This window comes from Panthera tigris, chromosome X (genome assembly GCF_018350195.1).
Source record: "Panthera tigris isolate Pti1 chromosome X, P.tigris_Pti1_mat1.1, whole genome shotgun sequence".
NCBI lineage: Eukaryota > Metazoa > Chordata > Mammalia > Carnivora > Felidae > Panthera > Panthera tigris.
In genome coordinates, this window is record NC_056677.1 from 87,353,814 (window position 1) to 87,425,902 (window position 72,089).

The 72,089-nt window shown below is 41.9% G+C and overlaps 1 protein-coding gene across 1 annotated transcript; it reads right to left on the reverse strand.

The window, feature by feature from the left end:
- Positions 1-29,380: 29,380 nt before the first annotated feature.
- On the reverse strand, positions 29,381-29,611 carry LOC107180418 (40S ribosomal protein S27-like). The gene has a single exon (XM_015541310.1). The coding sequence runs from the start codon at positions 29,609-29,611 to the stop codon at positions 29,381-29,383; it is 231 nt and encodes a 76-aa protein (XP_015396796.1).
- Positions 29,612-72,089: the final 42,478 nt, after the last annotated feature.

A 72,089-nucleotide genomic window follows, 5' to 3' on the forward strand; every position in this document is an offset into this window, starting at 1 on the left:
TGAGGTTCTTGAGGAAGAAATCCTCAAACTGGAGGTAGAAGATGGCACTCTTTTGTGACTGGATGGAAGCAGTGAGATTGCCTAACACAACTTGTAATGTTCAGTCCAGTGACTGGCAAAATAGATTCCCATTCACTCATTTTTTACTTCCCTCCATTTCAACTGTCACTGCCCTTGTCACTCTGCTCAAGTCCAGGCATCCAACTCATTCTGCCTGGACAACTGCAATAGCTCCCATCTGGTTTTCCTGCCATCACTCTTGCTCCTTTCTATTCTATCTTCCTCACAGCAGTAAGGAAAGATCACAGAGTGATCTTTCGAAAATGTAAATCAGATCCTGTCACTCTCCTTCAAAAGGTTCTCATTTTTCTTAGAATAAAGTCCAAACTTCTTCCCATGGCTTGTAAGATCAGGTCCCTGCCCATCTCTCAGACATCTTCTGGGCCTATTCTCTCCCTTCCTCACTGTACTCTGACACACTGAATCTATTTCATTTCCTCCTATGTGCTAAGCTCTTCCTTCTCTTGAGGGTCTTTACACATGTGGTTCCTTTTGCCCAGAATTCTCTTTCCCAGGCTTTTATCAAGGCTGGATCTTTCTCAGCTCTTAGTTCTGAGCTATGATGTAACCCTGCCCATGCTTGCAAAAGAAACTCTCTCCCCTACTGTTTATTTCCTTCTTTAGCATTTATCACAATTATGGTTGTTTGATGTGTCTATCTATTTATTCAAGTCTATCTTTCTCACTAGAATATAAGTTCCAAGAGGACATCATGTTGTCCCTAGCCTTAGCACAGCACCTGACACATAATAGGCATTCAATAAATATACATTGAATTCATGCTTTTAATAGTAAGTACTCAACACAAGAAATTTTAATGAATGAATGTGTAAAATGTGAAAGATATCCCATGCACATTAAAAATAAAATAGAAGAATATTACCAACAACTCTATGCCCACAATTTGATGACTTAAGATGAAATTGACCAGTTCCTTGAAAGACACAGCTACCAAAACCCATAAAAGGAAAAACAGATAATCTGAAAAGGTTTATATTGATTAAAGAGATTGAGTAAATAATTTATAACCTCCAAAGGGGAAACAATAGGCCCAGATGGTTTTAACATTAAATTCTACCAAACACTTAAGAAATAAATGGTATCAGTTCTCTACAATGTGTTTCAGAAAACAGAAGCTGGGGAAACCCTCTATAACTTGTTCTATGAGGTCAACATTACCCTAATATTAAATCCAAACAAAAACATCACAAGAAATGAAAACTACAGAGAAATATCTCTCATTAACATAACTGCAAAGATCTTCCTAATTTGATTTATACATTCAACTTGATCCCAATCAAAATCCCATAGAGTTGCTTTGTTGATATTGACAAAATGATTCTAAAATTTTGGCATAAGATACCAAATAATGAAGACAGTATGGAAGTAAAAGCAGAAGGGGAAGAAGTGGAAGATAGGGAAGTAGGGGAAGAAGAAGAAGAAGAAGAAGAAGAAGAAGAAGAAGAAGGAGGAGGAGGGGACAGGGAGAAGAAGGGGTTGGGGGGAGTAGGGGGAGGAGGAGGAGGAAAAGGAGGGGACGGAGAAGAGGAAGAGGAGGAGGAGAGGAAGAGAAGGAGAGGAAGAGGAGGAGGAGAGGAAGAGAAGAAGGAGAAGAACAAAACAAAGACAGAAGACTGACACCATCCAACTTCAAGACTTACAGTAATCAAGGAAGTGTGGTATTGGCACAAGAATAGACATATATATCAATATAACAGAACAGAATGTTCAGAAATAGACCCACATAAATGTAGCCAACTGATCTTTGACAAATGATAAAGACAATTCAATGGAGAAAGAATTATCTTTTCAACAAACGATGCTGAACATCCACAAGCTGAAAAAAAAGGAAAGAAGATAAAAGTGAACCTAGACACTGACCTTATAATTTTCCCAAAAGTTAGCTCAAAATTGCTCTTAGATCTAAATGTAAAATTCAAAACTATGAAATTTATGGAAGATAACATAAAAGAAAATCTAGATGATCTTGGTAATGGCTTTTCATATACAACACCAGAAGCACGGTCCATGAAAGAAAAAAATAGTTAAGTTGGACTTTATTAAAAATACAAGCATCTTCTCTGTGAAACACACTGTTAAGAGAATGAAAAGACAAGCCACAGACTGGGAGAAAATATCTGCAAAAACACATCTTAGATGTAGGACTGATATCCAAATGTAAAAGAACTCTTAAAACTCAGCAATAAGAAAGCAACCCAATTAAAAAAAATGGGTGAAGGATCTGAAAATACACCTCACTAAAGGAGATATACATATGGCAAATGAGCATATAAAAAGAGGCTCTATATCATATGCCATTAGAGAATTTTACGTTAAAACAACAATGAAATACCACTCACTACATAACTACTGGAATGGCTGGAAATCCAAAACATTAACAAGGATCTAAGCTGACAATGAGGATGGGGAGCAACAGGAACTCTCACTCATTGTTGGTGGAAAGGCAAAATGGTGCAGCCACTTTGGAAGAGAGTTGGCAGTCTCTCACAAAGTTAAACATAGTCTTACCGTGCAATCTAGCAACTTTTCAAACTTATGTCTGTACAAAAAAAAAAAAAAAAAACCCTACACACAATGTTCTTTGCAACTTTATTCATAATTGCCAACACTTGAAGCAACTAAGATATTTTCAATAGGTAAATAGATAAACAAACTGGGATACATCCAGACAATAGAATCTTATTCTGCAATGAAAAGAAATAAGCACTCCAACCATGAAAAGACATGGATATCGCTGAAATGCATATTGCTAAGTGAAAGAAGCCAGGGTGAAAAGGCTACATTGCTGCATAATTCACAATTCCAATTATATCACACTCTAGAAAAGGCAAAACTATAGAGATAGATTAGTGGTTGCCAGGGGAGGCACGAATAGGTGGAGCACAGGGGAATTTTAGGACAGTGAAACTATTCTGTATGACACCATATAGGTGAATACATGTCATTATACATTTGTCAAAATGCATACAACTGTACAATACAAAGAGTGAACCTTGATATAAACTATGGGCTTTACTAATAATGTATCATTATCGGTTCATCAAATTGTAACTAATGTGCCACACTAATCCAAGGTGTTAATAATGTTCACAGGGAGAAGGGGTATAAGGGAACATTTTGCTTTCTGCTCAATTTTACCATAAACCTAAAATTGATCTAAAAAGTATCCTATTAATTTTAAAAAGTGGAGGGAATATGTGAGAAAAGGTTCTGGAAGGTGCAAGGAGGCAAGCTCCTGGCATTGCATGAGAAATAAAGGTTGATGGTTGAAGGACCAGTTAGGTTCTGAAAGAGCTGCTAGAAGCCTTCTCCCACTAAAACCTGCAGCACATGCTGGACTCCACCACTGGTCTTAACCCCACTTGGCCTTCAGGCTTTACACAGAAGTTAAATCCCACTAAGGCAATCTCAAACGGGCACAGGGACCCCCTCTTCCCCTCATAACCTATCCTTTTCCCCCACTAAAGTCCCACTAAACTGTTATCTGACAGTTTGATTCAGTCTACTGAAGGAATTTCCTCTATAATCATCCCATTTATATAGCCCTCCCAAATGGAAAGGAAGGAGGGAGAGAGGGAGGGAGGGAGGGAGGAAAGAGAAAGAAAGAAAAAAAAACTAATGAAAAACTAGAGGGACGCTTGGGTGCCTCAGTCAGTTGAGCATCCAACTCTTGATTTTGGCTCAGGTCATGATCTCACCGTTTGGTTCATGGGATCCAGACCCACATTGGGCTCCCTGCCAATAGCACAGAGCCTGCCTGGGATTCACTGTCTCCCTCTCTCCCTCTCTCCCTCTCTCCCTCTCTCCCTCTCTCCCTCTCTCCCTCTCTCCCTCTGTTCCTCTGTGCCACCCTCACTCACACACATGCAAGTCCTCTCTCTCTCTCAAAATAAATAAATAAACATTTGAAAGAAACAGAAAAAAATAGAATTCATTTTACAGCTGCCTTTGATGGAGTACATCCATTCCATTAAAGTGTGGGATATTTTCATGTCTCTTCATTCATATACCTTTCTGTCTCACTGGAGAAAGATATGACAAGCACATTCATACTGCAGTTTGTGCAACTGGTTATGTAGTCTCCCCATCAGAGCTATTTGTAACTACCTAGGGATGTTTAGAGTCACAGGTTAGGGAGCAATTAGACTCGTGGGAGAATTCCAGGCACTAGTGAGTGGTGGAGACAGTGGAGACATTTTCCCCCAGGCTTCTTGGTCAACTTCATCTCTTGGGTCACAGGAAATTGATGGACATTAGAAAGAGGATCCCAGACAGGCTCAATCTCAAGAGTTTCTGTTGTTAAGCTTAATTGGTCCTAATTCTGACAGGTGGTTTAGGAGGGAGACAAGTGGCATAGGCCAGATAGGAGAGGATGAGACCTAGTTCTGGTCTCACAGGCCTCAGAGAGTTGCAAGGGGAGGAGGCTGACTGCTTTTGGCTGCCGAGGCCCCCCCAGAATTGAGGAGATGACAGGAATTGCAAAGACAGAAGCCTCTCCTAGGAGAAAGGCAGCTGAATGAGCTGTTTATTCAACAGGCACTAAAAATGAAGTTTGGCACCTCATCTGAGAACTTCCAGCAGTGTGAAGGAAGCTGATTCATTTTTTTCAAATAAAACTTAATCATTGTACTGTTTATTTAATAGTGAAATAATAGCATCTTATGTTTATGAACTGTCTTGTAGCCTGAGGGAGGCCACACCAGTTTACACACTTCACAATCTGAGAGAAGCTAGATGCTGTCTTCAGAAATGCCATCACCCCCGGGAGGGGGGTTCTGGGAACAAGGGTGGGGAACGATTGGCTCAGTCAGTTGCAGTGGCTTTGCAACAACAGATGCTTCCTGGATTAGCTTCCCAGTCTCTTCAGCCCAGGACTCTTGTCCCTCCTGGGCAGGGACACGTTGGGCATTTTGTTTCATGAGTGACACTGAGCCAAGGAATCCAGTGGGAGTGGAACCCTAACCCAGGGTCTGCTTGCCAAGCCAAGTACCCTGTGAGGGTCTGCATCTGCCTAGGGGAAGGGATACACTTTTTCTCATTCACAGAAAGAAGTGTTTCTAATTCTGATTAATGCAACATGTGATTCCAAAAAATTAGCTGTGGCCCTGATGAAGGGGGTCACTAAGGCGTGTGTTGTGAGAACCAGGTTGCCTTTGATAGCTTGACTCCTGTGACAGGACAGTGTGGTGTCAGTGAAGCAGAGAGCGCTCTGATGTGAAATAGCTGTGCAACCCCCGTAGTCTACTCATTGGTATCTCCAGGCCTCCATTTCCTCCTCTGGAAAGGGGGGAGTCACAGTAACTGATTTCACTGAAATATACAACTCCAGGGTCACCATCCACATTGTTTCTGAAAGAACCTTAGGCTCTAAACAGACTCTGTAGTCCCGTCTAGATGGTGGTAGGGCTAACCATTCCCCTGTTAGTTGTTTTGTTTTGTTTTGTTTGAGAGAGACAGAGCACGTGAACAGGAGAGGGGCAGAGAGAGAGGGAGAGAGAGAGAGAATCTCAAGCAGGCTCTGCCTTGCCAGCGCAGGGCCCAAAGTGGGGCTTGGACCCACAAAATGTGAGATCGTGACCTGAGCCGAAGTCACGAGCTGGATGGATGCTCAACCAACTGAGCCACCCAGGCACCCCTTCCATGTTAATTGTTTAAGCCAAATACTGCCCCCTCCTTCACGTTCTCTCACATTTGGAGGCCGGTGTGCCCTGCTCCCCACTTTCTCTGCACATAGTACTCATTCCTTCTTCCCCCCTCCTCACAGTATACCCTGTTGTGCTCTTCATAAACTTGTAATATTTTCTCATGTGTTTAGGCTCCTTATTAGACCATGATCTCTCCTAGAGCATTATAAGCTCTTTTTCTTATCCATCTTTGCATATTTCCCTCTGCCCAACCCCTATGCCCCCACACAATCTATCTGGCTCCTCTGGCTAATTAGAGGCTTTTAAGTCTGTTTGGTCCCCGCTTTCCCTCTCTAAAAACTAAACTATGAAGAAAAAGACTGGGGGTTGAGGGCGGGGGTTACCTGGGAGACCAGTAGGAATTCACCATTTCCCATCTAGTCTCCTCTTGGCTCCAGGAGGCCCCTTCTCATGCCTACTCACTGCAGAGGTTGGGGGAGGGCTCTGGAAGGGGAGAGATTAGCTGATCTCCAAAGTCTCTTCTGTTTTCAGCTTCCTATGAAAACATCCTAGTTGCCCTTAGTAACCAGCTATGCATAAATTTATGAATGCATCTAACCCTTTTAAAAAGGTATTTATACATACTTTCCGCTTACACTAACTCTTGAGGATAATGAATTTAATAAATTTGTTTTGTGTTGCATAAAATCACATTAATTTGTGTTTTTCTAAATGTACTTCTTTCAAAGCCTCAAGTGGGCTCTGATAGAGTCTCCACATCTGCATTTACCATCTCTGTAAAAGGCTAGGGCCTCCCCTAGCTCTGCTGTGTCAACCTGTGTACTGACTTCAGAAGCAGGCATTCTTTGTGCAAGGGTTGGAATGGGTCTCTCCTGAACAAGCCCAGTATTTGGTGGCCTGCCTTGACCACAGTGGTAGGTGGCCACCTGGATTTTTTTAAAAAAGTCTTAGGATGCCTGGGTGGCTCAGTCTGTTAAGCGTCCGACTTGGGCTCAGGCCATGATGTTGAGGTCTGTGACTTCGAGCCCCGCGGCAGGCTCTGTGCTCAGAGCCTGGAGTGTGCTACAGATTCTGTGTCCCCCTCTCTCTCTGCCCCTTCCCTGCTCACACTCTATCTCTCTCTCTCTCTCAAAAATAAATAAACATTAAACAAATTTAAAAAAAAATTCTCTCACAGAGCTCTTTGCACACCCCAAACAAGCTAGACAACCCTCGTGAATCCTGGATGTGTCTTTGGCCTCATTCCAAGAGCTCCCAGTGCTTGAGGAGATGGTGTTTTTCCTGGGATCCTTGAGAAGCATGGGGCCTGGGGGATGACCACAAGAGCAGCTACCATCCAGAAAATATTCCAGTAGAATATGTGCCATTGGCAAAGCTGCTACAAAGAAAAGACAATGCTCTGAAGAATAGAGAACTAGGCTGATGTACAAAGGACTTGCACCTAGTGCTGAACAACACAGTTGGATTCCTAGGTGGAGATTGCTTCAGTTTTTCCATCTGTCTTATGGGAAACAATGAGGATGGATGACACAGGAAAAACACATAGCTAGTTATAATCTCAACCCTCCCCCCCCTTTTTAAAGAGTTTCCTGGATTTTAAAAAATCTTTGTTTATTTTAGAGAGAGAGAGAGCACACGTACGCGAGTGAGGGAGGGGCAGAGAGAGGGGGACAGAGGATCCGAAGCTGGCTCTGTGCTGATAGCAGAGCCACCCATCTCATGTGGGGCTCGAATTCATGAACCATTAGATCATGACCTGAGCCAAAGTCGGACATTTAACTGAGCCACCCAGGCACTCCCCAACCCCCTTTTAAAGAGAGTGGCTACTGGTACATGGAAGAAAGTTTCTTAAATCTGTTGAGGCCTTGATGGATTGACCTGCTGGATGCTCTGTCTAATACAGGGAGAAGAAATTGCATGTAACCATACAGTCTGTCTAGGAGGGAGGAGGCTAACAGGAACAGAGAAGGGAGGAGAAGGAGAAGAATGCAGGGGAGCAGGCAGAAAGCTCCATGCTGTGACCCTTTCTCTGGGACCCTCCCCCAAAATCATTAAAGTCTACCCAGATTTGCTGAATGCCACTGGAGATGAGCAGATAGCTTTTGGAAATCAAAGGAAAGACTGAGGTTGTGCCTGGTGTCCCAAAGGAAACAAAAACAGCATATGGAGATGCAGAAGCCAGAAGCAGAGTGGAGAGAAGAAAATTAGCTATCCAGAATGGCTGACTCCCCTTCCACCACGTTGAGCTGTTCCTTGAGGCCTGCAGTGTCCTTTCCTGCCCAGAGACTCTGATTAGACTTTTCTACTTGGCCAGATTCCCCACCCTGAAGTCTCTGGGAAGAGAGCTTGGGCCCCATTTCCTTTCCTTCCAGAAGACCCTTGCCCCCCAACCCACACTCCTTGGAATCATGTTGAAGGACGGGGTGGGTGGCTGAAGAGGCATCAGGCAAAAGATCCTATAATATCCTTTCTCTGGCACTAAGGCCCACAGTGGACTTAAATGACTTAACTAAGTGAAGCCACTCAAGGGATTTTTGGGGGGGGCATAATAGAATTAAATGAAATCAAAATAAATGAAAGTCTGTGAGCTGAAGTGACATACAGATTTGGCTCCAGTAATTTTTAAATTGCCACCTCACAAGCCCTCGAACATCTCAAAGGAACCCACACAGCTTTCCAATTTTAAGGTACCTCTCCCTTGGATCCATTCCTTTCATCTGTAGATTTGGTTAGTGCTGGGGGGGGAGGGTGGATGGATCAATATTTATGAGGAGGAGACCCCCATTCCACTCCCTGAAACAAACAACCCCCTGAGCAGCAGCCAGAATCTGATGCTGCACTGAGTTTAAGATCTGGGCCTACTGGTCCTGCTGGCCTCTCTTTTCTTGGGGGCTGTGAATCAGGGTGCACTGGATGCATTTCTTCATGCAAGGCTGAGACGTTAAAATTCTGTGGTGCAGCCATTCCTGTTATGGGAATTAAGGGGAAGGGCAGTGTCGAGCAGGAAGGACACAGAAGCCTCAGCAGCCTTCTCTGTTCTGTCTCCCACTGCCCATCTGCCTCTCCTCTACGTCCACAGGTTTTCCCTAGAATCCTAAACTGAGATGGATGCTACCACCCCCACACCTGGCCTCTGACAACCTAGTGTTTCCCTATCTAGGCTGGCCAGTTGTGGACAAATCCCTCAGCTCTACAGAGATAAGGTTGGAATTAGAAATCAAATGCAAACACATAGAAATGGAGGGGTTGACAGCACAGGCATCTTCAGCTAAAGCCACAGAAATCTATTCAGAGCTTATAGGCCACCTGGCCCCAGTTCCTTTTCCTCACTAAAACCTTACTTTGCACGAAGGGTGAATGCTAGGCCAAGCCACTCAGACTTCCAGCCCCAAAGACTTTTGAGTTTGTGCAGCAGTTTGTTCACCCAGGAAAGGAGAGGAGGCTGACACAGAAAACAAGTAAGGACACAAACATACAGAGATAGAGATAGAGATGATAGAGATAGAGATAGAGATAGAGATAGAGATAGAGATAGAGATGATAGAGATATCGATATGGATAGAGATATAAATATAAATATATGAATATGGATATAGATATATGGATATGGATATATGGATATAGATATAGATATGGATATGGATATATCAATATGGATATGGATATAGACATGGATATGGATATGGATATAGATATAGATATATGGATGCAGACATAGATATATGGACATAGATATAGCTATAGATATATGGATATAGATATAGATATATGGATATGAATATGGATATAGACATAAACATAGACATAGATATAGATATCGATATATATATATATATATATATATATATATACACATATATGTAGACAGATAGAGATATGGATATAGATATGGATACAGATATAGATGATCCCTAAGCAAAAATGTCAACAATTACCATAAATGAACCATAGTACTTTGTGATCTTAAGGCCATCAGCTGAACTGAGAAATATTCTTCATTCTGACAGTTAAGGGCCCAGTTGACTCAATTGGTTTGACTTTTTCCCCTATCCTGTGGCCCATCTAATTTGCCCTTGGACTGGCTGATGGATGGGCATCATCAAAGCTCCTTGGCCAATTTTTAGTTTTGAGCTTTACTTGTATGGCAGAAGGTTTAAACTGTTTAGAGAGGGTTTGTGTTTTGGCTTTTGAAACAGCCACACTCCTCTGAGAATTATGGGTTGTTTCAGAACTGGGAACTTCAAAGAAAGCTCTTATTGGATCTGGACTTGAGCCACTCCTGGAACTGTTTCATCTGGTCCATCACTCTGCTTGTTTCTACCTACACAGACAGGAACCATCTCCTGGAACTGAAATTTATAAGCCCCTTGCCCATCATCCAACATGCTAACTTCTATCTTCTGGAAGCTGATGTCTACTGATAATTGCAATATTGAGATACAGACAAAAAGCATCAATGCTATTGACCCACTGAAAATAGCCAGTCCAGAGCTCTGGGCTATTAAGAACCTAAAGAAACTATTGACTGTAAGCTGCCTACACCAAGGAAATCCAGCATATAGCCAAGAGTCAAAAATGGCCATGCAGAGCCGAGAGCTGGCACCACATTTTAGTATGTAAACAACCCATGATCATTGAGGAAGAGGGAAACAATAGTAAGCCTTTTCAGTGTATCTCCTGGGAAGCTAGCAAACAGATGTGTCTCTGAAATCTGTCTTCAGTCCCTCATGGGAATTGGGCAATGGTATCAGTGACCAGCAGGGGAGACAGTGTCACATTATGCATAGAAGCTTGTGCTTGCTATAAGGCTGCCTGGGTTCAAAACTCCCTTGAAACACTTACCAAGATTTCTTTTGGAAGTTAAGGGAGTAAGGTTGTGTCTCTCTTGCTTACTTAACTTACTAAAATTCTTTGAGTCTGCATTTTCTTATTCATAAAATGGACATAGTAATGGTACCTACTGTGTAATTTAAACAAGAAAATTCATATAAATGTTTAGCATAGTTCCTGGCACACTGTGAGAGTAAAATAGACATTAGTTGTTATTGTTTATGGGATTCAGGGAAGTCATGAATCCACAGCAGATTTTGGCCCCTGCTTCTAATTCCAAAGATGAATCTTTAGGTCTCCAGAATCCTAATATAGATTGATATCTCTTGCCATGAAACTACAGAATATAGTTTATAGAATACAGAATATAGAATATAAATTGATATCTCTTGCCATGAAACTTATTTTTGAGAGAGAGAGAGAGAGTGTGTGAGCAAGGGAGGGGCAGAGAGAGAGAGGGAGACACAGAATCTGAAGCAGGCTCCAGGCTCTGAGCTGTAAGCACAGAGTTCGATGTGGGGCTCAAACTCACAAATCACGAGATCATGACCTGTGCCAAGGTCAGACATTTAACCAACTGAGCCACCCAGGTGCCCCGACCCATGCAATTATGGAGGCTGGGAAGTCCCAAAATGTATAGTGGGGAAGCTAGATACCCTGAAGAGCTAATGGTGTAGTTCCAAGTCTGAGTCTAAAGACCTAAGAACCAAGATTGCTGATGGTGTGAGTTCCAGTTTGAAACACAACAGGATCAAGACCCAAGAAAACTCAATGTTTCAGTTTGAGTCCAAAGACAGGAAAAGATGGATGTCCTGGCTCAAGAGTCAAGCAGTAGGAGTTCCCTCTTACTCAGCTTTTTTGTTCTATCCAGGCTTTCAACTGATTGGATGAAGCCCACCCACATTAGGGAGAGCAATCTGCTTTACTCAGACTACCAGTTCAAATGTTTATCTCATCCAGAAACACCTCCACAGATGCACCCAGAATAATGTTTGGCCAAATGTCTGGGCACTCTGCGGCCCAGTCATAAAATTAACCATCACAGGGGAGAAATGTTAAGTTCTCATGAGCCAGAGTGTGGTCTACAGACCAGCAGCACTGCCACTCCTATGAAGTCTGCTAGAAGTGCAGAATCTTAGACCCCATTACAGAACTGCTGAATCATAATCTACATTTTAATTATTTTAAAGTTTTTTTTATTGCTTACTGAGAGAGAGAGAGAGGGAGAGAAAGCTGGGGAGGGGCAGAGACAGGGAGATAGAGAATCCCAAGCAGGCTCCACACTGCCAGCATGGAGCCCGATGTGGGGCTAGAACTCATGAACTGTGAGATCATGACCTGAGCCGAAGTTGGACATTTAATCGACTGAGCCACCCAGGCGCCCCCAGAATCTGCATTTAAACATCTTCAGGTGACTCATATGCACATTAAAACTTGAGAAATGCTGGGCTAAAACACTGAAAGCTGTGGTTCTCAAAATGTGGTCTTTGAAGAATGAATAGCATTGGCATCACCTATGAGCTTTTCATAAATGTAGCTTCATGGGCCCTGTCTCAATGTAACTGAGTAAGAATCTATGGGAATGAGGCCTAGGGAACTGACTTTTAACAAACAAATTAAAGCTTGAGAACCACTGAGTTACAAGTAGGTACCCTTCTTTATAAGGGTCAAATGATGGGGTGCCTGGATGGCTTGGTTGGTTGAGCATCCAATTCTTGATTTTGACTCAGGTCATGATCCCAGGGTTGTGGGATCGAGCCCTGCATTGGGCTTCACACTAAGTGTGGACCTGCTTGGGATTCTCTCTCTCCCTCTGCCCCTCTACCTCGCTCATGCTCTCTCTCTCTAAAATAAAAAATAAAATAAAATATTTAAAAAAAAAGTCAAATGACCTGGGGCCTAAACAACAAGAAATTGTTTCAGACCAATGACTTGATTCTTTTAAGCCAACAGATTTGATTCTCCCATTTTTTTTCCCCTCGCTGAGCTCTTTCATGCTTTTGACCTTGTTGCTACTAATTTGCCAGGGGCGGTGGGGGAGGGGGATACTGCCATGAGGTCTTGCTGGATATCCCAGATGGTCCAATTTCCCATCAGACTCTAAGCTCTGCAGCCACCATTCCCACCTCCCAGAAATGATCAGTCTCTACAAGGGATTTCCATCCTTGCCATGGAGGATATTGGAGTCAGTGCTAGAAGGAAAAAAGCATTTGGTGTAGGAGCTGAGATGGATGGGAGAAGATTCCAAGAAGATTCAGAGAAGATCATCTAATCACACAACTCAAGATAAATGATGCCCCCCCAAACACACACACACACACACACACACACACACACACCGGTTATCTGTCCTCTGAATAAAACTGGATGGGTTGATTGTGACCCCAGCCCCTCCCACACATATGCAGGTGTAATTTTATTAGCAGAGTTCATCCTGTCTCCTGCCTCTTTGGAGAAAGAGAGACCAATTTGAGTGACCTAGCAATGCCTGGATCCGGGATTACCCTTTTATTGGCTCATAACAGATACAAGAGTTAGCAAGACTGAGAATTTTTCAGGGACTTTATAAGTACATCAAATATTGATGTTCCGTGGGGAGATGCTTAGAAATTGCTGATATATTTTTGATGACCGGTGTATGTAAATGTGTGTGGGGGTATTTACATGTGTATATTTCTTTAAAAATATTCATAATTTGCGCTGTGAGTTTGTTTTTCCTGTTATGTACTCTCTCTTTAGGCCGTGGGAATTGCCTTGGGAATTGCGAGACTTGAATAGCAATCTTAAAGCCCATGGGGGTCATTGAATAAGTGGAAGGGGGAAAACGAAGGTGGTGGGTCCCCAAAGTTTGTAACAGATGTACTAGTTTACCGTGGGGAGATCTCAGGGGCCCCAGGAAACTGGCTAATCCCTTTGCCTATAGGTTTTGATACCTACTAAAATTTAAATACCCCTGGGGCTTTATTCTAGTTATCAATCACTCATATCTCAGAATGAATATATAAATCCATTATTCAACAAATATTTTTTCATCTTTCTGCCAGGCACAAGGTTGCAGAAGTTATAAGTTTCATATGGAGAAGGATTAAGAGAGAATCCTAAAGAGGAGCTAGATAAGGAAAAAGGAGACTCCTTCTTGCTTGGAAATCTCATGTATTCATTCATTCAACAAATACTTTTTGAGTACCTACTATGTGTGAGACACTGGACCCTAGGCACTAGGGATAGAGCAATGAATATGAACAAAACAGACAAAAATCCCTGCCTTCACAAATCTTCCATGATAATGGAGAGAGACCATAAAGTAGTAAGGAAAATACATAGCATATTAAAATTTTTTTATGTTTTGTTTTAGTTTTGAGAGAGTGGGGAAGGGGCAGAGAGAGAGAGGGAGACACAGAATCCGAAGCAGTCTCCAGGCTCTGAGCTGTCAGCACAGAGCCCGACACAGGGCTCAAACTCACCAATGGTGGATCATGACCTGAGCTGAAGTCGGATGCTTAACTGACTGAGCCACCCAGGTGCCCCTATAGCATATTAGATTGTTATAAACACTATGGAAAAAAATACAGCAGGATATGGGGGTAAAGATGTCAGAGGTTGTAATTTTAAGTGGGGGAGGGGCAGAGGAGACCTCACTAAGGATGTGGCAGTTGAGCTGAGTTTTTTTTTAAGTTTATTTATTTTGAAAGAGATAGATTGATTGATATAGAGAAAGAGAGAGAGAGAAGGGGCAGAGAAAGAAGGGGAGAGAGAGAATTCCAGGCAGGCTCCACGTGGCCAGCACAGAGTCCAATGTTGGGCTCGAACCCATGAGCCACAAGATCATGACCTGAGCCGAAACCAAGATTCAGACACTTAACCGGCTGAGCCACCCAGGCGTCCCTGAGCTGAGATTTAAAGACAGTGAGGGAGTGAGCCATGTGAATAACTTCAAAGGCAGAAGGAAACAGTGAGGGCAAAGGTTCTGAGGTGGGCCTCTGGCTGGCAGGTCTCCAGAACAGCACAGAAGCCAATGAGTGTGACTGGAAGTCAGGCAAAAATGAAGCAAGAGGTCAGGTCATGAGGACCTTGCAGGTCACTAGAAGAACTTTGACTTTTACTCAGAGTGAGGTGGGGAGCTGTTGCAGCATGGTGAACGGTGATAGAATCTGAATTTATTAGATTTTTTTAAAGTTGTATATGTACATGGTAAAGGAAATCAAACAGTATATAGAAGTAATGAAAAACAAAACTTTTCCTTCTATCTTCCCATCTACCAAACCATTTCTTCAAAGGTAAACACTATTTTCAGTATCTTGAATAACCTTGAGAGAGAGAGAGAGAGAGAAAGAGAGAGGTGTGGAGGGAGAGAGGGAGGCATATTTCCTTTTTTTTACTTACACGCATGGAAAAATACATGTTATACAGTTATGGCTTAGATATTTATCCATATTGGTCCATATAGGTGTATCTCATCTTGTTCTTTTTAATGGCTGCATAGCACTACACTGTATGTCATAATTTATGAAACCAATTCCTAGTTAATTGATGGATATTTAGGTTGTTTCCAGGATAGGTTTTTTGTTTTCTTTTGTTTTCATTTTTCTTGGGGGGAGTGTTATTATAAAAATACTGTAATGAATCTATTAATGAATGCACCTTCGAGCACTAGAATAATAACAACTAACATTTATTGAGTGCTTACTATGCACTAGGTACTGTGCTAAGTACTTTAGGTGCCTTTTCTCATTTTATCCTTATGACTCTATGGACTAAATACTTGCTATATATTGAATGTTTTTGTCTCCCATTCATATGCCCTCAAACCCTAGTGCCCATATGTCCTGATACCCTAATGCCTAATGTGACGGTATCAGGAGATGGGGCCTTTGGGAGGTGATTAGGTCATTAGGGCAGAGCCCTCATAAATAGGATTAGTACCCTTTTAAAAGAAGTCCAAGAGACTCCCTTGCCCCTTCACCATGTGAGGACATAGCAAGAAGGTGGTTGTTTGCAATCTAGAAGAATGTCTTCACCAGAACTCGCCCATGCTGGCACCTTGATCTTGGTGTTCCCAGCCTCCAGAACTGTGAGAAAATAAATTTCTGTGGTTTATAAGCCACCCAGTCTGTGAGATTATGTTATAGCAGCCCAAACAGACTAAGACAGTACTATTATTATCCCCATTTTGCAGATGAGGAAAGCTTTAAAGAGGTTGAGGGACACTCCCAAGGTCACAAAGCTAAGAACCTGTAGAGACAGAATTTGAAGGCAGGCAGTCTGACTCCAGAGCCTATGGTTTTAATTACTGTGTTATATAAATGGAATTACTAGGTCAGAGGGCATGTACATTAAAATTTACAGTAGTTAAGGGGTGCTAAGGTGGTTCAGTTGGTTAAGCGTCCGACTTCGGCTCAGGTCATGATCTTACGGTTTGTGAGTTCAAGCCCTGAGTCAGACTCTGTACTGACAGCTCGGAGCCTGAAGTCTGCTTCAGATTCTGTGTCTCCCTCTCTGTCTGCTCCTCCCTTGTTCATGCTCTGTCTCTGTCTCTGTCTCTCAAAAATAAACATGAAAAAAATTTTAAAAAATTACAGTAGTTAAATTGCTGGCTCCCCTATACCCTCATCAACACTGGATATTATCAATCTTTTTGAATATTTGCCAGCACAGTAGGGGAAGAAAGGGCATCTTGCTGTTTTAATTTGCATGCTTTTGTTGAGGAGTAAGGTTGAACATCTTTTTATGTGTAATTTACCCATTTGTCTTTTTTTCTGTTAACTGCCTGTTTGTATCATTTGGTTGTTTGTCTTTGGATTGGCAATGTTTTTCTTGATGATTTGTTTGAGTTTGTTGGAAATTAAGGAAATTAGTCCTTTGTCTGCCATAAGTGTTGCAAAGATCTTGTCACAGTTTGTCATTTCTCTTTGGACTCTTTTTATGGTTTTCTTTTTTGCTGTACAGAAATTTTAAATTTTTATGTAGTCACATTTATCAGTTTTTTAAATGACTTCTGGATTCATGGCTTGATTAGAAAGGCTGTTCCCTTTCCAGGATTGTATGTATTTAAATCCTCTCATATTTTCCTTTAGTACTTTTAAGGTTTCATTTTTCACATTAAATTCTTTGGTCCATCTATAATTTATCTTGAGGTAAAATGTAAGTTAGAGACTTCAGTTTGCCCACTATGCAAATATAATTTTTTTATAATCTGTTTTTCCCTGTTGATTTGATGTGACATATTTTTCTCTTTCTCTCTCTCTCCTTTTGAGAGTTTATTTATTTATTTAAGTACACCGAACATGGGGCTTGAATGCAAGATCCTGAGATCAAGACTCGCATGCTCTTCTGACTGAGCCAGCCAGGCACCCCTGACATGCCACCTTTATTTTTTTTTAATGTTTGTTTATTTTTGAGAGAGAGCAAGGAAGGGACAGAGACAGAAGGAAACCGAGAATCCCAAGCAGGCTCTGTGCCATCAGCATGGAGCCTGACATGGGGCTCGAACTCACAAACCGTAAGATCATGACCTGAGCAGAAATCAAGAGGCAGACACTTAACGGACTGAGCCACCCATGTGCCCCGCCATCTTTAAAATACACTAATTTCCCACATGTATCGAGGCATTGATTTTTTTTTCTCAAGAACTCAACTGTCTTCTCAAGCATCAAGAACTATGATGCTTAAGGTAGCATAACATGTTTTATTTGATGAGCCCTTGGCGCGCATGGCTGGCTCAGTCGTTCGATTAAGTGTCCGACTTTGGCTCAGGTCATGATCTCACAGTCTGTAGGTTCAAGCCCGGAACTGGGCTCTGTGCTGACAGCTCGGAGCCTGAAGCCTGTTTCAGATTCTGTGTCTCCCTCTCTCTGCCCTTCCCTCACTCATGCTCTCTCTCTCTCTCTCTGTCTCTCAAAAAATAAATAAACATTAAAAAAATATTTGACGGGCCATGTTTCTCCTCAAATGCCCTTCTTTCAGAATTTTCCTGACTTTTTTCATCCTTTTCCCCTTGATTTTCAGTTTCCTCTTTTGCCATCTCTCCCTCATCAAAAATGCCAGCTATTCCCCCAACTTCTCCATCCCATCTGGGTGTTGTTCATTCATGAATAAGAATATACTAAGTATCGCTGATTGGCAGATATTATGTGAAGGACTAGAGGTATAATGATGAATAATGACAGTTTTTGCCATCATGAAACTCACAGTCTACTGGGAGACATAGAAAGGCCAACAGCCAGTTACAAGACAATTTCCTGAGGGATATGCATAAGTATGATAGGTCCCTGGTAGAACAGTAACTAACCTAGGGGTGCCTGGGTGGTTCAGTCACTTAAGCATCTGACTCTTGATCTTGGCTTAGGTCATGATCTCACGATTTGTGAGATTGAGCCCCTTGTGGGGCTCCTCGCTGATAGCTCAGAGCCTGCTTGGGATTCTCTTTCTCCCTCTCTCTCTTTCTCTCTCAAAATAAATAAATAAACCTAAAAAAAAGAACAGTAACTAACATAGACTTGGTGGGGGGGGGGAGGGAAAGGGCAAAAGACATGGAGTCGCTGACACACGAGCTGACCTTTGAAAGACTAATAGCAATAAACTAGGTGAGGGGGGAAGAAATAGGAGGGGGTTCCAAGGAGAGCAAGCCTCTTGTGCAAAAGATCAGAAACATGATGAGCTCGACAAATCACAAAGAGCAGTTAGCTGTGGCTAAAGAGTAGGATGTGGGGAAGGGTTGGGTTAAGGTGGAAGATGTGACAAAGAGCTGGAGAGATGAGAGATGGGTCCTGTGCAGAGGGTCTTGAAAGCTGTGCTAAGTAGGTTGCACTCTACCAAATGAGCCACAGGACACTATTGAAATATTTTAGTCACATTCTCATTTTGGAGTGATCACTCTGGCTACAGGGTGGAGAACGGGTGGGAAAAGAGCAACAATGGGAGTGAAGAGATGAATTAGGGGGCTAATGCAGTGAAATAACCCAGATGAGAAAGGCTGGGTGTCTGAACTAGGGTAGAGACTATGGAGGTGAAGACAAGTGGATGACTTTGAAGGATGTTAAAAGTTAAAATGGACAGAGGCGCCTGGGTGGCTCAGTCAGTTAAGCATCTGACTTCATTCGGCTCAGGTTGTAATCTCACAGTTGTTGGGTTCGAGCACCGCATCGGGCCCTGTGCTGATGGCTTGGAGCCTGCTTGGGATTCTCTCTCTTCTCTCTCTGCTCCTCCTCTGCTTGCACATGCTCGCTCTCTCTCTCTTTCTCTCTCTCAAAATAAATAAACTTTTTAAAAAGAGCAGTAACTAACCTAGACTTGGTGGAGAGGGAAAGGGCCAAAAAAGACATGGAGTAGGTGACACATGAGCTGATCTTTGAAAGACTAATAGGAGTAAAGTAGGATCTATCTTCCTCTCTCTCTCTCTGCCCCTCCCCAGCTCTCTCTTCCTCTTAAAAGTAAATAAACATGAAAAAACCCTTTCTTAAAAAATGAATAAGTAAAAGTTAAAATTTACAGAAATTGATGATTTGTTGGACCTAAGTGGTTGCAGGTATCAAGGATGCTCCCAGGTTTACTGAGCTAGGACATAGTGGAACAGGCATGGGAGGAATGTGGAATGACAGTAGGTACTGAGGAGTGTCCAGTGTTATGAACATATTCCTTCCCTTTCCTGCATCAGAACTGATCGGTCCTGTCGCCTGTTCCCTCAAGAGCTCTGTTCTCCCTTTCTGATTTACACTAGGGTATTATAAGCTAGTTATTCTAACCAGACACCAGGAACATTTTCACTTGGGAGCTACTCTTAAGGCTCTTGTCTATAAAAATGATTTTGATAATGGTAGTTTCAGGCTGGCCAACTGGGGAAGGGATTTTTGGCAGGAGGGCTTCAAATTACAGTTTGACCCTTGAACAACACAGGTTTGAACTGTGCAGGCCCACTACTATGAAGATTTTCTTTTTCGATAAATACAGTATAGTACTATAATGCATTTTCTCTTCCTTATGATTTTCTTAATAATATTTTCTTTACCCTAACTTTATTGTAAGAATACAGCATATAATACATAAACATACAAAATGTGTCTTAACTGACTGTTTCTTTGACTGGTAAGGTTTCCAGTCAGCAACAGGCTGATAGTAGCTAAGTTTTGAAGGAGTCAAAAGCTGTATTCAGGGTGTGTGCCCCTAACCCCCATGCAGGTCAAAGGTCAACTGTATGCCATAGTCCACAGCCTGTTCCCCAAAGCAGGTCCTAGTCCTCTGTTACCCTCAAAGCAGGTACTGCGTTGTTCCACAGCATGGGCTGGTGTAAGGTGGAGAGACTGGCCCAGACATCGGCAGGAATAGGTCACAGGCTTAACTGGAAAAATCTGTCTGCTGTTGTCTAGTCTCCCACATGTCAGGCTCCCTCTTCCCCAAAAGGACTGTGGTCTTAGGGGTCTGGCATGAACAGTCTCTAGAGACAGGCAGTTATTAGATGAGCCCATTATTGAGCCCTTGAAACCAAGCACAGCATTTACCGCAGAAAGAAAATTGGCATTGTGGATTCTGAAGGAGGGGGAGGGCAGGCTGACATCAGAAGAGAAGGATTTGCGTTGTCATGGCAACCATAAGAGTTATACTGTATTGTTTGTACCCAGAATTTAAGAGATTATCCTTGGGCTACACAAAAGAAAGTGCCATCCCCATGCACTTCAACATCACCATCTCAGGACACCCACCACCCTCCTATGAGGAATTTTATTTGTTCATTCGTTATATGTCACTTGGGTGTTTATTGATTTACTAATCTCTCTTCTTCCATTTTTTTCTCCTTCTTTTCTTTCTTCCCTGCATCTGACCAGCACAGCCAGCATAGGCCATTTGTCTTCCCACAGACGGTGCCAGTAAATCAAACTTCTGGCCCGTGGAAACTGGGACCCTGGAAAACCTCCCAAGTTCCCTTGCCTCAGGGCTGCTTCTGGTCTGCAGGGAGTGAGGGTCTCTGGGAAAGGGCCCTCTGTCCAAAAAGGTGACAAAATAAGGCACTGATGGAAAGGTTGTTTTCTCAGTCCAATCCTGTTCTGACACCTTTAAGGTCTGTAGCCATTAGGCAAGGAGCTCACTCAAATTACAGCCTTAACAGTGTCAGTGCAGGATCAGGCACTTGGTAAATGGGGAAAGACCTTTTCTGGGCCTTTACAAAAGCAAGCAAGCGTTTGTTCATCACCTTGGGTTTCTTCCCATGTCACAGAAGAGTAAAGTAAGACAGGAAAGGCACACCTAGCCAGTTTTTTTTTTAAGTGAATCAAAGAAGGATCTGGAAATAACACAGCGCTTATTAATTCCTGGCTCCAGTTAACCCCTCCTCCTATAGATAACACTGACATCACCTAGCTTTTTAATCCCAAGACCTAATTGGCATCCTGTTTATTAAGCTTTAAAACCCTTTTCTTTCTTTCCCCTTCCTGGCTCAGTAACTCTCACTTTGGAAATCTCTGGAGATTTTAATTTCCCGAAGAGCCTCCTGTCATCTCTTACAGTAAGTCTTTTCATTTCACCTCGTTTAAGTATATTGGCTGGTCTAAAGGCTTAATTGTGATGAAGAAGATTAAGTCCAAATTTAATAAGCATTAAGGATAGAACAATATCCTTTATTTCCTCTGGCTTCAATAATCATTGCATTTGGTTTTGTATTTGTAGTGGAAAAGTTCAGGTGACCCAAACTACGGGAAGGAGGTGGGCTTAAGAGAAGGGTGAGAAGATAATCTGGCTGGCTTTTTCTAAAATGTGTGGCTGCTGCTGTCGCAGTAGCAGCAGACAAATGGTGGAAGGAGGGTGATGGGTCTGGAAATGATCGGGCAAGAACACAAGATGAAGCAGGCATGGAGGGAGGAAGGTGTGCCTCCAAGCTCTTCCTTAGTTTGCAAATGGGTTATTTTACCAGCAAGAGTGGCTTCCAGAACACTCTGGGTTCTCCAAGTCTCTTGGCATGGATGTAGACAAATCTCTTTTCCTGTTAGTACAGCTAAGACCAGATTAGCATTTTTCAAAAAGAACTTGACTAGGAAATGAAGGGAAACACAAAACTAAAATAAGAAAATGTAAATGCATAGAAATGAGCACAGAGTCTAAGATAAAGTCTAGCCCCAGATTGGCTCGACTGGCATAGACTACCACGCCCCTGTGTGTGTGTGTGTGTGTGCGCGCACGCACACACACACACACACACACACACACCTGGTCCTTTCTCCTCCTCAATGCTATTTGTGGAACCCTGCCTCAAAAGGCCCCCGAGTGTTTCTCCTATGCATTGAAGTCTTGGCTCTCTTCTCTATTACACCTTTTATCCCTCTGTTTTCTGATGATCTCAATATATATTTGTCTCTTCCTAGTGGACTGTTAAGCTCTGTGAAGACAGGGACTAATCATAATCGTCTTTGCATCCAGAGTGTCTGGCATGTGAAACCATCCGTAAATGATTGTAAAACTGAAGTGCACCAGATCAGATCCTGGCAACCTAGAATCATGTCTATCCTTGGAAAGTGCCTCTTCTAAAAGCAGGGTTCTGACAGTAGACAATGCTTTACACTCTAAGCTTAGGTCTTTTTGACCCCGTGTAAACATGCTTTTGGCAATTTACAAAAACAAGGACTGCCTTATAATTGTAGAGGACTCCGTGCTTCTCAAAACGTGTTTCACACAATTTCTCATTTGATACTCCTAACAACCTTGTAAGGAACTGAGACTTAGGTTAAATAGCCCGCCCCCAGTCACAGTGCTATATAATATATATAGCAGAGTTAGAGCTTTTGGTACTTAGTCCCATATCCTCCCAGTTTGATATGTTACATCCAAAAAAGACCTTTTTGGGTCAGGTCATCAGTAAACTGACAGAATCGTTCTCAGGCTTGTCTCTCACCATCCTCTCTCTCTTCCACCCACCCAGTATGGCACCAGACCAGGGAGAGAGTCAAATGATCATTTGGGGACAAGCAAATACCAGAACCTTGCTAAATCAGAACCCAGCAATCCTGTTTCTAGGAATGTCTCCTAACAAATCATCCAAATTTGACATAACTTTTTTATTTAGGAAGATGTGCTGGGGTGCCTGGTGGTTCAGTCAGTTAAGCATCCAACTCTTGGTTTCAGCTCAGGTCATGATCTCACAGTTTGTGAGATAGAGCCCTGCATTGGACTTTGCGCTGACAGTGTAGAGCCTGCTTGGGATTCTCTCTCTCTCTCTCTCTCTCTCTCTCTCTGCCCTTACACACACTCTCCCTCTCTCTCAAAATAAAATAAAATAAAATAAAAATAAAAAGATGTGCTGTCCACACAAAACACAACTGTGAGCACAAATCAGCCAGTGGGTTGGCAGTTTACTATCTCTGAAATAACTGGACAGGTATGTAAAGATGTATGCATCAGGATGTTCATGACAGCTGTGTTACATTGGGAAGACATTGGAAACTATCTGATGTCTAACAATAAGAGAAAGGGTTAAAAAAATTAAGGCACATCCATATTACTGACTCTTATGAAGTCAATAAAACCAATGATGTGGTATAGATTTATATTTATTGACATGGAAATATATCTATGGCACTGTGGAGCTTTTTTAAAAGCAAGATACAAATCAGCATTAAAGTATATCATTTCTGTAAAATACTACACTTAAGAAAACAGCCTGGAAGGATATTTTTAAAATGTTAACAGTAGTGGATTGTGTGACATTGAGATTGGAAGGTGGAGTGATATGTGATCTTCATTTTTGCTCACATATATTTTTCTTCAATGAACGTATATTACCTTTTTTTAGTAAGCTCTATGCCCAACGTGGGGCTTGGACTCATGACCCCCGAGATCAAGAGTCACATGCTCCACTGACTGAGCCAGCCAGGTGCCCTGAATATATATTACTTTTGCCATAAGAAACATAAATGAGGGGCACCTGGCTGGCTCAGTCAGTTAAGCATCTGACTTTAGTTCAGGTCATGATCTCACAGTCAGTGAGTTTGAACCCCGCATCAGGCTCTGTGCTAACAGCTCAGAGCTTGGAGCCTGCTTCAGATTCAGTGTCTCCCTCACTCTCTGCACTTCCCCCACTCACATTCTGTCTCTGTCAAAAATGAATACAATTTAAAAATAAAAAAATAAAAAAAAGAAACATAACAAATGATTTTCAAAGGAAGAATTAAATGTCAACCCTACCATTTATGATAAATTGATCTTTGACAAGGGTGCCAGTACATTTCAATGGCCCAAGAATAGTCTTTTTAACAAATGGTGCTAGAACAAGTGGATTCATATGCAGAAGAATGAAGTTGAACTCCTACCTCACACCATATACAAAAATTAACTCAATGGATCTGACACTTAAATATAAGAGCTAAAACTATAAAACTGTAGAAAACAAGTGTAAATCTTTAATTCTCAAGTTAGAGTATTGGCTTCCCCTTTGGTGATTTTTTTCAAAAGTATAAATATCCTGAGGTAGGTGTATTATTTCTTTTAGACCCTGGTCTGTGCCAATCAATACTGTGTGTGTGTGTGTGTGTGTGTGTGTGTGTGCATGTGTGTGTGTGTGTGCCTGTCTGTCTGTGTCTGTGTTTGTGTGTGCATGTGTGTCTGTGTGTGTGTCTATGTGTGTATTGGGGATAGATGTGCACAGAGAATGAAGTGGCCTCCATCCCAGTCCTTTCATACTGTGGCTGTCAGAAAAGTGTCATTTTCTGGGCTTGGTGGACCAGGAGTCTATTTTTATAAGGAAACAGAAGTGAATGGTAACCTAGACTAGATGCATAAGAAGGCATCCAGCTGAAATCTGCTGCTGAGCAAAGGTGAAATCTTTGTTAGCTGTGCCTTGAAAAACACAGACTTTCCAATTTATTCCCTGTTCTATAGCCATCTTGGCTCCCTTGTAGGTAGAGTTGCTCCACCCCTCCTCAACCATGCCCTAAGGTTAATACTTGTCTCTTTGTATTAAATTGGAGTGTTGCTTCTTTCTTCTTCACTCTTCTAGGTATGTACATTTTTAGTTTGTTATCTTAGGTCAGGTTTCCTGGAAATAGACTCTGATGCAGAGATTTGCATACAGGAAGGTTATGAGGAGTACACTTGGGACCAATGCCTGTGTGGGAGTGAGGAAAGCAGGACTGGGGGGAAGGAGAAGTTGGACTGAAAAGCTCCAGCTGTTCCCACAGAGAGCTATGGAGCCAGGATGACCTTTCAGAATTATCCAAAATTGAAGCAAAGGTTGTGAACCTTTATATTCTCATTGGATATGTGCTGTTTACCACACTGTAAGGCTATGGCTGAGAGGACATAATCTTAGACAAAGCCACCTTTGGCTAAGAGCAATGCAAAGAGAGTGGCATAACTGTGAGCCATCAGCAACCAACATTTCCAGCAGCCGAGGGTGGAGGCAGGGATCTGTGTGGTGCCTCATGACACCTACTTACAGTAATTTACCTGACCAGACCTCAAAGAAAGCTCCAGAAAAGATTTATGTGAATTCTTTCATCTTCACCCACATTCCCCCATTTTTTCATGGCTAGAAATGACAATTAGGAAGACAGGTGTAGGACTCCCAGATTTGGGGCATGAGCAACTGGGGAAGACAAAAAATATCCCTGGATTGAGCAAATGGATGGATGCTGGTGCTGTTTACTGAGATGGATGAGGAAAAAGTTGGGGCAGGGAGAAATCAAGATTTTAGTCTTAGAGAAGTTAAGTTTGAGATGTTGGTGTAACATTCAGATGGAGATGTAAATTAGGTAAATGAACATGAATATGAGCTCAGAGAAGTCTGGGATATTGCTGTAACTTGGGAGGTAGGATATAAATTGGATTGATGGGGCGCCTGGGTGGCTCAGTTGGTTGAGCGTCCAATTCTTGATTTCAGCTTAGGTCATGATCTCATGGTTTGTGGGATAGTCCTGTGTCAGGCTCTGCACTGACAGCATGGAGCCTGCTTGGGATTCTCTCTCTCTCTCTCTCTCTCTCTCTCTCTCTCTCTCTCTCCCCCCCCCCCCATCCCACTCGTATTCTCTCTGTCTCAAAATAAATAAATAAACATTTTTTTAAAAAGGATATAGGGGCACCTGGGTGGCTCAGTCAGTTAAGCGTCTGACTTCAGCTCAGGTCATGATTACATGGTTTGTGGGTTTGGGCCCCACGTTGGGCTGTGTGCTGGCAGCTCAGAGCCTGGAACCTGTTTCGGATTCTGTGTCTCCCTCTCTCTCTGCCCCTCCTCCACTCGCACTCTCTCTCTGTCTCTCAAAAATAATTAAATCCTAAAAAAAATTTAAAGGATATAAATTGGGTTGAAAACCATAGGAATGAATGAGGTCACTTAAGGAGAGAAGTGTAGAAAGAGAAGTGAAAACGTAGAGCTGAGCCTTCAGGAAACCTTCAACATTTAATGCCTGGATAGAGGAGGATGAGGAGACAGAGATGGAGTAGTCAGAGGAGCAGGAAGAATACTGTGAGAGTATCATGTCACAAAATCCACAAGAGAATGTTTCAGAAAATGAAGAAGTGGTCGGCAGTATTAAATACTTTTGGGGTGCGAGGCAAGTCAAGGATAGAGAATTTTCCATCAGATTTAACAACATGGGAAGCCATTGGTGATCTTTGTGAGAGCTATTTTAGGAGAGTTGTGGGGACAGAGGACCAGATTGGAGTGGGTTGACGAATGAGTGGAAAGCGAGGAAATAGAGGAAGTGCGTATAGAAAACTCAAGAAGTTGGCCGTGATAAGCAGGAGGAAAAGAGATACAGGGCAGTTAGCTGAAAGGGTTTGTGATTTTGAGGGATTGTGTTGTATGCTGGTTTGTTTGCTTTTCGATATTTTGTTTTGTTTTGTTGCTTTTTTTGCTTTTATATATTTTAATAGAACTCTAACATACTTACAGAAAAGTACAAATCAGGTGTACAGCTTGATGAATTTCCACAATATGAACACATCCATGTAAACAGCATCCAGATAAAAAAAAAAGAGAACAACTAAAGGCTATATAGTGTATGATTCCAACTATATGGCATTCTGGAAAAGACAAAGCAATGGAGATTGTACAACAATCAGTGGACTAGTGGGGAGGGAGGGCTGAATAGGGGAAGCACAGAGGATTTTTACGACAGTGAAACTCCTCTGTATGATACTAACATGATGGATGCATGTGAAACTCATAGAATATACAACGTGGAGAGTGAACTCTAATGTAAAGGACTCTGGATAATTATGATGTGTCAGTGTAGGTTCATTGATTGTAACAAATGTTTACCAGTATGGTGGGGAATGTTGATAACGGGAGAGGCTATGCACGTGTAGGAGCAGAGGGTATATAGGAAATCTCTATACCTCCCGATCAATACCGCTGTGAACCAAAAGCTGCTCTAAAAACTGAAGTATATTTTTTAAAAAAGAGAGAGAACACCCCAGAAGTCCCCTTGTTACTTATTTCAGTAACTAGCCCCTGCAAAGGTAACCATTACCCTAACATCTAACACAATGGAGTAATTTTCCTTATTTTTGAACTGTAATGGAATCATCCAATATGTACTCTTTCATGTCTGGCTTGTATTACTTCACATTTGTATTCAATTCACACTGGCTTGTATTACTTCACACTGCTTGTGAAATACATCTGTATTATTGTGTATAGTAGCAGTGCATTTAGTCTCATTGCAGTATATTATTGCATTGTGTTAATTTATCCATTCTACTGCTGAAAGGCATTAGGGTAGTTTCCAGTTTGGAACCATTACAAAGAGTACATTCTTGTGCATGTATCTATTTTTTAGTACTTAAACCATCATTAAGGTAAATATAGATCACTTCTCAAAAAGCACTCATTTTAAAACATAACTTTGTAAAAAGAACACATAAATCTTAAAAAAAAAAAAGCTTAAGAAAAGACCATTCTGTGGCCCAGTCCTACAAAGTTAACTTCATGAATTTCAGAGCAATTTATTAAGATGCTAAATATTTGGGGCGCCTGGGTGGCTCAGTCAGTTAAGCGTCCAACTCTTGCTTTCAGCTCGGGTCATGCATGGCCTCACAGTTCGTGAGATCAAGCTCTGCACTGGGCTCTGCACAGTCAGTGAGGAACCTGCTTGGGATTCTTTCTCTCTCCCTGTCTCTCTGCCCCTCCCCTTCTCATTCCCCCCCCCTCAAAATAAATAAATAAATAAAAATTTTAAAAAGATTCTAAATATTCATAAAATATTTCTCACATGCTTATGGATTAAAAGGTACAATGAGAAAGTTGCTCCAAAACTAATACCCCTCTTCCAGTCTCCAAATAACTTTCCTACTCCAAGTAATCCATAAGCCCATTTAGGTCCACATTCCTTAAATGTTTGCTTTAAAATAAGCCAGCAGTTAAGTACTAGACAGAAACTTTTTTTTCCCAGGACATATGTAGATAGGCAACAAGTCAAATTCAAGCTTTCTATTTTTAAAACTTTTTCTTATTGAGGTAAAATTCGCATAATGTAAAATTAACCATTTTAAAGTGAACAATTCAGTAGCATTTGGTATGATCATAATGTTGTGCAACAACCACCTCTATTTTGTTCCAAACCATTTTTATCACCCCAAAAGGAAACCCTGTGCATGTTAAGCAGATGCTCTCCATTCCTCCTTCCTTCTGTCTCTGCCCCTGACAACCACCAACATGCCTTTACCTTCTACAGATTTATTCTGGATATTTCATGTAAATTCTGGACATTTCCTATAACTGGAATCATACAATATGTGACCTTTTGGTTCTGGCCTCTTTTCACGAGAAGAGTGTTTTTGAGGGTCATGCACATGTTGTACCGTGTATCACTACCTCATTCTTTTTTATGTCTTGAATAATATTCCATTGTATGTATATACCACAATCTGTCCGTTCATCCATTGATGGACATTTAGGTTCTTTCCACCTTTTGGCTATTGTAAATAGTACTCCCATAAACATGAGTGTTCATGTATTTGTTTGTTACCTGTTTTCCAATTCTTTTGTACATATACCTAGGAGTGAAACAGCAGGGTCATATGGTGATTCTACGTTTACTTTTTTGAGAAACCACCAACTTGTTATGCCCATTGGCTGAGCCCTTTTCCATTCCCGCTAGCAATGTATGAGACTTCCAATTTCTCCACATCTTCACCAACATTCATTCTTTTCTTTTTTTGTAATAGCCATCCCAGTGAATGTGAAGTGATACCTCATTTCCTCATTGTGGTTTTGATTTGCATTTCCATAATGACTAAAGATGCTGAGCATCTTCTCATGGGCTTGTTGACTATTTGTATATCTTCTTTGGATAAATGTCTGTTCTAATCCTTTGTCCATTTTTAACTGGGTTGTTTGTCTTTTGTGTTGAGTTGTAAGAGTTCTTCAGATGTTCTAGATACTAGCACCTTATAAGACACATGATATACAAATACTTTCTTCTATTCTGTAGGTTATCTTTTCACTTTCTTAATCATATCCTTTGATGCAATTGAGATTATCATGGATTTATTTTTCTTCCTTCTATTAATGTAGTATTTTACATTGATTGATTTTCTTATGTTGAACCACCCTTGTATTATTAGGATAAATCTCGCTTGGTCATGGCGTTTTATCTTTTTAATGTGCTGTTGGATTCTGTTTGCTAGTATTTTGTTGAGGATTTTTTTGAGAGAGAGAGAGAGAGAGAGCACGAGCAGGGGAAAGAGGCAGAGGAAGAGAGAGAGAGAAATCAAGAGTCAGATGCTTCACCAACTGAGCCACCCAGGCACCCCAAGGATTGTTTTTAATCCAAAATATGTTTATTAGGATAGTTTCCCACTCATCTAGATTCAGGGTGCTTTTAGTGCTGCTGCCATTTGAAGGATCATCCTTCTGTAAGCCTTGCGTTTCCTCCTGTAGGCTGGCAAAGAACAGTGGAGCAGCCAACACACAAAACTACTGTTCGTGTATGGCTAAAGATGGGGGTGATTTTGTAGCATCCTGGGCACTTCACATCCATGAAGTAGGAGTTGGGGCTCTGCACCAGGCACTTCTTCTTATGCTTCCTCATCTCCTCTTTTGTGGACTGGTGGAGGAGGTCCTTTTCAAGGGGCATGTTCTTGTGGGAAGGTTGTCACCACCGGAAAGCTTGTTGAGGATTTTTGCATCTATATCCATAAGCGGTGTTAGTCTATAACAAACATTATATTTTAAAGAGAAAAAGAAAAGAAAAAAATGTATCAATGCATTTTGCTGAAGCAAAATAAGGAAAAAGTAAAAAAATCACACCCCAGTATTTATCACCTTGAATGGCATCTTGTTAATTGGTAATCCATCTTGCAGGGAAATTTCCCTCAACGGGGACCCTGCCTAATCTATCCAATAGAGTTAAAAACACCCAAATATTAAGCTCATCAAGTCACCTTAGAGGTGAGGAAACTGCCACAGAAGTTAAATGATTTGTGTGTGGTGACATTTCCAGCAAGCAGGAAATGACACTTTTTATTTTGTCACCATTCACCTGAAACACTTTGCACTTCACTGCTCTATTCTTTATTACCAATCTCCGAGACTTCAGCTTTCTTACCAAAAACCCACACTACAAAATTTTCCCTTGCATCTAATGAAAATGATGTTCTGCAATTTGAGCCAATTACTCCCCACTATTTTCTTTGGGGAGACTAGAAAACAACCTTGACAGTATTTTATCACAAAAGCCATTCACATACTTGAAGTACAACAAGCCATGTTGCCAAGTTCTTTGACATTTTCTTTGTTAGTTTCATTTCCTAAGCCTTTGGGGCTATTCTGTCCTGGACTGGTACATGTTCTCTGCATCTCACAAGGCTACAAGATCCAAAATACAACACAGTGTCCTAACAGAGGCAATTCACAAGATAAAGCAATTGTTGATGGTGAAGGTGGATATAATATTTTAAAGTTTGAAAAGTGACAGAAATATTAAAACTTTTTCAAATGTTCAGGCTGTAATGTTCAAAATAAGAGCAATGTTGAGAGACAAGAGAGTAAAAACATGAAAAATAATGATATAATTCACATGCATGAGTCAACTGTATTTAGTAAGTGGGTGGAAATAGGATGGTGAAAACTGGGGAGAAAAACCAGAATTTAAAAAGCCAGGGTCAATTCAAAGGTCAAATGAACTATAAGTGAATCAATTTGGAGTCATGCAAAGTAGTTGACACAATGATGGGCCATATATCAGGCTGAATATGACATGCTGCTTCCAGTATCCTTAGAAGGAGGTGAGGGCCCAACATTTTAGTATTTTTCAGTGGTTAATTTCAAGCTCTGTAGCTCCAGCTTTTTGACAGTACCACTCTAGTTCTATTTTTTTTTTTTTTGTCCTTTTGAACTTTTCCCTGCTTTCGGTGGTTCTTTCTCCTTCTTATTTCTATTCCCTGTGGCTGGTACAGGCCACTGCCCTCTCCTGCCTACCCCCGTTCACAAGCACAGCACTCGCACTCTGCTACTGCACCTCCCCAGTGGCAGTGACCCCCAGTGTCTGAAGATAGTTGGTAGCTCCCTCTCACTTCCCCTTTCAAGACCCAAGGGCAGTGGCAGCCATGTATATATCTTTTGGTAAATATATTTGCACTTTTATTGGGCATATGCTTAGAAATGGCATTGCTGAGTCATAGAGAATGCATATATAGTTAGCTTTAGAAGATTCTGCCAAAGGCAGTTCGGTTTGTGGGATCAAGCCCCGTGTCGGGCTCTGCACTAACAGTGCAGAGCCTGCTTGGGATTCTCTTCCCCTCTCTCTCTGCCCCTCCCCTGCTTGTGCGCTCTCTCTCTCTCTCTCTCTCTCTCTCTCTCTCTCTCAATAAAGAAATAACTTTTAAAAAAAGAAGATGCTCCCAAAGAGTTTGCCAAATGTTTGTACCAGTTTACATATACCCACCAGTGATGAATGACAATTCAAGTTTCTCCTCATCCTCACCAACAGCTGGCATTGTCTTTTTCTTCTTTCATTTTAGCCATTCTGGTGAAATTATAGTGGTATCTTATTGTAGATGATTGTTGTTGTTGTTTATGTCTTTCTTTTAATTATTTTGAAATAATTTTAGACTTATGAAAAAAGTTACAAAAAATAGTACAGAGAAATCGATACACTCCTCACCTACCTTCCCCTAATGTTAACATATTATATGCCCATAGTACAACTATAGAAACCAGGAACTTAACATTGATACATTATTATTAACTAATTTATACGCCTTATTTGAATTTTGCCAGTTGGCCCACTGCTGACCGTTTTCTGGTCCTGGATCCAATTGTATTTAAGTATCATGTCTCCTTAGTCTCCTCCAGTCCATGAAAGTTCCTCAGTCTTTGTCTTTAATGACTGTGGTAAGTTGAATAATGGCCCCCAAAGATGTTCATGTTCTAATCTCTGGAACCTGTGAATGTTATCATGTAGGTCAAAAGGGATTTTTCAGGTGTGATTTCTTTAAGGGTCTTGAGATGAGGTGATCATCCTGCACTAGCCAAGTGGGCCAACTTTAATCACAAGGGTTCTTATAAGGGGGAGGCAGGCAGGAGATCAGAGTCAGAGTAGGAGATGTGATGACAGAAGTAAAATGGTGAAGCAACACAAGGAAGGAGTCACTAACCAAGGAATGCTGGGCAGCCTCAAGAAGCTGGAAAAGCAAGGAAACAGATTCTCCTCTTAGAGCCTCCAGAAGGAACACAGCCCTGCTGATATCTTGACTTTAGACTTCTGACCTCTATAAATATAAGGAAATAGATTTCTTTGGTTTTAAGCCACTAAATTTATGATCATTTGTTACAGAAGCGATAGGAAACTAATACAATAAACTTAACACTTTTGGAGAGTACTTGCTTGATGGATGTTCCTAATTTGGGTTTGTCTGAGGTTTTCTCATGCTTATACTGAGGTTATGCTTTTATTTTTCACAAGAATACCATAGAAGTGATGTTGTGTCCTTCTCTGTGCATCATGTCAGGAGGTACATGATGTCAATGTGCCCTATTACTAGTGATAGTAACCTTGATCACTTGGACGAGGTGGTGTCTGCTAGGTTTTTTCCATTGTAAAATTCTTATTTTGCCCTTTGATAAATCTTTGAAGGGAGATACTTTGAGGCTATGCTAATATCCTGTTTCTCCTTAAACTTTGGCCCACTAATTTTAGCATCCATCAATGTTTCTTGCATGCAATAAATATTACTGTGATATGTGCCTAATAATGGTTATCAATTTCCATTATTCCTTCTACATCTATTAATTGGGATTCTTCTGTAAGAAAGAACTATCCCCTCCCCTGCCATTTTGTGTGTGTGTATATATATATATATATATATATATATATATATAGTATATATATAATGTGTATATATATAATGTATATATATAATGTGTATATATATAATGTATATATATATAATGTGTGTGTGTATATATATATATATATATATATATACATATATACACATTTGTATGGACCCATGTATATCTATTTTATTCTATGGGTTATAATCCATTGCTATCATTATTTATCTTGCTGTTCAAATTGCCCCAGATTGGCCACAAAGAGCTCCAACTTTATAGAAGTTGACCACTCTATAGAGGTGCCTGGGTGGCTCAGTCGGTTAAGCGTCCAACTCTTGGTTTCAGCACAGGTCATGATCTCATGACTCGTGAGTTTGAGCCCTGCATCAGACTCTGTGCTGACAGCATGCAACTTGCTGGGATTCTCTGCCTCCCTCTCTTTCCGCCCTTCCCCCACTCACAAACTCTCTCTGCCTCAAAAATAAATAAATATTAAAAAAAAGAAGTTGAACACACTACAAAGATATTTTCCAAGTTTTCTTCTGAGAGATTTATTGTTTTACCCTTCACATTTATATCTGCAATCCACATGGAATTCATTTTTGTGCATGGTAAGAAAAAGGAGGCAACATACATTTTTTCCTGAATGGATAACCAAGTGATTTAACACCATCTTTTGAAAAACTGTCCTTTCCCCTGACTGAACTGCAATGTCATCAATGATGTAAATCTGGTGACTATAGGTGTGAAGTTGTTTTTACATTCTCTATGCAGATCCATTGGTCTATTTCCTTATCCCTGTGCCAATACTACATTACTTTAATAATTGTAGCTAGATATAGCTTAATTTCTGGTAGTATGTTTTATTTTTCTTCTTTAAGATTGCCTTGCCTATTCTTGCCTCTTTTTATTTCCATATAAACTTTATAATTGGCTTGTCAATTTCCACAAATGAAAATAACCTGCTGGGATATGCTTGGGATTATCTTGAATCTGTAGATCAAATTAGCAAGAACTGACATCTTGCAAAATATGGAGACTTACAATCCATTTACAATCTACCTATTTATTTAGGTCTTATTTACTTCCTCTCAAACATGTTTTTGAACTTTCTGTTTAGAGGCCTTAAACAATTTTCCCGGTTTCACTGGGAAAGCATTGAATGTTTTCCAATGCAATTGTAAATGGTTTAGGTTTTGTTTTTGTTTTGTAGCCTGCTTTTAGCTTTTAATACATCCATTTGTGAATACAGATTTTTAAAATATTTCTTCACATAATGGCAAATAGAAGAAAATTGACAGAGGAGAGTGATTCACAATTATTAGATGAATCAGAATGTGAATATAATGAGAAAGATGACAGCACTCCAGTCTCAGATGATGGCAGTGAAACTGATTGTGTAAGTGAAATTTCAGACTATGAGTCTTCAGCTGAAGATCTATACCTTAGATGAATTTTCTCAGACTCAAAAATTGACAAGCAAATAATATATTTCTAAAGACAAAAAAGGGGGGCGCCTGGGTGGCTCAGTCAGTTAGGCGTCTGACATCGGCTCAGGTCATGATCTCACAGTTTGTGAGTTCAAGCCCCGCGTGGGGCTCTGTGCTGACAGCTCAGAGCCTGGAGCCTGCTTCAGATTCTGCGTCTCCCTCTCTTTCTCTGCACCCTAGCCCCCCTCTTCTCATGATCTGTTTCTGTCTCTCTCTCTCTGAAATAAACACTAAAAAAATTTTTTAAGACAAAAAAGGAATGACAGAAAAAAATACCCAAAACAAAACAAAACAAAAGACACACACAAAAAGGAATGACAGTCATTTAACAGGAAATACTTTATTATGCAGCATTCTGTGACATGGACCTGAACGGTCCCTTTTGGCTGAGATCATATGACTACATTCTATCTCCTTTATGATGTTTTTGTGCCCAAACTTAATACAAAATTACATGTTACATTAAAATCCTTCTTAAATGTTTTTTTAAAGTTATTATTTACTATTAACTGAATTCCAGACCTTATTTGGATTTTACTAGCTTTTCCATTTATGTCCTCTTTCTATTCCAAGATCCAATCCAGAGTAATGGTATATAGTTTTTAAATTTTACCTTTCAGGTTGTTTGTTCTGGTATATAGAAATACAATTGATTTTTGTATGCTGACCTCATTAATAGTGACCTTGCTATATTCACTTATCCTCTTAGTTTATCTTATATTTTATTTTAAGTTTAATTTTTGAAATTTACTAATTTATTGTTATTTTGATTTTTTTGACAACCAGGCAAATTATCTGAAAATAGTAATGGTTTTAATTTTTTTTTTTTTAATTTTTTTTTTTTAATGTTTATTTATTTTTGAGACAGAGAGAGCATGAACGGGGGAGGGTCAGAGAGGGAGACACAGAATCGGAAGCAGGCTCCAGGCTCTGAGCCATCAGCCCAGAGCCCGACGCGGGGCTCGAACTCACGGACCGCGAGATCGTGACCTGAGCTGAAGTCGGACGCCCAACCGACTGAGCCACTCAGGCGCCCCATAATGGTTTTAATTTTTAATCCACTTTACTGAACTATAATTTACACATAATAAAATGCACCCTTTTAGAGTGTACAGTTGATTAGTTTTGACAAATGTATACACCTGTGTTCTTTGTCAATTAATCTCCACTGCCCATCCTGGCCTCAGGCAATCACTATAGATTAGTTTTGTCTTTTCTAGAGTTTTGTATAAATGGAATCATGTAATATGTACTATTTTGTGTCTGGCTTCTTTCACTTGGCATAAGAGATTCATAGATGTTTTAGGGTCTCAGTAGTTGGTTTCTTTTTTTAATGTTTATTTATTTATTTTGAGAGAAAGAGAGAGTGTGAGTGGGGTGGGGGGGAGAGAGAGAGAGAGAGAGAGAGAGACAATCCCAAGCAGGCTCTGCCCTGTCAGTGCAGAGCCCTATGTGGGGATCAATCTTATGAACTGTGAAATCATGACCTGAGCCCAAATCAAGAGTCAGATACTTAACCAACTGAGCCATCTGGGTGCCCCAATAGTTGGTTTCTTTTTTTAAATAAATATTTGATCACGAGAGGGGTGGGGGGGGGGAGAGAGAGAGAGAGAGAGAGAGAGAGAGACAAAACATGAGTGGGGGAGGGGCAGAGGAGACAGAGGATCTGAAGCGGGCTCTGCTCTGACAGCAGAGAGCCAGATGCGAAGTTCCAACGCACCAACCTGGAGATCATTACCTAAGCTGAAGTTGGACGCTCAACTGACTGAGCCATCCAGGTGCTCCAGTTGGTTTCTTTTTAAAAAATACTTTAAAACTTTCTTGAGATGTAATGGAAATACACGAAACTACTCAAATTTAGAGTGTAAAATTCACTCAATTTTGACATATATATATATATATATATATATACACTTGTAAAACAATTATCACAGTGAAGATAACAAATGTTTCCATTATCCCCCCAGTTTCCTTTTTCCCATTTGCAATCCATTTTTCCCTCCACCTTCATCCCCAGGTATGTACTGATCTGCTTTCTGTCACTACATCTTAATTTGCATTTTGTATAATTTTGGACTCATGGACTCATGCAATACGTACATGTTTTGGCCTGGATTCTTTTCACTCAGCATAATGATTTTGAAATTCATCCATGTTAATGAATATACCAATAATTTGTTCCTTTTAATTGATGAGTAGTATTCTGTTATATGAATTTACCACAATTTGTTTTTCCCTTCATCAAATGATGAACATTTGGATAGTGTCCATTTGGGGGCTTTTACAAATAAAGCTGCTATGAATATTCATGTACAAGTCTTCATATACACTTAGGCTTCCATTTCTCTTGGGTAAATACCTAGAACTGAAATAGCTAGGTCATTTAGTCAGTGAAAGTTTACCTTTTGAGAAATTTCTGAACTGTTTTCCAAGTTGGTTGTACTATTTTATATTCCCATTAACACTGTATGAGAGCTCTAGCCTCTCCACATTCTCATGAACAGTTGATATGGTCAGTATTTTAAACTTCAGCCATTCTCCTGGATGAATAGTGGTTTTAATGTGCAATTCCTTGATGACTGATGATATAAACTATCTTCTAAGTGTCTATTCAAATCTTTTGCCCATTTAAAAAATTGGGTTGTCTTCTTACCGTTGAGCTTTGTTTATATATTCTGTATACAAGTCCTTTATCTGATTTATGTATTGTCAATATTTTCTCCCAGTCTGTGGCTTATTTTTTCGTTTTATTTTTTCTTTTTTCTTCATTTTCTTTTTTCTTTTTTTTCTTTTTTGAGAGAGAGAGGTGGGTGGGAAGGGGCAGAGGGACAGGGAGAGAGAATATTAAGCAGACTCCATCCCCAGCGCCAAGCCCAATGGGGGGCTCGATCTCACAACCATGAGATCATGACCTGGGCCTAAATCAAGAGGCGAATCCTCAACCATCTGAGCCACCCAGGGGCCCCTTGTCTTTTCATTTTCTTAATGGTGACTTTTGAAGAGCAAAATTTAAAAATTTTGATGAAGACCAATGTATTAATTTTTCTTTTATGGTTTGTGTTTTTGTGTTCTAAGAAGCTTTTGCCTTCCTCGACATCATATGTTCTCCTCCTATATTTCTCCTGAAGTTGTATAATTTTAGGGTTTATGTTTTGATATATGATCCATTCAACTTAATTGTTGTGTCCAGGGTGAGATCATAGTAGAGGTTCAGTTTTTACATTAATATATCCAGTTGTTCCAGTTCTATTTGTTAAAAAGAGTTTATTTTCCCTATTGAATTATTTTGGTACTTTTGTCAAAAATAAGTCTTATATATATAATTTGTATATGTTGAATATATATATATATATATATATATATATTACATTTTGTATCAATGGAATACATATGTTTGTGTATATATGTATGCTTTTCTGTCAACTTATCTGTATAGTTATTCTTACATCAATACCACACTGTCTAGATTGGTATAGTTTAACAGTAAGACTTGAAATCAAGTAGTATAAATACTCCAACTTTGTTCTCTTTTCAAAATAATTTTTTATATTCTAGGTCCTTGAAATTTTCATATGAATTTTAAAGTCATCTTGTCAGTTTCTACCAAAAACTCTGCTGAGATATTAATTGGGAATGTATTGAATGTATAGATCAATTTGCAGAGAATAGACATCTTATAAGAATACAATTAATTTTTATATATTTATCTTGTGCCCTGCAACCCTCCCAAATTCACTTATTTCTAAACATGTTAAAAAGTTAAAAGAACCAATAGAGCAGGAACATTTTAATAATAGAGAACAAAAAATCATCTATAACTTAAGGAGCGTACAGAGTTTTGCTCTTTAAAACACAACACACAAGGGTGCCTGGGTGGCTCATTTAGTTGAGCATCTGACTCTTGATTTCGGCTGTTATGATCCTAGGGTTGTGGGATTGAGCCCTGTGTCAATCTTCATGCTGAGCATGGAGCCTGCTTAAGATTCTCTCTCTCTCTCCCTCTGCCCCTCTCCCCTGTTCACACTCTCTCAAAACAACAACAACACTACACACACACATACACACACTCACATAGACTTCTTTCTTACCTTCTATACTTCCAATAGAGTTACATCACAATTATTGTTTAACTTGATACTTATTATTTACATTATTGTGACTATGTCAATATCTTTCCTTGCTGAGCCAAGTAGTATGCTATGATTATATTTCCTTTTTTCTACATCCCTTTTTCTCCATAGGGTGACTTTGTCCTTTTTAATTTTTTTTTTTTTTTGGTTTTCTATGTCTATTTTCCATATTTTTTAAAAATTTCCCTTTCCCCAGAATATTGTTTTTTACATTGTTGAAGACATCTGGGATTCTATCAGTTCCATTTTTTTCCGTGTTTATTTGAGAGAGAGAAAGAGAGAGAGAAGAGAAGGGACAGCGAGAGAGGGAGACAGAGAAACCTAAGCAGGCTTTGCACTGTCGGCACAGACCCTGATGTGGGGCTAGATCCCACGAACTGTGAGATCATGACCTGAGCAGAATCAAGAGTCAGACATTTAACTGACTAAGCCAGCCAGGCACTCCCAGTTCCACTTTTTTAAAATGGAGATATCTGTCTTGCAGGCCTCCATCTTCTTGCTCCAATTTGAACTGATTGCCCTCTAGGCCTGCTGCACAGTTCTTATCTCAGTGTTTCCTTTCATTCTCCTTCTATTATGAGTTTTATTTCCTGGGTCCCAAATGTTCCTGCCTCATGGAGGACTTCCTCCAGTCACTTCCTGAGAAAGGGTACACAAGAGTTAAGTTTCCTAAGACTTGGCATGACCAAAATTTTTTTTTATTCTACCCCAAATCTTGATCAATAGCTTTGTAGGATATAAAACTCTTATTTAAAAAGATTTTCCACTAGAATTTTGAAAACAGTTTCCCATTAATTTCTAACTTCCAGTGTGGCTGTTGAAAAGTCTGATGCCATTCTGATTCTCCATTCCTTTGTCTGTAACGCGTTTTTTTTTTTCTTTCTGAAAGCTTCTACTGTCTTTTATTTACTCCTTATGTTCTGAGTTCTTATGATGCCATCATAGTCTAGGTCCTTTCGCATTAACTGAGACAGGCACTTGTTGGATACTTGCAATCTCCACCTTCAGATCCTTCATTCATTTACACTATTTGTTTCCTTCTATCTATTTTTCTCTCTTTTCTCTTCCTAGAACTCCTATTTATTAAATTTTGGCCATCTGGATTAATTCTGTAATGTTTCTTACCTTTTTTCTCTGCTTTCCCATGCCTTTGCCTTTTTGCTTTACTTTCTTGGTAAGAGTCTTTATCTTACAACTCCTCCAGTGATTTTTAAAATTCCAGTTACACTGGTTTTAATTTCTAATAGCTCTTTCTTATTCTGTATTCCTTTTTATTTTTAAGGATCCTATTTCTGTTTGTTACATGAAAAATGTTAACTCCATAAGGATATTAATCTTTGTTTTTTTTAAATTTTCCTGATCTATACATTGTCTCTGTCTTCTTTGAGTTCTCTCTCTCTCTCTCTCTTCTCATTCTTTCATATTAAAGGCTTTCCTCAAATGCCTGGTGATCCTCTGTTGTCTATGTTTTATTTTTTGTTTTTTTAAATAATTTTTTAATTTTTATTTATTTTTGAGAGAGAGAGAGACAGAGCACAAGTGGGGGAGGGGCAGGGAGAGAGGGAGACACAGACTCCGAAGCAGGCTCCAGGCTCTGAGCTGTCAGCACAGAGCCCAAGGCGGGGCTCGAACCCATGAACCGTGAGATCATGACCTGAGCCGAAGTTGGATGCTTAACCGACTGAGCCACCTAGGCACCCCTGTTGTCTATATTTTAAAATGAAAATTATTGGGGTGCCTGGATGGCTCAGTCGGTTAAGCATCTGACTTCAGCTCAGGTCATGATCTCACAGTTTGTGAGTTCGAGCCCCACATCAAGCTCTGTGCTGACAGCTCAGAGCTTACTTCGGATTCTGTGTCTCCCTCTCTCTGCTCCTCCCCTGCTCATACTTGTCTGTCTCCCTCTCTCTCAAAAATAAATAAACATTAAAAAAATTTTTAAATGAAAATTCTCCTAAGGCTTACTCCCTATAAGACAGTTACTAACTTCCATTCTAGATAATTGGCCAGGAACCCAGACATTTCACTGGAAGAGCAACAGTAGTCATTATCAGCAATCCTCATTTCTCATGATTCCTGTATGAATAAATGTCAGTTACCATCAGCCTCCCAACAGCACAGTTCAAATTTCAGTTACCACAGTATATTAACTGTGCGTAATTACCTAAAGTACAAACTGCAGTGTTAGCTCTTTAGCCAAGTCACTGTATAAATAACAGAAGTGCATCAAGACCATGTCACTTCTTTCAAACTCTATTGGTGGTTGGTCTCCTTTGAATCTGTTAGGCAGTCCGTGCACAGATGACAAAGCTTGTACCACCGTTGTGTTGACTACTTGTCTCACAGTGATGAACCCACATGACATTTACAAATAAATAGATAATCAAAAGAGGGAATTGGCTAACACAGAGGAAAATATAACAAAGAAATAAAAAGTGAACATGCTGGCAATGAAATTGGGTGTGAGTTGAATATGGCAGCAGCAAAGGAAAGATTGGACAAGACCTAGGCCTGCATGAAGCTATGGTGTGGACAACATTGCACAAGTTCAATTGCTATAATAAAAGCAAAGTAAATTTGCATTAACACATTTTAGTTTAAATTGCACTAAGAACAGAAAGCTGCTTATGTGCTTGAAACGGAGCACTTACTTCTACTTTGGATTAAAGACTGTAAAAAAACCTAATTAGTTTGCCTGGGGTTTGGGCCAAAACACTGAAGTTATTGCCAGTAATGTCCACTTTAACCATTTCAGAAATTGGCATGAATTGATTAACGTTAATTTATCTGGCAAAGCTACTAGCACAGATGTAGATACTGATATGAAATTTGTATCCAAATTCCAAGAATTAGTTAAGGCAGGTATTTATAATAATCATCAACCATTTAATGTTGATGAAACAAGTCTTTTCTGAGAGACAACTCTGTGAATAACTTATATGACAAAAGATGGAAGGATCACGAAGTGTCCATAAAGGAGAGATTATAGATATGCCGCCAGAAGAAACTTAGCGAAGAAGAATTTATCAACATAAATGAGGAAAATGGTTGTGACAAAAAGGATGAAAGTGTCCCAGAGGAAGTGATGCTGGCAGAAACACTTCACACTGAAGGAACTCTGAGATGTTTTATAAGATTGAAAGCGCAAAGGATAAAATATTGGAAGCTGATCCAAATTTAGAAGAGTCTGACAATTTCCATGACAGGGCATAGAAAAGACTCTTGCTCCACATCGTAAGTTATACTACAAAAAGAAAGCAAGTGCTGTTCAAATAGCTTTTTTGTAAAAACAGAACAAAAAAAAAAAAACAAAAACAAAAACACGACACACTTTAATTCTCAATGTTCCTCATGCTTTAACTTGCAATGTACTAAATAAATATCAATTTTACTATTTCATCATTTCCCTATACGTTTATGCCTGACAGAGAGTTTTTAATGTTTTCACAAAACAATATAAAGATCATGGAATAATTGTAATTTTCCCCATTGATTATTAAGATTACTTTGCATGGTCATTGTTATGGTCCCTCCCTGCTGTGAAAGAAAGGACTGCCTATATGTGTAGATCTCTTCTCTGGGCTGTTCGGTTTCTCTGGAGAGCAATCCTCCAGTCCCTCAGCTGGTGACTCTACCTAGTCGCTAACATGCTTGGAGCTAAGTGACACAAGAGTTAGGGATGTGTTACTACAGAATATGTAGACTTTTGCTTAATCCCACTGCCTCCAAATGGTGCCACACTCTGTGCTTGACATCTCCCAGAGTCTCTCTGGTTCAGTTTCTACATGGAATAAATCTCCCATATTCTACCAGGATGGGGCAAGAGATTCAAGGGTGTAGGGACAACTGGGTGGCTCGGTTGGCTGAGCATCCGACTCTTAGTTTCCGCTCAGGTCATGATCTCACGGTTCATGGGTTCGAGCCCTGCACTGGGCTCTGTGTTAACATTTTGGAGCCTGCTTGGGATTTTCTCTGCTTCTCTCTCTTTCTCTGCCCCTACCCTGCTCGCTATCTCTCTTTCTCTCAAAATAAATAAATAAATAAACAAACAAACAAATAAATAAAATATTTTAAAAGAGAGACAGAGATTCAGGGGTGTAATTCTTTCTTATGTAGGCTTTCAGGTAAACCCCTCCTTTACAGCTCTACTCATTTACCACTCCAGCTGTACTCATTAACCAGCACTTCCAATTCCTGAGCTTCTCTGGCATTCTGTAGGTGAATTGGCTTGTTTCTCATCAGCATCATCCTTTCCATGGGCTTGGTATACAGCCTTTCCGGCCCTGCTAAGTCCTTCGCTTGCTTCCCTCTCCTCCTCGTCCTCCTCCTCGCCCTCGTCCTCCTCGTCCTCCTTGTCCTCCTCGTCCTCCTCGTCATCCTCCTCCTCCTTCTCCTCCTCCTCCTCCTTCTCCTCCTCCTCCTTCTTCTCCTCATCCTCCTTCTCCTCATCCTCCTTCTCCTCTTCCTCCTCCTCCTTCTTCTTTTTAATGTGTATTCATTTTTGAGAGAGAGAGAGCAAGAGACAGAGCATGAGTGGGGGAGGGGCAGAGAGAGAGACACACACAGAATCTGAATCAGGCTCCAGCTCTGAGCTGTCAACACAGAAATGATGCAGGTCTCGAACCCACAAACTGTGAGATCGTGACCTGAGCTGAAGTCGGAGGCTTAACTGACTGAGCCACCCAGGTGCCTCACTTGCTTTCCTCTTCTAAAAATGTGTGCACATCTCTTGTCCTCTGGTTTCTTTTTTCTGCTCTTTGTTCTCATGGGTCTATACTTAAAAATTGTTTTTCTTTACTTCCATTTTGATGGAGTTTAATGAGGGAACAGGTGTTCAATGTGCTGTTTAACTGGAATAATCCATTATAAATTTACGATGATCCAAGTTTGCCTTATTGTATACATTCTTTGGCAGGGCTTGGGTGCTCAGGTTAAAGAATCAAGCAAGTAGATAATAAGGTTCATTTGGAATCAAAGCTTTATCAGCCAGGTGCAGCAAAATGTCAGAGGGACAAGAGAATTTGGGGCAGTGGAAAAATGTTGAAATTATGAATCATGTAATAAAAGCTGAATGAGAATGGAAGAAAAGAGAGAGTTGACAGAGGGAAAATTCATGGGTCAATATACTGAAGATGCTGATTAGGTCAAAAAAGGGTCATTGTAAGAGTAGTTGAATAAGTAATCAAGAAGAAGAGGAGGCTGTGGTCATACAAGTGGGATGTCTGAGTTACTAATTTTGAAGATTGAACAAGCATGGGTGGTCGATTAGGTTCATCTTCTACTGACAGAAAACCCCAAATAACCAGAAAAATCATCAGGATCTTGGAGATATGCTGAATTAAATAATCAACCCTTTAGGGTTACCAAGAGGTTTGTGAACTTGCACTTGCACTTGAACTTGCACTCTCTTAAATGATAATAAAGGCTACCGGATCCACTAAAGATATCCACTTCTTAATCTCTGGAAACTCTGCATGCCACCTTAAATGGCAAACAGGGTGGGGGTGGGGGGCCTTTGCAGCTGTGATTAAATTAAGCATATGGAGATGGGGAGATGTCTTTTTCTCATCTCTTTCACCCCACTGGTGAGAGGGGAATTCCCATTCGAGGGTTCTGGAGGTGGTCAAATACATGGCACCCAACACTGGGCAGATGAGATAGGCAGTAGTTTATTGGTCACATATATTCACTTCCCAGGGGAGAATGACACTACATGCTATATAGGGCTACACAGGGGTTGCACTCGGGAATAGAGGAAACCAGAAGGGGCTGTGGAAGGCAAGCTTTGTAGTAAAAGAGGGGTGGGGCACCCCTCAGTTCCTGAGGGAAGATGTGATTGTCTGGTTTGAATAAAATCACAGGCTGTCAGGGAAGTGAAACCCATGAGGTTGAGGACTGGCCCAGGTGGGGTGCAGCTGATCCAGCTGATAAGGGGACTAACCTAGTGAGACCCTTTCTACCTGGATGGTAGACATACCTGGCAAGAGCAAAAAACAAACTAGGACCTTGAGGCCCTTCAAGACTCAAAGATGTCAAAGTCGCATGTAAAATTTTAAGCCTTACACTACAGAAGATTATTCTGGGGGCACCTGGGTGGCTCAGTCAGTTAAGCATCCGACTTCGGCTCAGGTCATGATCTCGTGGTTCCTGAGTTAGAGCCCTGCCGTTGGGCTCTGTGCTTATAGCTCAGAGCCTGGAGCCTGCTTCGGATTTGGTGTCTCCCTCTCTCTCTACACCTACCCTGCTCTCTCTCTCTGTCTCTCTAAAATAAATGAACATTAAAAATTTTTTTAAAAGAAGACTATTCTGGATTATCCAGGTAAACTCTAAATGTAATCCTGTATATCTTTATAAGAGGGACACAGAGGAATATTAGACACACAGAAGAGAAGGCAATGTGACCATAGAGGCAGAGATTAGAGTGATATAGCCACAAACCACAGAATGCTGGCAGCCACTAGAAGCTGGAAGAAGCAAGGAATAGATTCTCTCCTAGAGTCCCAAAGGGAGTGAAGCCCCGTGTACACCTTGATTTCAGCCGAATGAAACTGGTTTTGGACTTCTGGCCTCCAGAACATTGAGAGGATAAATCTCTGGTGTTTGAAGCCCCCAAACTTGTGGCAATTTATTACAGCAGTGCTATGGTCTGAATGTTTGTGTCACTTAAAGTTCATATGTTGAAATCGTAATGCCAATGTGATGGTATTAAGAGGTGGGCCCTTTGGGGGTGCTTAGGTCATAAGGGGGAGCCCTCATGAAGAATATTAGTGATTAAAAAAAAAAAGACCCAACAGGGGCGCTTGAGTGGCTCAATCGGTTAACCATCAGACTTCAGCTCAGGTCACGATCTCACAGTTCGTGGATTTGAACCCCACATCGGGCTCTGTGCTAACAGCGCAGAGCCTGGCGCCTTCTTTGGATTCTGTGTCTCCCTCTCTCTCTGCCCCTCCCCTGTTCACATTCTGTCTCTTTCCCTCTCAAAAATAAATGAACATAAAAAAACCCACAGAACCCTCTTGCCCCGGCTACCATGTTAGGATACAACCAGCAGGAGCCACCTATGAACCAGAGAGGAGGCTCTCACCAGAACCCAACCATGCTGGCACTCTGATCTTGGACTTCCAGCCTCCAGAACTGTGAGAAACAAATTTTTCTGGTTCATAAACTACACACTCTGTGGTGTTTTGTTATACCAACCACTGGGTGTTTGCTATGTACCAGACACTATGCTAAATCCATCACATGTATTATCTCATCTAATCCTCACAAAAGCCCAAAGACATAGATACTATTGTTAACTGCATTTTACAGATAAAGAAACTGATTTTTAGAAATGACAAATAACTTGGGGTGCCTGGGTGGCTCAGTCGGTTACGCATCTGAGCTCAGTCGGTTAAGCATCTGACTTCGGCTCAGCTCATGATCTTACGGTTCATGAGTTCAAGCCCCACATCGGGCTCTGTGCTGACAGCTTAGAGTCTGAAGCCTGCTTTAGATTCTGCATCTCCCCCTCTCTCTGCCCCTCCCCAGCTCGCACTCTGTCTCTCTCACTCTCAAAAATAAATAAAAATAAAAATAAACCCAAAGAATTAAAAAAAAATGACAAATAACTTGCCCAATGTCATACACCACTCAATGGTAGGTTGAGAGTGCTACCCTAATCTACATGACCCTAAAGCCCATGCTTTTTACCACTACGCAGTGTTATGATTAGAATATCCCGTGTTAGGACCTTGAGAAAGGCTCCCTGAGAGAATGGGAAACAGGACACCAAAGTTCAGATGGTAAAGGAGGAAGTCAAGGCATAGAAAATACAGGAATAGACAAGAAACTTGGGGTGCACAGACTAACAAAACAACTATTGGTTTATTCATTCATCCATTCGACAGATATTAATCGAGTGTCTACCGTGTGCTTGGCACTCTGCCAGATGTTGTGGGGATAAAGGCGATCAATAACTAAATTCATTTTTGAACTTCTCTTCCCTCCCCTGGCCCAGAATGAACCACAGGCAGCTTTCACTGACCTGAGACACTGTCCTACCTCTCTGCTGAGAGCTAGCTTGCACTCTATTCATTCTAAAACCCAGCATCCGGCCCTCAATTCACTCAGGACTCTTAGTCAAGGAAGATCAGAATCAAGACCAAACCTCTATGAAGTGCTTATTACTCCCCAGCAGCATCTCCTTAAATCTACAAATAATCATGGGCCCTTTTGAAACTTCTCTTTCACCTGCTGGTCACATAGGGTTTGCACTGTAGAGCTCTTCCAACATTGGAAGGTTTTGGTGTTGTTGTTTTGTTTTGTTTTTTTAAGAGAGTTTGCTCGGAAACTCTCTAATACCCAAGAAAGACATAGGAACCGTTAAGAGGCAAGTGTTGTTCTTCCTTGCTTGCCCTGCAACACTGCTTTCTGAATACCTATACTTCACCTCTTGCTGCCTTTACCCACATATTCATTAGTTTCTGCTGATGAAACCAATCAACTTTGAATAGATGAATACAGCCATGTGTATGCATGAGCTTGGTCCATTTCCCAGTAGGTAGACTACGTTGTGATAAAGCTTCCATGAATACATTGCATTGCAAAACAGGAACGGCATACAAATTGACCTTTTATCGTCTTAAAAGATCTTCTGTGAGGACATTCTAAGCATAAATACAATGGAAGTAGTCACAAAGGAAAAATATAGATAGATGTGACAAAGTTGAAATAAAATAATTACCTGCATTAAAAAAAAAACAGACACTGCTCGCGGGTAAGTAAATTGGTACAACTTTCATGGAGAGCAATCTGGTATATGTATTAAAAGCTTTTCGGGGGCGTCTGGGTGGCTTAGTCAGTTGAGCGTCCGACTCTTGGTTTTTGGGTCATGATCTCGCAGTTCGTGAGTTCAAACCCCATGTCAGGCTCCAGGCTGCCGACATGGAGCCTGCTTGGGATTCTCTTTCCCTTTCTCTCTGCACCATCCCTGCTCATACTCTCTCTCTCAAAATAAATAAATAAACTTAAAAAATTTTAAAAATGCCTTTCAAATGTCCTTACCATGTCACCTAGGAATCCCACTGCTAAGAATTTATCCAAAGGAAATAAACATGTATGGGCACAAAGGTTTTGCTATGAGGATATTTATCTGTGTTAATGATCAGAGTGGAAGGTTGGAAGTAACATAAATGTCTAATAATAGAGGGCCAATCCATTGCTTGATGGAATACAGTGCAGACATTAAAAGCCATATTTTTAAAGAATATTTAATGTCATAGGAAGTACTCAGGTTATAATTAAGTAAAGTAAGCAGGATATAAAATGGTATACATAGTATGTTTTCAATTAAAATAAGTATATGTACTCATTAACTCAACAAATATTTGTTGAGGCTCTAACATGTGCTGAGTATAGTGGCATATTCTTAAGCTATAGCAGTGAGCCAAACAGACACAGTCTCTGCCTTCGTGGAAGAAAAGAGACTGGAAAGAAATACACCAAAATCCAAATCTGTAAGGTATCTATCTCTGGATAGGATTAAGGATGATTTTATTTTTTTTCTTGATACCTCTTTATATATTCTGTAATTTATAATGCTTTCATAATCAGAAAAAAGTTATAAAAATCATTTTTCAAATTGAGGCCAGCTATTATACCCTTGTGAAGCCTAATACATAAAAACATGTTGTATTTAAAGAACACAGAGTGGGGTACCCAAATGGCTCAGTTGTGTCTGACTCTTGATTTTGGCTCAGGTCATGATCTCACGGTTAATGGGTTCAAGCCTCACATTGGGCTCTGCGCTGACTGTGCAGAGAGATTCTCTCTCTCTCCCTCTCTTTCTGCCCCTGCCCTGCTTGCTTGCGCACATTCACTCTCTCTCATAATAAATAAACTTAAAAAAAAAGAGCACAGGGTGATATATGGAAGTGTTAAATTACTTTAATATTGTACACCTGAAACTAATACAGCACTGTATGTTAACTAAATGGAATTAAAATAAAAACTTAAAAAAATAAAAACCTCATGACAATTTGGACCACTTCCATGGCTGTCTTTTTATTTCACCCTCCCAACAATCTTGTGTGTAGGTGTAGGCAGGGATTGTATGCCCATTGTATGGATAAAGAGACTGAGGCAGAGAAAACAAATGATTACCCTGGAAAATAGTGAATTTGGGCTAGAATCATAGCTCTAAAACATCAGGTTTCAGGGCTCTCTTTAGCTCTACTATGTTTCCCTAAGGGTGCTGTAAAGGAAAGGAACCTCCCATGGCTTTGTCCAAATTATTTTCCCAACATTTCACCCACTCACTCCCTAGACCTTATTGTCTTTCCCTCTTTCTTCAAGTGGCTGGATACTACGGAATTCCCAAAAGAGCAAGAGGAATGACCAACTCATTTTTCCTCCTTGCCTCTCAGGGATGTACAATCACAGAGGAGAAAAGACTGTGGAAAGCGGCCCAGCCTCCTCTCCAAGTGGAGAAGATTGCCTGGCAGGGGGTGTGTGGGGGCATACCCATGCTCCTGATCTGCCTTTCCATCTCACTCTGCCAGGTACAGTTACCCCCTTTTCCCCTCCTCCTCCCACCTCCTTTGGGAGGTCTGCTAAGTGGCTGTTTGAAAGAATGAATTAGACCTAATGTCTTCTGGATGGTAATGGGCTCATGCCTGAACACCAAACTTGCCATGACGTTTGCATTTTAAGAACTCTAAAGACACCAACCTAAAGGAACATTGGGATTTCGAGCAGCACAGCAGACTAGCAAGGGAGGTATCTGTGGTCAGGATGGTGTTTTAACCGCTCTGCTAAAGATTTTACAAAATCTAGGTGTGCCTGGGTGGCTCAGTCGGTTAAGTGTCCAACTTCGCCTCAGGTCCTGATCTCGCAGTTTGTGAGTTCAAGCCCCGGGTCGGGCTCTGTGCTGACAGCCCTGAGCCTGGAGTCTGCTTCAGATTCTGCATCTCCCTCTTTCTCTGCACACTCCCGACCCCCTGCACTCATGCTCTGATTAAATTAAAAAAAAAAAAAGACTTTACAGCATTTAGGTAAGCTCCCTCCTCCTAGTACCTATAAGACCAGCTCCATCCTCAGGGAGCTGGCTCACCTGGAGGGGAGGACTGAGGATACTGGCCTGCAGTGGCCCATCCTTCTGGCCTCCATCAGGGGTTAGCAGGTGCAGCCAGGCACGGTGCCCGCAGCCACTCAGGAGGAAGCAAGGGAGCCTGAAGAACAGGGAAAGAATGAGTTGTCTGTGGGAAGATTTCCAATTCTTCCAAAAGAAAAACACATCCAATTCCTATTCATTTGCCTCTCGGTTCTAGTGTTCATGTCCTCTGGCTTCCTTGGGTCAATGGCAGATCTGAGCTCCTGGCTGTCAGCTTCTTTGCCTTAGTTCTGGCCTCTACTTGAGCTTGCCACCGCTGCTGCTGCAGAGGACCACCCTCCATCCATCAGCAGAGCTGGCTCCCACTTTGCTGCAAGAGAAAATTGGGATTGTGCCACGTCGTGTCTGCTCCGCTGCTTCCATTTCAAGGTTTGCCCCCTGGGGCATGCAGCTCTCCCCTTCACCCACCCCTTGACCCCCATGGCTTCTTGCCAAACCTAAAGCTGTTTCCTGAAGCATCACTTTGGGAACCAAAATTACTGATACTCAGACGTAGACCAGGCCTGACTCAATGTTGGCTACCGTGGTCACCTGCCGGGTGTGTGTTTTCAGTGACATCAGGACAAGATTCCTTGTCCAGAACTCTTCCCCAATTCCTTGTCGAGGCAATAATAATATAATAATAATAATAATAATAATAATATAACAACGACCAATAGGTATAAATAATCACATATGTGCTAAGCACTGTGGTAAGCAATTTACACACATAAATCATTTAATCCTCAAAAGCCTAAGCAATAGGCGCTGCTGTATTATCCCCATTGCACTTTTTTTTTCAGCTCAAGATGGTAGACTGAGCACAAACATTTAAGTCCTCTCCCTCCAGAGACCTCATTAAAATAATAGTACAGAAATTTTAAAATGCATAAACCCACCACAATAAAGAGAACAGGAGGGGAGTTGTCAGTGGATGAGAAATTTAAATAAATTTCTGAAGTCAGAAAGCATCTGGAGGAGTGCTAACTGATGAGGCAGAGTGGAGAAAACAATCAGCTTTAACCATGTGCAGAAAGGCTGCAGCTAAAGAGGCAGACTGCCTACCTTGTAAACCTTAGCAAGGTCTGGCCTCAGAGACTACAAGGACGACAGAGAGTGTGAGCGACATAGAATTAGAAGCAAGGTGGACAAGGCGGGCTCACAGCTGAAGCTCTGTACACAGAAGAGTTGACCCCTCAACCCCTACGTGGAGATGAGCTGGCAGCCAAATATTTACTTGCCAGCCTAAAAACAAAGGGTTTTTCCTTTACAGAAATTGAACAAAGTATCTAGAGAGAATGAGGTCAGCTAGTTGGGTGTTAGTGGCTCAGAATTAGGCCTTCAGCCATCTGCTATTTGGACTCTTATCCTCCACTTCCGTGCCCCCACAGAAGATGTATAACCAGCTCCCCTCCCATCCTCCTTAAGCAAAATCTGCCCATTGACAAGGTCTGCTCCTACACCCAGCTCCCACTCACACTCTGTATTGCCCCATTTTAAAAGATGAACAGGAAACAGGGGTGCCTGGGTGGCTCTATCGGTTGAGTGTACAACTCTTGATTTTGGCTCAGGTGATCTCGAGGTTCATGAGTTCGAGCCCTGCATCGGGCTCTGTGCTGACCATGCAGAGCCAGCTTGCAATTCCCTCTCTACTTCTCTGCTCTGACCCTCTCTGATTCATACTCACTCTTTCTCTCTCAAAATAAATAAACATTAAAAATTTTAAAAAAAGATGAACAGGAAACAAAGGAGCATTAGACATACAAGGAAAGGTTGGAAAATTAAAGAGAAATCACGAGATAAATGGAACGAGTAGAGTTAATTCAGAGAACTAAAGGTAGCTTTAAATAAAGCTCCAAGTAGTATCCATGGAGAAATTTGAGAATATATTAAGTCAGTAAAACAAGAATAGAAAGGTATAAAAAATAACAAAGAATACAATTGAGCTTTTTTGCAAAACTTTTTTTTAAATAATTTACAGTGTAGTCATGGCTTCAGAGTAGATTCCCATGATTCATCACTTACATACAACACCCAGTGCTTATCCCAACAAGTGCTCTCCTAAATGCCCATCACCCATTTTTCCCACCCCCACCATTTTGCTTTGATTTTTGAACCACATGAAAGATATTACTTACTTATTTGAAATAGATGAGTTTAGTTTTTTTAAATGATGAGTTCTTGAAAATAAAAATATGATTGGCAAAGTAAAAAGTCAGAGAAGGTGACTTTTCTATAGTTCTATAGTTTTCTGTTGCTGCATAACAACTTACTAGAAGCTTAGTGGCTGAAAACAATACACATTTATTATCTCAGTTTCTGTAGAGCAGAGTCCAGGCACAACATCTGGGCTCCCTGCTCAGGGTCTCATCAGGGTACAATCAAGGTGTCCCCAAAATGCTTTCTCACCTAGATTTCACATTCCTTTCCAAGCTTGTTCAGGCTGTGGGCAGAATTCAGTTCTTTAAAGTTGAAAGAAGACCCTTAACTCCTAGAAGCTTCCCCTCTCCTTAGACAGTTTACGACAAAGTTATTTTCTTCTTCAAGGACAGCAGGAGAATCTCTTTAACCTGCCTCAAACTCCTCCTTTTCCTTTAAAGAGCTCGATTGATTAAGTCAGGTCCACCCAGGATGATCTCCCTTTTGATTAACTAAAAAAAATAACTGATTTGGGACTTGAATTACATTTGCAAAATCTCATCACCTTTGCCATATACTTAATTATGAGAGGAACATCCCATCAAATTCACAGGTCCTACCCAAATTCAAGGGGAGGAGATTATACAGGGCATGTATACCAGGGTACAGGAATCTTGGGGGCCATCTTAGAATTCTGCCTACTACAGAATATTGGGAAATAAAGATACAGAAATCTCCCACAATGAAAAACAATAAATAAGAAATAAAGGAGGAAATAAAAACAATAAAGGAGAATTCAAGAGGTTCAATGTCTAACATTGAACTATGTTAACAATGTCTAACATCCAACTATTAGAAAATAAAAAAAGAAGGAAGAGAGAAAATTATCAAAAAAGTACAACAACTGATTTCCCCAAAGTTGATGGAAGACATGAGTATTCTAACTGAAAAAGCCAACTGAATGTCACACAGAATTAATTTTTTCAAACCTACATTGCTCAGCCATGTGCAGGGTTTATATGCTAAAAACTATTAAATACTGATGAAAGAAATCAAGCCTATGTAAATAGGGAGACATACCGTGTTCATGGACTGGAAGACTTAATCTGGTTAAAATGTCAATTCTCCCAAATGGATTGATAGCTTTAATGTAATGTCTATCAAAATCCCAGTTTTTGTAGATATAGGCACACTTATTCTAAAACTAATATGGAAAAGCAAAGGAATTAGAAAAGTCAAGAAAATATTTGAAAAAAAATAAATTTAGAGAAATCATACCAAATGATTTTAAGATTCATAAAAAGTTGGGTAACCAATGTGGTATCAGTAAAGGGATAGGCACATAGGCCAATGGGATAGAAAAGAGAGTCCAGACACAGACCTATAAACATTTATTTTTACCTTTAAACATTTTAAACATTTAAACATTTAAAACATTTATACATTTAAATTTTTTTAATGTTTATTTATTTTTGAGAGAGAGAGAAAGAGAGAAAGAGAGAGCAGGTGAGGGGCAGAACAGGAGATGGAGACACAGAATCCAAAGGAGGCTCCAGGCTGTGAACTGTCAGCACAGAGCCCTACGCGGTGCTCAAACTCATGAACTGTGAGATCACGATCTGAGCTGAAGTCTGATGCTTAACAGACTGAGCCACCCAGGCACCCCTAGACAGAGACCTATAGAGACAGACAGGCAAGAGCAATTCAATCTTTTTAACAAATAATGCCAAAACAATTATGTTAAAAACAAGAAAAGAAAGAGAAAAAGAAAGAAGAAAGAAAGAAAGAAAGAAAGAAAGAAAGAAAGAAAGAAACTAACTTTGGGGGCTCTTGAGTGGCTCAGTCGGTTAAGGGTCTGACTCTTGATTTCTGCTCAAGTCATGATCCCAGGGTCAGGGGATCAAGCCCGGTGTTGGCTCAACATGGAGCCTACTTGGAATTTTCTCCCTCCCTCTCCCTTGTCCCTTTCCCACTTGCTTTCTCTCTCTCTCACACACACAATAAAAAATACAAAAATATTAATAAAAGAACTTTGATCTAAATCACATACCTTACATAAAAATGAATTAAAAATGAATAGTAAAGCTGGGGTGCCTGGGTGGCTCAGTTGGTTAAGCATGACTTCGGCTCAGGTCATGATCTCATGGTTCATGAGTTTGAGCCCCGAGTCGGGCTCTCTGCTGACAGCTCAGAGCCTGGAACCTACTTCAGATTCTGTGTCTCCCTTGATCAATGCCCCTTCACTGCTCACACTCTCTCCCTCTCTCTCAAAAATAAATAAACATTAAAAAATTAACATTAAAAATTTTTTTAAATGGATAGTAAAGCTGAAATTATAAAACTTTTAGAAGACACAGGAAAAAAATTCTTCAGGACCTTGGGCTGGGAAAAGAGTGTTTATAAATGGCTCCAAAAGCTTGATCCAGGGGCGCCTGGGTGGCTCAGTCAGTTAAGCATCCAACTCTTGATTTCAGCTCAGATCATGATCATGAGATTGAGCCCTGCATCAGGCTCCTCGCTGACAGCATGGAGCCTTCTTAACATTCTCTCTCTCCCTCTCTCTCTGCCCCTCTCTGCTCTCTCTCTCTCTCTCAAAATAAATACATAAAGTTTTATATATATATATATATATATATATATATATATAAACTTTTACTTTGTGAAAAACAGTGAAGAGAATGAAAAGACAGCCTAACAACTGGGAGAAAATATTTGCAAATCACATATCTGCCCAAGGGCTTGTATCCAGAATATATAAAGAACTCTTACAATTCAATAATAAGATTTATTGAGACAAACTAATTTTTTTTAATGAGCAAAAGATTTGAAGTGTCACTTTACAAAAAGTAAAGTCAGGAAATGAGAAATCAAACTTTAGGCAATAACACACCTCTACACAGCCACCAGAAATTAAAATAAAAAGCATACAAATTACCAAGTTTTGGCAAGGATGTGGAGCCACCGGAACTCTGATTGATTGTTGGTGGGATTTTAAAATGGGATAAGCACAGCGGGGCGCCTGGGTGGCTCAGTGGGTTGAACATCTGACTTCAGCTCAGGGCAAGATCTCACACTCCGTGAGTTCAAGCCCCGCGTCGGGCTCTGTGCTGATAGCTCAGAGCCTGGAGCCTGCTTCAGATTCTGTGTCTCCCCTTCTCTCTGCCCCTCCCCTGCTCATGCTCTGTCTCTCTCTGTCTCAAAAATAAATAAAAACCTTAAAAAAATTAAAATGGGACAAGCACTTGGGAAAACACTCTGGCAGTATCTTATAAAGTTAAACCTATACCTACTGTATGATCTAGCCATTCCATTGCTAGAGAGAGAGGAGAATATGTCCACATAAAAACTGGTACATTCGGGGCATCTGGGTTGCTCAGTCGGTTAAGCTTCTGACTGGCTTAGGTCATGATCTCATAGCTCATGAGTTCCAGCCTTGTGTCAGGCTCTGTGCTGACAGCTCAGGGCCTGGAGCCTGCTTCAGATTCTGTCTCCCTCTCCCTCCGCCCCTCCCCCACTTGTGTGCGTGTGCTGTCTCTCTCTCTCTCTCTGTCTCTCTCTCTCTCTCTCTCTCTCCCTCTCTTAAATATAAATAACCATTTTTTAAAAATGTAAAAAAAATGGTACACATATGTTGTTTGAAGTTTGTGTACAATTTTCAAAAATTGAGAATAACTTAATGCCCAGTATAAGTGAATAGATAAACAAATTGTGGTATAGCCATACCATGGAATACCACTCAGCAGTAAAAAGGAATTGACTATTGGTTGAAACAACAACCTGGATGAATCTCACAAATATGCTATGCTCACAAAACTAACATACTGCATGATTCTGGTTATACAAAATCCTAAAGTATAGTGACAGAAAGCCAGCCAGTGGTTGCCTAGGGATGGGGGAAATGAATTACAGAAGGCCCTAGAAAACTTCTGGAGGTATTGGATATGTTCGATCTTGATTGTGGGGATAGTTTCATGGATATAAACAAATGTCAAAACTTAGCACACCGTGCACTTCGAACAAATGCAACTTCTTATAAGTCACTTATTCTTCAATATAGTTGCTTTAAAAGATTATAAAAATGACACTATCTTCAATGAAACAGTCATACATGAAAGGAAACATGTGTATAATTCCATTATATGAAGTTTGAGACCATGAAACTGTTTCAATTTATTTAAAAATTAGAAGGAAAAATGAAATTTAGGTCAAAGAAAATGTTTTAATATATAATGTTAATACATTTCTCTTTATACTAATAAAGTCATAAAATATCATTTTTGATCTTTTTTTCATGAAGAAAGGGTCCACCAAAGCAAAAGTGGTTAAGGCCAATGAAAATGATAATACATCCCTGTCTGCAGTGAATTATATCTGCCAAGTCACAATAATATCAACATTACTTCTTCGTTGTCAACTTTTAGAATCAGCCTAAAAACAAAGCATGGGAAATGTAATCAGAATTAGAAAAAACAATGTAAATGTTTTTTACATTGTCATCAACCTTGACGATGTAAAAGTAGCTATGCATTTGATAGAAACTGGAGTAAAAAGAAACTGGTAAAAGCTGAAAGAGGTGTCGGTCATGGTACAGACTTGAATTGTTTTATCTTATAAAAATGGGGAGTTAAGAGATGTTGTCTATAGTTGATGGAACAATTTATAGGGGTTTACGTATATTATTTAATGTTCCAGAGGTAATTAGCATTATAACTACGATATTATATACCTGTATCGGGAGGCGTGGAGAAATAGAAGTGGGTGTGTTATTGAGCACTGCATTCTGATCTATCATAGTAGAAATCCAGTAGATGAATGTCTCAAAATGATAAATCAAGAAAAGAGGTGGGGCACCTGGGTGGCTCAGTTGGTTAAGTGACCAACTCTTCTTGATCTCAGCTCAGGTCATGATCTTAGGGTCATGAGTTGGAGCCCTGTGTAGGGCTCCTCGATGGGCATGGAAACTACTTTTAAAAAAAAAAGAAGACAAAAGTATATTATTTAGAAAAATGGAGGTCAAACAGCAGAAGAACTAAAAGCGAAAGGTTAAAAGTGGCAGCTTTTGGAACTAAAGGTGGAGGAAGTGGGGCAAAGGAATCTGTTTTTACTATTAGTTTTTCCGTAGTGTTTGATTTTTCTTTAACCAGGCGTACATGTCATTTGATAAAAATGAAGTCAAGTTCTCTCGCCTTTGTTATTCTCTACTCGAGCACCATCTGTGTATGCTTTGTTGTACTCATCCTGACTTGTAATTACGTTAGTTGTGTATGATGATTCAGTTCATGCCTTTCTTCCCATGAAACTGTAAGCTCCAGGAGGCCAAGAACAATCTGTCTTTTCTACTGGTGTATCCCTAATCCTGACACAGAATGTGGCCCAGGGATCAGGGTTGCACCATGCATATCACCTTGGGAACTTTACATTCAAAAGGCTCTCCAAGCTTCCTCTCTAAGAGCAACTAGCATTCGAGATGGCAAGTGTCCTGTTGTAGAAAGGCAGTGTCCTCCCAGGGAATGAGAGCAGGGCTGGGCATCAGAGCAGAAAGGATCTATAGCCAAATAGTAGCTCCCCTCCCACTGACCGCACCGGGAGAGGGCTCTAAAACCTTCCCTAGCTGGGATGTGAGGAGGTAGGAGTCTGGTCTGTGCTTATCCCTCCAGCACAGAGATCCTCTTAAAAGAACATCAAAGAGTGCCTTGAAGGGGAAAACAAATTCTAAATGGGCCTCCTGCAGGGAGCGTAAGAAAAAAAGAAAGAGCAGAGGTGATCTGAGCTTTTGGCATTGTGACACCAGCTGGGGAGATAGCCTCTCAGTTGGCCTAGGCTTGTGCCTGCCAGCAAGCAAGCAGTCCATCCAGTAAACACAGTGGATTCAGTGGTCCAGCTCAGACAGCTCTGAAGAGGAGTCTGAGGGGCACCTGGGTGGCTCAGTTACATGTCTGACTTCGGCTCAGGTCATGATCTCGCGGTTCGTGGATTCGAGCCCCGCATCAGGATCTGTGCTGACAGCTCAAAACCTGAAGCCTGCTTGGGGTTCTGTGTCTCTCTCTCTCTCTCTCTGCCCCTCCCCGCCCCCATTCTCTCAAAAATAAAAATAGACATTAAAAATAAAAGAGGAGTCTGAAAACTGCTTGGTGGCTGAGCTGTAGGTTATCTTATGGTCAGAACAAGAGTGCCTGGGAGCAGGGAACAGGGAAACAAGCCATGCTGTCTTATTTAGCCACTTCCCTAAGAAACTGGGGGATGCTGGGGGAAATGGTTTGGGCACACCTTCCTGATTAGGCAAGGAAAAGGTGACCTGTGAGGTCTTGGTCTCCTGACCTCAGCCCCACACCTGGACATTGGAAAGTCCCAGGTGGGAAGATTTCGAGGTTCAGACCACCCCTATTGAATTCCCTTGGGTTGACTGGGCTTTCCTAGAGAAAATGTTCTTCTAATGAGGAAAACCCAAAAAAGTGGGAAAATGCCAATAAAAAATTATGGGTGATGCTGCTAGAAGAGGTAAGCTGAGAAGAAGATGGTCCACAGGGAGAAGGCCCCTGCTTAGCAGGAGGGAAATTGTTCCTCCCCCTCTCCAGGGAGGAAACAAAGGGTTTTCAGGGTTTCAGGGTTTCAGTTTTGTCTACTGGGTGCCTGGAACCTCCCTTTTGCCGGGTTCCCCGGGGCTTGGTGAGTTGTCAATAGGCAATGCAGTCACGCAGAATCTTTCTGGAATGAGTAAGTCAAAGACAGGAGTCTATTTGATGCGTTTTCAATGACTGCTGTATGTAGTTCCGTCTTTGGCTCCTCGTCAGAAGACAACTGACAGATTCATTCGGGTGAAGGATTGGGTGTTGTAAGTAGAGAAATGAACCTTGAGGCCATTTCTCCTAAGTGGGGAAGGCTTGGAGTGGAAAACGTTAAAAATGTCCCTCCTGCTCTGCGCACATTTCTCAGGGCCCAGGGCAAAGGCAGGACATGGTGTTCCTGCTCTCGGAGTAACTGAAAAAGCCAGTAGAAGTGCCCAGCTTGGGGCTAGGCTGGCAGAGCCCGCTGTCCTCACTACCCCTGGCAATGGCTTGGGGACACGTGTACTCTCAGTCCCTAGAACACAGATTCACTGGATTCCTCAGTCTTCACGCATCCAGAGAGCAGCAGTGGCCACTCCACTCCAGACAGTGAGGAGTCTCGAAGCTGACAGCCTCATTATATGCAAACGAGTCAGAGCCCGACTTTGGATCTTTCTTAATGTCCTTCTGGTTTCTTCCCTGCTCCTGCACTTGGCCTGGCTTCCTTTTCTCTGAGTTGGTCACCAAATATCCCAGGGGAACACCTTGGGTTCCTGTCTCTAGAAGCAGATTAGTTAAGGGTACACACACTCCAGAGTCAGACTGCCAAGGTTTGCTGCCCGATGCTGCCTTTTGCCAGCTGCACACAGTTTGCTTACCTGTTTTGTGTCAGTTTGTCTTCTCTAAAATGGCAATGGTACTTAACTCATGGAGCTGTTGTAAGAATTAAATGGGACAGGTAATGGGCCTGGCATCTGGTTCAAGTTCACTAATGGTAGCCATTATTATTTGGAATGAAAAGTCCTTTTCTTTCTCTTGCACTCCCCTGCTCCTCCTTCTCCCCAGTGAATTTCTCCACCCTTCTCTAGACATGGTGAGACTTGCATTACCACATTTTCTTAAAGAAGAGATTTCCTTTTGATCTTTTCCATCTCCTGTAGACCCCAGCCCTGGATAATCACTGGCCATCAGAATCAGAAAGGCCTTTCATAAATCATCTGAGTCAATTTGTTCTTTTTGCAGATGTAAAGTCAGAGCCAGAAAGAGAAAGTGACTTAATAAAGATCGGGATGAACTAGCATCCCAGTCTAGCCCTACAGGTATTAGCAACGTCAGACACCATGTCTACTGCATTTCGGTCTAGTAGATTCAACATAAACCTGGTTAAGGATCTACTGTGTGAACTCTGCCCTTCTGCCCCACTACAGTGGGCAACCCTCTGCCAAATGATGAGGTTTGTATACATTCAGAAATGGAGCTACAGTGTAATTGGTCTTGGGGACAGGTTCCTCTGGCCCTGAACATAGGTTCCCACCCTAAAAGTAGATGAAAGGCAGGTCCTCTATTCTTGGGAGGAGCTAAGTAAAGGACTGTTCAAGGAAGAGAAAAACAGGGTGCCTGGGTGGTTCAGTCAGTTGAGTGACTCTTGATTCTGGCTCAGGTCATGGTTTCACAGTTTGTGAGATCGAGCCCTGTGTTGGGCTCTGTGCTGACAGTGTGGAACCTGCTTCGGATTCTCTCTCTCCCTGTCTCTCTCTGCTCCTCCTCTGCTCACCTGCTCTGTCTCTCTCAAACTAAATAAATATTTTTTTAAAAGGAAAATCAAAACAAGTGTATATTTCTGTGGACCTGGAAGGTAGAGGAGACCAACTGGTTACTCAAGGGAGGCTCAGCATGGACCAGAGGTAGAAGAGGAATGGGCTTTTCTGAGAGCTGGATAATGACCAAGAATAGGTAGGGAACTAATAGTCCCAAATCAGGGAATCTCTGAGCAAGACCAAAATGGATTCTGAGTTGTCACTATAAAAAAGATGTAGAGTGTATTTGTCCCCCTGGAAATTCTATGTGTTGAGAAAGGCACATATCGCTTTTAGCTATTTATGGCTTACCGTGAAGAGGTATGCAGCAGATTAATTAGAAGGTACCATGCTTCTGAGGCTGTGTTCCCAACAAGGCAGGAAAGAGGCCCAAACTGCTGTGTCTGGTGCCAATTTCCCTACCTTCAGCCAATTAGCAACACCCCAAGGCCGCCTTCTCCCACTGGGAACACTCTTCAGATCAGGCATTACTGAATTCTGTCTTGCAACTTAAGACTGACTCTAAAGTCCTTTCCAAAGCAAATACTAATTAGGATATAGTGAGATTCTAGGTGTGAACCCTTTGTGACCTTCCTTAGATTCTAGTACTAAAGTGGACCTCAGTGTATTTGAATCACTGAAGGGAGGGAAGAGGGGAGGAGAAAAGAAAGGAGAGGGAAGGGGGCAGGACATCAGACAACTTTGGGCATGCTAACAGTAGGAAACTAGACTTCCTTCTCTCAAACACTGGTCCTATCAATGCAGTTCCTTTTCTGTCCTCAATATACCAGCCCTCTCAGCAGCAGTGAGCCCATTCAGCAGGAGACACTGTCCCTTCTAGGCTCTCATGATGCCACACTTGCCTAGCTGGCCCCCTGCCCTGTGCTTCCTCAGTCTGCTTTGCTGACCCCTTTTTCTCCAAATGTTTCAGGTGTTTTAGGGCTCTACCCTTCCACCCCACTTCTTGCAAAATCAATTCATCTAATCCTATAGCTCTAAATAGCATTAATAAAATGAATGTTCCCTTATTTCCATATCTAGCCATCACCTCCTCTTTGAGTTCACACTTATGGTGGCTCTGCCATTTGCCATGTCGACCCTGAGTGAGGTGTTTAACCTTTTTGCCTCCACCTCCTCTTCTCTAAAGTGGGATGAAAATAATACCTGACCTCACAGGGTTGTTGGAGAATTAGGTGATCTAATACGTGTAGAGCAACTGGGACAGTACTTGGCACATGGTAACCATCAACAAATGTTTGTTATTATTATCATCATTATTATTTTTAATGTTTTTATTTATTTTTGAGGAGAGAGAGAGCATGAACAGGGGAGGAACAGAGACAGCGGGGAGGATAGATGATCTAAAGCGGGCTCCACATTGACAGCAGTGAGCCCGACATGGGGCTCAAACTCACGAACAGCAAGATCATGCCCTGAGCCAAAGTAGGATGCTCGACTGAGCCACCCGGGCGCACCTTATCATTATTATTTTTGACTGCCTACTTGGCAGCTTCTCTTGGTTATCTCACTGGCATCTCAGACTTAACATAGCCAAAATGGAACTCTTGATTTCTAGCCCCCAAATCACTCCACTCCCACTTTCACTTTAGTAAATGGCACCACCATGTTTAGTAAATGGCATCATCCGGTTGCTCAGGAAAAATCCAGGTGTCATCCCTATTGTTACCCTTTTACCTTATCTCTTACATCCAATCCTTCAACAGAGCTTATCAAGCTCCCAAGTACAGCCAGAACCTATCTGCTTTTATCTTTACTACTCCTGTCTTAGCCAAAGCCAGCATCAACTCTCACATGGACCCATCCTCCACAGATACCAATGATCTATTTAAGGCAGTTATTTTTTCAGATCATGTCACTCACCTGCTTAAAACCTTAATGGCTGTCTGTTGGATTTAGACTAGAACCCAAATCCTCACCAGGGCCAATTAGTCCCTCCATAATCTGGCCTCTGCCTTGCTCTCCAAACTCATCTCCACATTCACTGGACTTCTTTACGTTCTTCGTTTACCTTAAGCTTAGTTCAAGCCTCAGGGCCTTTGCACAAGCTGTGCTTTCTACCCAGAATGCCCTCCCCCCAGATCCTCATAGGACTGGCTCCTTTTATCATTCAGAAATCAGGTTAAATGTCACAATGCCACTTCCACAAAGAAGCATTTCTGGACTACCTGATATAAAGTAGCTACCCCCATCGTTGTTTTATTTTCTTCACAGCACTTACTGCTACCTGAAAATATCTTGTTTGTTCATTTGTTGACTAGATTTTCTCTCTCCCTCCCCTTTAGAACATAAGCTCTATGGGAACAGGAACCTTGTCTATCCTGTTCACCATTGTATTCTCAGTGCCCAAGTGCATCAAAGGTTAAGGAATTTATTTTATTTTATTTTTAAAAAGTTTATTTAGGAGCACCTGGGTGGCTCAGTTGGTTAAGCGGCTGACTTCGGCTCAGGTCATGATCTTAACGTCTATGAGTTCGAGCCCCGTGTCGGGCTCTGTGCTGACAGCTCAGAGCCAGGAGCCTACTTATTATTCTGTGTCCCTCTCTCTCTGCCCCTCCCCCGCTTGTGCTCTTTCTCTGTCTCTTGCTCTCAAAATAAATAAATAAACTTAAAAAAAGGAAAGGATTTGCTTGTAGAGTGTTGTTGAATCTGGACACAACTGCTGGCTACCTGTAGCTCTCTATTTGCATTAAAAGCTAAAGAGACTTTTAAAGATGATTTTGACTATGCAGATTTATCTCCTCACATTTAATTTATGGATTCATGTCCATACATGGACATTTGCATTGTTTCCACATTTTGGCTATTGTCAATCATGCTGCTATGAGCAGAGGTGTGCAAATATCTGTTCAAGTCCCTGTTTTCAATTCTTTGGGGTATATACCCAGAAGTAGAATTTCTGGATCATCTGGTTATTTTATGTTTAATTTTCTGAGGAATCACCACACGGTTTTCCACAGGAGCTGCTTCATTTTACCTTTTGAACGGCAGTATGTATGAGGGTTCCAGTTTCTCCACACCCTAGCCAACACTTGGTATTTCCTGTTGTTGTTTTCAGTAGCCATCATAATGAATGCAAAGTGGTATCTCATAATGGTCTTGATTCGTGTTTCCCTAATGACTAGTTCTCTTGAGGAATTTTTCATGTACTCTGTCCATTTGTATGTCTTCTCTGGAGAAATGTCTAGTAAAGTCCTTTGCACATTTTAAAATTTGGTTGTTTGCTTTTTAGATGTTGAGTTAGGGGGTGCCTAGGTGGCTCAGTTGGTTAAGTGTTCGACTTTGTCTCAGGTCATGATCAAATGGCTCGTGAGTTGGAGCCCCGCATTGGACTCTGTGCTGACAGTTCAGAGTCTGGAGCCTGCTTTGGATTCTGTGTCTCCCTCTCTCTCTGCCCCTCCACTGCTCATGCACTCACTCTCTCTCTCAAAAATAAATAAACATTAAAAAAATTAAAGAAAAGATGTTGAGTTAGGAGTTCTTTATATATTCTGGATACTAATCTCTTATCAGATACATGGTTTACAAATATTTCCTCCCATTTCATGGGTTGCCTTTTCACTCTGTTAATAGTGTCCTTTGATGCATGAAAGGTTTTAATTTTGATGAAGATAGGATTGTTTTCTAAGAGCTAACAATTAAGGGAGGGACTAGGGCTCAGCATTAGGTTCGATGTGAAAAGGCTGATGTTCAGAGAAGTAAAGTACATCAGCAGGTCTGAAAGGATGCCGTGGAGGGGAGTCCTTGGGACCCGGAAGATGTCATGAGGTGTCTGGAAACCCTGGGTAGGTAAGGGCAAAAGAAGGGAGAATAATAATAGATAATATTCACTGAGAGCTTTCTATGCACCAAGTACTGTGCTAAGCACCATACATCCATTACCTCATTTAATTCCTCTGGCAATTTTCTGAGGTGAGGATTATTACCAGCCCTAATTTATAGATGAGGAAAAGAAGATGCAGAAAGATTCAGCAATCTACCCCAAGTCACACAGCTAGAAAGGGACAGAGCTGGGATTTGAACCCAAGCAGTGTGGTTCTGGAGCCTGTGATCCCATCAATTGGCCTTCTGTACTAGACTAGTAAAGGAGATGTGGGTATGACATTGATGACATTGTGGTTGTTAAAAGTATGATGAAAACATAAGTCATAGGTGGTAGCTTTAAAGCATGCCTTGAAGAGCACTGAGAAAGTAGTCAAGGGTGGTGCTTTTTTATATGCTGGCTCCACAAAGACAGGTTTTTTAAGTTTTTAAAAAATGTTTATTTATATTTGAGAGAGAGAGAACATGAGTGGAGAAAGGGCAGAGAGAAAGGGAGACAGAGAATCTGAAACAGGCTACACGCTGACAGTGCAATGCCCATTGCGGGGCTCAAATCCATGAATGGGGGACCGTGAGATCATGACCTGAGCCGAAGTCGGACGCTCAATAGACTGAGCCACCCAAGCGCCCCTCCACAAAGACAGTTTTATTTGTCAGGGTGGAATAGAATAGTGGTGAAGTTCATGGGCTTTGGCATCAGATATACCTGGGCTTGAATCCCAGTGCTGCCAGTTACTAGCTAGTGACCTTAGGCAAAGTATCTCACTTCTTTGTGCCTCAGTTTCCTCATCTGCAATCATGGATAAAAGCACTTACTTCATAGAGTCATTATAATGTTTTAATAAGATCTTTGATGTGACCTGTATGGCACCATGCCTGGCACCTGGAAAAGGCTCAGTAAATATAGGCTCCTGCTCCAACCAGTGGTGTGGGCCTCTCCCCCATCTTTTGATTAAAGAGAAGATTTCCCAGGCCAGGCTGAAGTAGCTGTATTTGAATAACTTCATGGGCCATGGAGGTTCATGGAGGGATAGGTGACTAAAAGTGATCCCTCCCAGAACAAAGAAAGATACTTCCTTCCTTAAAGACACATTCCCACCACCCCTGTTTGAGCCCCAGGAAATGCATTTCTATCTTAGAACAACCACTTTGTCCCAGCTTCCAGCTACCCAGGGTTCGAGAACTCAGAGCATCTCCCTACACAATCAAGAATATATTTTTTAATTTTGAGAAGGACATTTACAAGCCTCTTTCTGTCAAGTTTAATCTCAGAGAAGAGTTAGCGAAAACAATGGCTGACTGGCTCTGCAGACACTGAAAAACCATCTAAGGGAGGGTCGTATGAAAGACAAACTTCCCCGACTTCCCAGGTTTTTTTTTTCTTGGCTGCCTCTGGATTGATTAATTTCAGAGAAACTGAAGAGGGTCCAAAGAGGAACCATCAAAATGATTAATAAAAGTGAGCTACTGAATGGTGCTAGGAGCTTCTAGTGAAGGGGATGGAGAGGGGGAGGCCCTGAAGGCTGAAGTCAAAGCAGCCATCAGAGACTACAGAGCTGCAGGGAACTATGGGAGGAAGGGGCAGGAAGCCTGGGCCCAGCTCCCTACTGGCCATCACCCAGCATTGGACCAGGCAATCTGGGAGATCAAAAGGAGCATAAGGGATGACCTGGGTGGTTCAGTGGGTTAAGTGTCCGACTCTTGATTTCAGCTCAGGTCATGATCTCACGGTTCATGAGTTCAAGTCCTACATCGAGCTCTGAGCCTGCTTGGGATTCTCCCTCTCTTTGTGTGTGCACCCCCCCAAATAAATAAATAAACTTTTTAAAAATAGTATAAGGCTTGGTCTATGCCCACAAAGATAGGGGGAAAGGGCTACATCCACAAAAGGACAAATTACACCCGTAGCCAAGAATACACGTGCTGTGACGAAGCATTCACTCTCTGATATGTGCCAAAAGACTAGTACAGGGAGAAGTGCTTACCATTCCTAGGAGGATGGGGCCCTCACAGGCAATGGGGCTGAGGCCTAGGGGGAAGGACAGGGTTGGCTAAGCAGAGAAAAGAGAGAGCCACACAGGCCTGGGGAAAACTGCAAGACCAAAATGCAGAAGGCGGGATAGGAACAAGGAAGAGTGAAAAGCCTGGTGGAGGGAGCAGTTCTCAGAATGGACTAGTGGTAAATGGACACTAGCAAAAGGGTTTAGAGCTTATGCTATGGGGTGAGGGCAGCCACTGAAGGCGTCTGAGCAGGACAATGTCATGGTGCCAGCCACGCTTTGGCAAGATGGACCTGTCTACGCATGGAGGATTGGAGGTGAAGATAGGGAGACCAAAGCTGAGACTAAGCCTTTAAGAAACCTCCTGGGGCTGCAGCCACTGAACACGTGCTCAAGCATTGACAGGGGCCAAGCCCCAGCTGACAAAGCCAGCTGGAGTCCAAGCTTCTCTCCAAAAGATGCAGTCTGGGTTCCAAACCCTGAGACCACAGCCTGAGTTCCTTCAGGCTCACCAAACCCATGGAGCTGGTCACCATTCAAAGCACATCTCAGCAAGCTTAGGCCTGTACCAAGGACAGATTTCTGGGCAGATGATATCTCTGTTATAAATAGAGAATTTGACTCCAGGTGGGAAATTCAATTTGTGGGAGCAGATGAAATCTTCTAAAACCAAGATCTGATTTCCTGAGCAAATGTCCTCTGGTCTTAATGAATGAGAGAGGGCGATAAGGAAAAGAAGAAGCTATAATTAGGCCTTTCCCCTAAATAGGAGGCTTCTTGGATTACCAGGGAACTGCCTGCAGTGCCTTAACAAATGCCTCCCATTTCTGAGCCATGGCTTTGGAGACAATGAATGCCATTAAACATCAATGCATCACTTAAGAATGGTTGCAAAGTGCTTTTCAGCTCTTGTTTTTCATTAGCCAACCCCATCTCCCACCCGCTCTCTTTCCCCACCTCATTCCCTCAAGCCCACCCCACTATGAGCCTGGAGAGGCTTATGCAGGTTGAAAAGACGAGAACTCGTAGGCAGAAAGGTTAATCAATTTACTCCAGGTCAAACACAGCAAGTTACTGACAGTCCAGCAGTGAGAATGTTCTAGTTAAGCCTTTATGGGGGTTATTGCTTTACCCCACCAAGACACACAAGCCAACACCTGCTTTCCTGCAAAGCTATTTTTTTCTTCCCTGTCTGGTGAATGGCAGCCAGAGAAGCAGAAAATCAGATCCAGAAAAAACAGAGTGAAGAAAGCAGAGATCAGTAACAGACAAAAAGGTCCATGGGAGAAACCGCTGATCCCTCTAAGGTCTGGTATTCCTGAGCCTTCTGCTCAGGTGGAGTAGGCAAGGACAAGCATGAGGAACACTCTATCCAAGAATCACTGGCTTCCTGCTTGGGTGGCCCTGGGCAGTTATTTGGCCAATCTGAGCCTTAGTTTCCTCATCTCTAAAATGGATGATTATAGGGGCACCTGGGCGGCTCTGTCCGTTAAGCGTACGACTCTTGATTTTGGCTCAGGTCATGATCTCGTGGTTCATGAGTTTGAGCCCCCACATCAGGCTCCACACACTGATAATGTGGAGCCTGCTTGGGATTCTCTCTCTCTCTCTCTCTCTCTCTCTCTCTGCCCCTCCCCTGCTCACTCTGTCTTTCTCAAAATAAATAACCTTTAAAAAAATAAAAAGAAAAATAAAACGGGTGACTATAGCAGCCTTACATACCTCACAGTGTTATTGCGAAGATGAAATAAAAGCCAGCTGTAGGGGTGGCTGGGTGGCTCAGTCAATTAAGTGTCCAACTCTTGATTTTGGCTCAGGTCCTGATCTCGTGGTTCTGAGATCGAGCCCCACGTCAGATCTGCCCTGACAGCTCGGAGCCTGCTTGGGATTCTCTCTCTCCCTCTCTCTCTCTGCCCTTATCCTGCTCACGCTCTCTCTCTCTCTTTGTGTCTCTCCAAATAAATAAATAAACTTAAAAAAAAGCCAGCTGTAAAGCCCTGTGCCCCTGGAAGGGGTTATCTGAGGGTGAACCAGGAAAGCTTCCCCTCTCCCTCAAACTCCTCAGCCACCTGCCTCCTCTGTATCAAACATTCATGCTATTAGTCACATCTTTGGAGAAAGACATTGAAAACTTGGTTCTGGACAAAACACAAAGTGTTGGGAAACTTGTTGATCCATTAGCACTCACTGGTACATTTATCAGATGATCAAGGACTCCCAAGCTTTTGCAGGGAGGTGGATTCGAACACTCTTTCTTCCCTAGAGTCTTCCGGGGACATTTGTCTCTATGTGGTGTTTTCTTTCCGAAAAGTTCCAGGCACACCCTTCTGTAAGTCTTCAGCCCTGTGAAAAACATTGGGCAGAGGTTTGATTCTCCTTCAGAGTTTCCCCTCTCCCCCCAGGGGGACCTTAAGCACAGAGAGGTTAAATCAAGTGTCCATGACCACACAGTGGCCTAACCCAGCCCTCTGCTCATCAGCCTAGGAACATTTCCTGTCATCCACTCAGATTCTCCTTTCCAAATTTCACTCCACCCCCACCCCCACCCCAACCCAGACAGGTGAGCAAAGGCGAGGAGGCTGGCTCCCAGCAGCAATGTCCCAAGTGCACGCCGAAGTCCCTCATGGGGAATAGCTATATTGGTGGCAACAGCAGCGGCAAGCGCTTGGCATCTGACAGGCTCCGTCAGCATCGATTTAAATTGGTGTTTTGCTTCCTAACTCCAGGAGGGCAAACATGCCTAAGATGCCAGCAGGGGGCTAGCGAAGGAAGGCATACAAGGAAGCGTTGGGCGATTCCCCGGAGCCTGTCAATTCACCTCCCACACTCCAAGGCCTTCCTGGGCCACTGGCCCTCTCTCTGCAGGGCTCCCTCTGCTTGAAGGAGGTGGGCAAGTAGGAACCAGCCATGCAAAAGCTCTTTCTCTAAGAAGAGATCAAAAAAAGGAGCTCCAGAGTAGGGCTAGGGCCATGGAAAGCTGCACGGTGGGGCGGGGGGGGGGGCGGGGGGGGGTCTTAGCCCCGGCCTTCAGTGGCGGCTTATTTGGCCCTGGCTTCCAAGGTCCCCAGAGCAGCATCCCTCCCTTCAGGCTTGCTTTGGCTGCACTTGGATGCAGGCTTGACCCAGGGTGCTTGTTAAATAGAGTCCTGGGGTCCAGGTTGGGGCCCAGGAATCAGCCTTTTCACAGCTCCCTGCAGGATTCTGATGCAGCAGGGTCAAGGCTCACAGCTGGGGAAATGCCGCATGAGAGCTCCTCCAACCCACTCCGTAGTACCCCAAGGAAAGGTCCCTGGTCACTGTCTCATCCCCTCACAGCACTGCCCTCGGAGAGGTGACAGGCAATCTGATAGATTTATTCAGGCGAGTGCATTAATGGGCGCTAATGACTTAATGTGCTGTCCATTCCAGATAACATGTGCAATTTACCCGGACCTTCTGGAGACTGGGCCTTAACCCAAAGGAGAATTTCCGGCACACACAGCCAGTAGGCGGGTGAATTTGAGTCAGGGGATGGTTCGCATCACACCAACTAGGAGGCTGCCTGAGCCCTCTGGGACCTACAGGTTCGGGTGGTCCTGCTTCGAGTCCTGAGGGGGAAATTAAGCTTACTAAGAAGACAGACTCCCCGCCCACACACACACACTGCTGCACCCCAACACTGCAAATGGCTCTAGTCATTCTTCCTTCTCACCACTCCCTTCAGTAGAGATAGTGGGTCAAAAGCAAGCAGGTTCTGGGATAATGCATTATTCAGTGCCTCTTGAATGGGTGTCTCTATGCCTCATTGTGGGGTGCATGGAGCCATGGGATAAACAGAGTGCATCTTTTTGGAGTTTCCATTTATGCAAGGATTTTAAAGCTCTCCAGTTGCTCACATAGTAAATCAAACACCAGTATAGTTATGGTGTAGAATGTGGAAATTCACGTTTCAAAATTAAGTGTGAGACTTTGAAGAAATTTGACACTTTGGGCCACTTTGGCCTTGACTTCCAGATTCTCACTTTATTGTATTGTTAGGGATTCTGTGAGAGAGTGTGTGTGTGTGTGTGTGTGTGAGAGAGAGAGAGAGAGAGAGAGAGAGAAGGTTGAGAAGCACTGCCAATTAAGGTCTGTGTTTACCTAAGGATAAATTAGTTCATGGGATCATCTAGGACTATGATAAGGGATGGATACATTTTGATGGGGGACAGAGATTGCATTTGGGAAATACCCAGAGCAAGCTCAGTCAGTAGGCATCTACTGAGTAGCTCAGTCAGTTAGGCATCTGACTCTTGGTTTCGGCTTGGTTCATGATCTCACTGTTCTGTGAGTTGGAGCCCCACATGGGGCTCTGGGCTGGTGGCACCGAGCCTGCTTGGGATTCTCTCCCTTTCTCTCTGCCCCTCCTCCACTCGTGCTGTCTCTGTCTCTCTTAAAATTAAAAAAAAATTAAAAAAAGAAAGAAATACCTAGAGCCTGAAGAGCTGTCTAGGGGAGAGTGCTCAAAGAGGATCTAGGAAAAGCTGGCTTAATGAGGGGAGGTGCATATGGGATGTCAGAAGGAAATCTTGTTAAGCCAGTACTTAGGTAAGTGAGATGAGCAGGGGCAGGGAAGACTAAAGAACCAGGAACACTAAAGAGGGCTGGGCTTTACTGATGTAAATAGTGTCCCTCTGACCCCAAACCCCAGGGAGGAAGCCAAGAACTCAGTGGACCACATTCTGGTCACAGGGCATGACTATAGGATGAACCCCAGTTCTAATGTGGGGATCCCCCTCCCATGACTGGGCACCTCCCTAGCAAGTTGTGTATGGGAGGGGCAAGAATATAGACAGGGAAGCTGGAGCTAGCTCGGACCCACACTACTAGCAGGCAGCAGGCCCCTCAAGCAGTTGTACGTTTGAAGGGAGAGGGCACCAGCCAGCCCAGGCTTGGGAAAGAGTCGGATGAGGATCTGCAGCTCATGGCCCTGCCGGGAGTTGTCCCTTCCAATGTCTACCAGTGCACATGGGGTGCACTTGAACGCAAAGGGCCACCGAAAGGCCCTCTTGGAATAATTGTCCATCCTTTTGTCCTTCCTCCTACTGACAAATCCTTCGAAATGATCCTTTTCTTCTTCATTTCTTTTCTCTGGCATTCTCTTTGTCATCCAGCTTTCCTGCTCGCTCCCAATCTCCCCAGTAGCTCAGGAACTGAGGAGTTTCCTCTCTCTTTTTCTCCAACCACCCTGTCCCAAACACCAGGGGCCTGGTGGGCCTGGGATGCTTGAGGATGGTGGGTGTCTTGCTGAAAGGCAAGATGGAGAATAAAAGGCTGGGAGCTGAAAACTACAAAGTAGGTTTCCTCCTTGATCTTTCTGATTCTGCTGTCTTCCTACCATCCCAGGGCCTGCCTAGCCACCCAGGGGATCCCCTTGCTGCCTTTGGCAGATGCACTTCTGGCCATCACCATCAGCGGTACCCCTCTCTTCACTTATTCATCTTTTCCTGGGCACCAGTGGATAGCCACGTTGCCTCAGCATAGGCAGGCAGCTTAGTAAGTCTCTGGAAAATGTTGGCAGCCTGTCTCTGCTGTGTAATCCCAACTGAAGGGTTGGAGTCATAGCCGTTTTGGAGAAATTATAACCATTGTAGTCAAATTGGGATGGGTTCAAATCCTGGATTAGGTCCCACTAGCTGTGTGACCTTGTGGAGACTAGTTGACCTCTCTGAGTCTCCATTTTCCTTCAAAATAGTAACAATCATAAGTAACTAACTACCCTCTCAGGTTTATTGTGAAGATTACAAGTGATAATACACGCGAAATGCTAGCACAGTGCCTGGCCCATAATAAGTTCCCAATAAAAGTTAGCAAGCATAATTATTGTTACTATTAATTGTCATTACCTGGTTAGAATCCAGGTTCCACCATTTACTGCTATGTGAGTCTTGGCTCCTTCCTTTGTAAAATAAGGATGATGTTCCCTAGGTAAGAGGGTTGTGGTGATCATGAAAATCAGTTAATGCATGTAAAGCTTTCAGGGCTGGCTGGAGGTCCTACCAGGGGAGTGGAACTAATTGTATCCCCTGGGATGAAGAACCGTCCTCCTTTTCCTAGGAGCCGTAGCAAGGCGCTCTGCTCGCAGTGAGTAACGGGTCCTTAAACGTTAGTCAGTATTACTATCATTACTGGAGGCCAAAGAGAGTCTCTGTCCATTTATCCCTGGATTCTCAGTTAACAGTGGTTGGT

Excerpts from the sequence above, each read along its gene's own strand:
- LOC107180418 (XM_015541310.1), bottom strand. The coding sequence starts at position 29,611 with ATGCCCCTTGAAAAGGACCTCCTCCACCAGTCCACAAAAGAGGAGATG.